Source organism: Podarcis filfolensis (assembly GCF_964270895.1).
Source record: "Podarcis filfolensis genome assembly, chromosome: 2".
NCBI lineage: Eukaryota > Metazoa > Chordata > Lepidosauria > Squamata > Lacertidae > Podarcis > Podarcis filfolensis.
The window spans coordinates 66,241,689-66,313,777 of record NC_139605.1 but is presented as its reverse complement, the minus strand read 5'-3'; positions in this window follow the sequence as shown (position 1 = coordinate 66,313,777).

Below are 72,089 nucleotides of genomic sequence, written 5' to 3'. Positions count from 1 at the left end.
CTCCTGATGAACATATGATTCATGCCCAGAGCCTGCCTGCCCATGAGGCAGACTGAAGCAGCCACCTTGGGCAGTGAAATCCCATGGGACATTGCTCCTTTAGGTGTCCTGTCCCCCTGTTGCTACTGGGGTCATGTGGTTGCTGCTGCAGCTTCTAGCAAAATCTCACGAGATGTTACAGAACTCTTGTTCTTGTGAGATCTCGCTAGAAGCTGCTGCCACTGCAGGGCAGGACAGTGGCCCCTTCCTGTTTGCCTCAGGCAGTGAAACTGGTTGGGCTGCCCCTGTTTATGCCACACTGATTACCCACTGGAATGGAAGAAGGAATTGGGGAGATCCGGATCAAGTATCTCTTTCTAAACAGTTTCTTAGGGTTGTCACTGATCTGTTCATTGGGTGGCCGTGAACCTGGAAAGCTTTAAAGATGATTGGACAAATTCATGGAGGAGAAGGGTGTCAGTGGTTATTAGCAATGATGATCTATGCTCTGCCTCCACAGTTGGAAGCAATATGCTTTTGAATATCAGATTCCCATGGAAAAACTTGCCCTGCCCATCTAAAGTTTGCACATCAAAAAAGGAATATATATGGGATATCGTGCATATTGTGATGGCACAAGGTGAATAAATACCCTTTGACCTTGGAAAGGGGAGAAAAGGCAAATTGAAAATTTGCCAAGATTTACAAATAACTTTGCCTGAGGCAAATCTGTAGGGGTCCCCTAAAATTGCAAACATGCCACATTTTTATGCCATCTCTAGAGCTGTGGCAACAAAGCATTTATTTGCATTGTCTATGCAAGGTGAGCACTTGTAATTATTTGAAAGCACAGCTCTAAGTATAAAGACATCTTTCTACCTGTAGCTTGTCAATTTCCATCTCTTTCCCCTTCTTTAAGCCAAATGCCAGTCTTACAAGGAGATGCTGAATGTAAGTTAATTACACAATAGGTGCATTCTTCCATTCAGCCCATCAGCTATTATTGAAGTGAAATGTCCTCATGACATAAGTAGCTGAATGCCAGGCTTATTTTTAGTAATAGCCTTGTCATTGCACGGTAGCCCTTGATAGCGGATTAGTGCTATTAGTTCAGGTTCACTACAGAAAGGCTATGCATTACAAGGTGATTCGATGCTGAACATGCCTGCAGAGTGAATGACATGCATTATATGCTGTGTTCATAGATAGAAAGACATCAGTGACACATGCCTTGTAGGAGAATAGGATGTCAATCTTTCATTTGACTGTGAAGAAGCTCCCTGCTTGCCAACAGAGAGTAGGCATAAGAAGTCCTTCATATTACACAACATCTGGCTTCTGGGGATAAAAGCGAATGGCTACTTTGGGCAAATTTCCAGAAGCTTGTTATATTGCTATCACTTTGGTTGATGGCAATTTTGATATACAACTTTCAACAAGTTGCCCCTTTGATCAGAAGGACTCTAAATAATTTTAATGATATATAAGATACTACAGTGGCTGTCCAGAAGATACCACCTTCATGCATGTATCCAGTGTGTGGAAATGGAAATGGGACTCTGCTCCTCATCCATGATGCCCATACAATCAAGTCAATATCTATGTCTGGTCCATTTCCACCTGACTTGGAAGGGTGGAGCCTTGACTGACTCTAGAAGAAGAAGAAGAGTTTGGATTTGATATCCCACCTTTCACTCCCTTTAAGGAGTCCCAAAGTGGCTAACATTCTCCTTTCCCTTCCTCCCCCACAACAAACACCCTGTGAGGTGAGTGAGGCTGAGAGACTTCAGAGAAGTGTGACTGGCCCAAGGTCACCCAGCAGCTGCATGTGGAGGAGCGGAGACGTGAACCCGGTTCCCCAGATTACGAGAATACCGCTCTTAACCACTACACCACACTGGCTCTCAGTGCCAGAGACCATCTCACTGTAAGTCCTGCAAGACCTGGTCCCTGCTCTCTGTCTGGTTCATTTCCACCTGGCTTGGGGGGAAGGGATGGGGTAGAAATTCTATTCAGTTTGCATTTAAAGGCAAATCTACCCAATTCACAGTTTCTGAAACAATACACAAACCGAAACACAGCTATCCTTTGAAATTCACACTTCTCTGAATTTTGCAGTGAATTTCTGCATTCAATACAAGTGTACAAAAATGCATATACTAGGGTAAATTGTGCATTAAAATGCACACATTCAAGAAAACAATATGCAAGCATGCATTATATTAGGGAAATTTGCTTTGCAAAAATGTGTATATTAGGCAAAATTGCATACAAAACCATGCTTATTGGGGGAATTAGCACCCAAGTGCTGAATTTTCATGATGACTTTTTTTAAAATTGCAAACTCATGTGGAAATGTGGAGAACTGAACTCAAGATGGGAAAAGTAAGAGATGGAGAAACCAAAATTCACCACCCCTATCTAGGAGGGCAGGGCTCTTCCTGGCTCCAGTTACAAAGGCTGTTCCTGTTGCTTAGATATAATCAGGGCCAGGAATTGTTTATGGGTTGTGGCTGGGATTAAGATTTAGTTTTGGAGTTGTATTCTTTTTGCTGTTTTCTGAACATGATATCGTATTTTTATTGTTAGGCCTTGTTATGACTTGTCAGCGGATTATTAAATTTTGTATTGTGTGTTTATTAATATGTGATGTTTTCATGATCCTATTGTCAAACAAGCTCATTTCCCATGGCTTTTCTTATTACCAAAAGTCCAAAGTGAAAAGTTCCCTATCGCAAAAAGTCCACTTGTGGAGGAAGTGACTTCGTTGTGCAAGATTGCCAGAGCCCCTTTAATTTGTGAAAGCTGAATTTGTTGGTATGTGACTGAATCCCAGTAGTCACAGCCTGGAAGCAAAAAGAGGCCACAAATTTGCATATAATATGCATATGCTACTTTATATGTTGTTGTTGTTTAGTCGTTTAGTCGTGTCCAACTCTTCGTGACCCCATGGACCAGAGCACGCCAGGCACTTCTGTCTTCCACTGCCTCCCGCTACTTTATATAGGGAGATGCAAATTTCACATTATTTCCTAAAGCATGCCTATAGTTCAGAGCGAACTACTTTTAAAGCCACATTCTAACTTTTTGTATCAGGTCCTTTCAATGAAACAGACACCACTGCTTTGACTCAAACCTCATTTATTTCAACAGGTTTTTATTTCGCACCGGATTTTTTTATTACTGTATTATTATTTTTCTGTGGTGCTGCATAGTTCCTTTTTGCCGAGGTTAATTCGGTTCTTGGTCAATTTGTATTCTTGGTTTGTTGAGCATGTTGGGTGAGAGAGGTTGCAGTAATTGCTTGGCCATTTCTATTCTGCATTGTTGGGCTGCGCATTAATTCAGAAGCTTGCACCTTGGTGAGGAGTGAAATATTCCTGCTGCCTATCTTCCTTTGGATATGACTCTTTGTTTATTTCCACCCCCATCTCTCTCTCTCGAAATCTGAGTACAACTAAGTGTGCCTGTCACTGATGTGAGCTGAATAACAATTGTAAAATTCCCTCATGCTCCAGCTTGAATTCCTGTAACGTTTGGTAGGCTCAGTGGTGGAAAAACATTGGAAACAGATTTTTCTTGATGCAGAGTAAAGAAGGACTGAACAGAAGCCAAATGATAAAATAGATTTTCTTCTCATATTTCTTATTTTCACAACTTATGCCAAGGGCTTCTTAACATCACTCCCCAGTGCAGATTTTCCCCCCTAGTAGTAATGTTTGCATAAGAGTTTGGGTGGGTTCCGTCTTGGTTGTTCTTTTTAAGCTTCCTCTGCTTTCATCACACCAAAGCATACTTTAAAAATAATTAAAGGACTTCAGTGTGGAGGGAAAGGTCTGTTTTATTAAACCGAAAACAGGACGTCATAAGCGCATGCTCCCTTTTAGGCTACATCACATGCATTTAGGAGTAACACAGTGAGCCTTATTTCTGAAGAAGTGTGCCCTGGGATATGCCTTAAGTCCTACTGATTTCATCTGGAGAGAGTATGCATAACTCTCCCATTCAAATCAGTGGGTTTCAGATCACACAAATCTTTCAACTTTTACTAGAATAAAAACAAATCATTCCTGTCCCATGCATGTTGACTGAGAAGTAAGCTCACTGTTTTCAGTAGGGCTTAAAAAGGTAAAGGGACCCCTGACCATTAGGTCCAGTTGTGGCCGACTCTGGGGTTGCGGCGCTCATCTCGCTTTATTGGCAGAGGGAGCCAGTGTACAGCTTCCAGGTCATGCGGCCAGCATGACTAAGCTGCTTCTGGTGAACCATAGCAGTGCACGGAAACGCCGTTTACCTTCCCGCCGGAGCAATACCTATTTATCTACTTGCACTTTTGACATGCTTTTGAACTGCTAGGTTGGCAGGAGCAGGGACCGAACAACGGGAGCTCACCCCGTGGTGGGGATTCGAACCGCCGACCTTCTGATCGGCAAGTCCTAGGCTCTGTGGTTTAACCCACAGTGCCATGGAAATTGGGACATGAGATTGCAGCCTTAAAGTGTTTCCCTCTAGCTGGATTATGTGTAACACCTTAGTAGGCGAGTAGCAGTCTGTTTGGTGGCATTGATGGACACTGCTGCTCTCCAGGGATGTGGAGCAACATTAATATACCTCCAAAATCCAATTTTGACTTCCAACAAGAACTCCTAAATAACACCCTACCCCAATAGTCCCAACAGACATTCCGAGTAACAGACTGATAGCAAGATAGTTTCTGGCCCTTTCAACTGTAGCTGGAATTGGTCAGGTCCCTGTCCAGGTCCCAAGTGAGGTGGGGATAGGCCAGTAAAGCAAGGATCTGGTCTTGCAGTTCTCACAGGTAAGATGGCCTCATCTGTTTCCAATAAAACTGATAAAAGTTAGAGTAATCATAATCATAATCATAATTGTATCCCGCCCATCTGACTGGGTTGCCCCAGCCACTCTGGGCGGCTTCCAGCATATATAAAAACATCAAACATTGAACTTTAAAAAGCTTCCCTATACAGGGTTGCCTTCAGGTGTCTTCTAAAGGTTATAGTTACTCATCTCTTTAACATCTGAAGGGAGGGTGTTGCACAGGAAGGGTGCCACTCTAAGAAGGCCCTCTGCCAGGTTCCCTGTAGCTTCACTTGTGTCTGTCAGTGTATGAGTTCAGTGCATATGTGCATGTAACCATGAAGTCATGTTTTATGCAGGGGATTACATGATTATTTACTAGAAATATCTAAGATCTTTAGGAGGCCAATGGGAAATATCAGGCATTCATTATTAAATATCAAGGCCAACCAAATTACTTCCCTAGCTAACCAAAATTTCATTTCCACTATTTTCTAGAAAGAGGTGAAGTTGGTCTTAAAACTTTAAACTCAAAAGCAATCTAATGCTGTTATAAGTGTTAACATTTCATAAGATGTACTGGTGAATGTCAGCAACGATTATGACACAGAAGGCTGTCCCCCTTGCCCAACACTTGCACCCATACCATGGCATATCTTCAGTCTTTTACAGGATCGAAATAGGGATGGGATGTAATTATTTACCAAGGGCAAAATGTTAGAATTTCTTGAGATTCATGTATATCCCTAGCTGCACAGTTACACACAAACGGATTGTGTACACATGGTTCACAGGACACAGGAAACTGTCTTATATTGAATCAGAGCATTGTCCCATTTAGTAAGACTGTTGGCCCATCCACATTGATTCCCCAGTCCTATTGATAACCAAGGGCAAAAAGATAAGTCTTTACAAGACGACTGAGGCATTCACAGTACTGGGCAACAGCAGAAAATGCCAGTTTTCAGGTCAACAAAATAAAATAAAAGATGGCAACCTATAAAAATGCACCGATATATTGAACTAATATTAGTGGTTCTATAAAAAATGCAAAACACTTTAAAAAGACCCATAGAAACCCAAATATTGAAAATGAAGTAATATATGTATATAAGAAAATTCACGCAGTGAAAATCAGTTCAAATGATTGAAAATAATTGGCAAGATCCCATCTTGCACAGGACATTTACCCCTGACTTTTCCCTAACTGGGCAAATGGGGGTATAATTAGGAAAACAGAGAAGAGAGGAAGGGATAAACTCCCCCTCTCTCCTTAATCTCTCCTTACAGGAGTTTTGGTTTGTGACCATAAGAGTAAGATCCAAGCTGAACAGCCACAGTGGGGAATCTTCAGGCACTGTTTTAAACACAAGAAGAGTGACAGCCTTTGCTGTTAGCAAGGGAGAAAAATATGTCATGCACTGGAAGGGTTAAATCAAAATAACAAGGGTGATTTATCTTGTAGCTTTGGCTGGCTATTCCCAAAGGGCCCAATCCCAAATCTACCTATTTGTCAAGTCACTGACAATAGCCTATTTCTCTCTTGCTACCATATGCTTTATTAAAGAAACACTTGACCTACCTGTCATATCAAGCGGCTCTCTTTTTCCAAAACAGAATAATATAGACATTTCCCTTAAGGGAATCCTGATGCAAATATATAAGGACAGGTTGCCAATTTGTTGAGCATATTAGGGTACTGCAAACTGTCAAGGGAAACAGCTGTAATACAGAGAGTTCTAACAAGCTCATTTTTCCGTTTCTCCCCAGCTGCATTTTTGGAGCTTCTCTCTTTCTTTCTTTAGTTTATATATCACACTATTTATCCATTATATTTTTATGGACAGCTGTCAGATACAACTCTCTGGTGTCCCCCCTCCCCCAACTTTTGAAAAGAAGCCACTTGGAGATTTTGCAGCATCTCCCTCTTAGCCTTTGCCAATAACCATTGCAAATCTTTCCGCTACAAATAGTTGCAGACAAAGTTATAGTGGCGAACTTTAGATACCTTCTGTGAAGCAGGCGGACTAGGCTACGATTTACAAGAAGCCTGTGTTTTCAAATAGGTCTTTGTAAATGACTTTTCCATTTTTTACCTGCCTGCTGGTATATCACAAAAAATAGGTTGATAGCTATCACTAGACCTTTATTGGATTAATAGATATGTTTTTGAAATTGCACAGATAGTAGCCTAAATAATGCACTTCAGCAGGGAACTTTTTCTTAACAGAGCAGGCTGTACAGTTTAAGCTACGATATGGTTGAGGTTTGCTTGTTTGAAAATCCTCCGATCTTTTCATCTAATTTTCAGCTGCTTTACACTTAAGATTTTCTGAAAGCATGCAAGATTTAAGAATTGATTGGCTATTGCACAAGGATTCTACACCAGCTTGGGGAAAAACACAAAGACTACACGGTGCAGCCACATGGAACAAAGCATAGATTAAGACATTGGCTGAAGCTCAGCTGAAATCAATACAGTTATAGCAGGGATTAATTTGGCTGCTGCATTTCTTTACATATGTGATACTGTAGACTGTTTGCTGAGTGTAAACGACTGAGTGAGAAAGATCGAAAGTTCAGACCGCAGAACGATAACGCAAAGCCTGTAAATATATGGGGGAAAGCACGAGAGACTCCACCATGTTCAGTCCCTGTTTTAGTTGGTTTATGTCAGTGATTATTACAGATCTTGACTAGTGGATCATTTTCAGTCTTGTGGCTTGCCATTTCTTACCCTTACCCAGCTGCTGAGGATTTAAAATGGCTGTAGCAATTTCAGTCATCTATGGCAAAGCCACCCGATTCGTGACCTACTCAGCTAAATGTAGCCCATCAGCCATAGATTGGACTTGCTTAGAACGTAAGAAGACCCCTACATGATCAGGCCAAAAGCCTATAGACCCACAGTGGCCACTGAGTTGCCTCCAGGAAGCAGGACCTGAGTACAACTGCACTCTTCCCATGAATGATTGTCAGCAATGGGTATTCAGGGGGTATAGCAATGGACTGATAGCCATTGATAACTTTATTTTCCCCTTAAAAGCCATGCAAGTTGGTGGCCATAAATTTGATGCAGTTCACTTTTAAAAGGCTTTCCAAAACAACTTTCTGAAATAACACATGAAAGAAAACATGGCCACCCTTTGAGATTCACACTTCTCTGAATTTTGCAATGCAGTTTTCCAGCCATGTAACACGACAGATTCCTCCATTCCTAGCGGCCATGACAATATTTTCTGGTAGCAAATTCCAGAGTATAACTTGGAAAGTTGCCTCTATTTGTTCGTCCTGAATTTCCAACATCTAGCATCACTGGAAACAGGGTTTTAGTCTTATAAAAGAAGTAGAAAAGTTTACGGTATTTGTTTTTAATACTCGATTGGGAGCCACCCAGAGTGGCTGGGGGAGCTCAGCCAGATGGGTGGGGTATAAATAATATATTATTATTATTATTATTATTATTATTATTATTATTATTATTATTTCCTTTCTTTATCTACACCAGGGGTGTACCTCACCAAAGGAGGTTCTCTGACGCTCTGATAATTTGCACCAGTTCTACATATCCCTTTTTGAAATGCAGCAATCAGAACTATTCACAGCATTCTAAGTGAACTCACACCATGGTTTTGTATAAGGCATTGTTCTCTTGGCAGTTTTCTTGTCTATCTGGTTTCTAATGATCCATAGCATGTTATTTACCCTTTTCATAAGATCTGCACACTGGCTCATTGTTTTGACCTATTTACCATCATCTGAAGATCCCTTTCCTGGTCATTCATTGCCAGTATATACAGTGGTACCTCGGGTTACAGATGCTTCAGGTTACATACGCTTCAGGTTACAGAGTCTGCTAACCCAGAAATATTACCTTGGGTTAAGAACTTTGCTTCAGGATGAGAACAGAAATCGTGCTCCGGCGGCGCGGCAGCAGCGGGAGGCCCCATTAGCTAAAGTGGTGCTTCAGGTTAAGAACAGTTTCAGGTTAAGAACGGACCTCCGGAACGAATTAAATACTTAACCTGAGGTACCACTGTATGTGAAGTTGGGTTTTGTTTTTTTTAATCTGAATGTTCATCATTCTACACTTGCATGCATTGAACCACATTTGCCATTTCATTGCGTTTTCACCCACTCTGGAGAAATCCTTTTGCATCTGTGCAATCCCTGAATAATTTGATGTCATCAGCAAGTTTGACTATGTCACTAGTCTCCCACCTACAGAACATAGATGAACAAGTTGATGATATGCAACACTCAAAGAGCCTTTTGGATGGATTTTCAATGTGCTAAGCTGTGCACCAATGTTCAACCTATATATTTGCAAATAAACTCAAACTCATAGGGTACAAAATGCCACAAGCCTACAGTGACCTTCTAAAGGAAACTAAACCTGGATCAGCTCATGCAGCACATCTAGAATTTCTTCACTGCTTGGAGATATGGGAGAAGCAGTATCAACACGGGTTCCAGAGAGGAAGGGGCACCAGGAGCCATTATCCTAATACCATTCACAGCTTATGAATGTAGCATCCAGGTTATTAGAATATAATGACTGTCCCTTCAGACTGTCCCCCATTATGTGTAGAAAGCAGGGGAAAAACCCGTCTCAAAGAAAAGCAACCTCTAGCCTAAAAAAAATCATCTAGAAGGCACACAAAAGCTGCAATCCCATACACATTGATTTCAGAGTGAGACCCGCTAGTGCACCTAATGGGAGTTCCAAGTAAACAAGCATAATATCAGGTTGTAAATGTTCATTAGTCCAAATGCTGGAAACAATATTTGCAAACCATTGAGAACTAAGTTGGGATTGTCCCTATCCATTTAAATGTCTGTGTAAGATGCAAACTGGATATAAAATGAGCTAAAAGTACTTTGTGCTTTCATCTTAATCATCCCAGTGAAATCTTTATTAGGTTCTGAAATGCTACTTGCATGACCAATGCAATAATAATATGCTAGAGTTCTTAATGTGGAATATTCTCTCAGGCCAAAAGATCGTATGTTGTTAACATTGTATTTGTTATTTAGTTAAATAACAGGCGGGTCCAAAACTGTATCTAATTTCAAACTTTGCTCCCTCATTTATATCTGATGGTCTGGTCTTACTGTCAGACATGGCTGCTGCCAAGGCAGTGAGGCAACAGCCTTAGAAGCAAGAGAAGGCTATGGGGGAGAGGGAGGCAGAGAAGGGAATTTTGGGTAGGGAGTGATGGCAAGAGAGCATGCTTGACCCACAGACTTTTATAGGGGCACAGACCTTCTCACACAACGCCCTCTGGCCAATTGCAGTTCAACTGGCTCCTTTGCTGGTGTGGTTTGTTACCCAGAAATCATCTTCTTTGGCCAGACCTTCAATTAGCCTGAATCCCCACTTTTTGCTGCAGCCAGGAGGTAGCATGTTGTTACATTTATGGCATTGAAATGTTGCATTTATTATATGCTGCTGTTTTATTATTGCTGCTGTTATGAAAATGTTCTTGTGACTGTTGATTTTTTTGTTTTGTTCACAATGTCATAAGCTGCTTTGAGAACCTGTTGAAGACTCTTGCTCAAGGTTGGGGAACCATAGGCCTGTAGGTTTCTCCATCTGGTCCCTGGGAAACACACCCTCTCACCCTCAGCGACCTTTCCCACGACCTCCTTGAGTGCTCGCACATGCCCTTGAACTGCACTCAACCTTCTTGCCTGCCTGGATGGAAGACAAATGAATGCATCTTATGCAGAAAACTTCTGGTTTATGCATGGATGGAATATATAGCTTACAGTACAAAGGGAGGAGTCGCATCTATTGCTCTTCCCATTTCTGCCCCTGGTCCTGTCCTTTACTGGGACACAGACTCCTATGAAGGAATGTAGTCCTTAGTATAATGATCTCTGGCCGGCAAGCAAGCCCCAATAAGAAGTAATGACTCTCCGACAGTTTTATGTACGTTTATTTACAAAAAGACACATCCAGAGCACCTGCTCGCATTTACAATAGTTGGTCAGTCTGAATCTTCGCCCCTCCCACAGCAGGAAGGATGCCAAACTTCTGCCTTTCCCCTCTTGCCCTTTGATCTTACCCGTTGCCTTTTGATCTTACCCAGTCGCCTAAAACGGGGCTGAGAGTCTGGCCTCCCCCCTTCCACTGGACACAGACCTCTGCCTATCTACTGATTGCCTAGCAACACTCTGGCTGCCTTCCAACTCTTCCTCTCCTTGAGAACTAACCCTGGGAAGGGGGGGTTGAACTACCCTTTCTCGACTCTGTCAGCCAGCTCTCATCGGCAGAGTCGGTCCCTCGTTCACTTAGTTCAATTTCTGAGTCTAACTCTTCCCCTGTGCTCTGGGGGGGGGGGCACATTCCTGACACTTAGAGTAGAGAAGGTTCTTCACCCATGCTCTAGCTGCCCTTCATAATCCTTGAATGTGCTGTGGATTTCTTCCTGGGCAAGAGTAGCATGACATCTGTTCTGAGGCAGGAGACAAGGTCACCGCAATACAATAACAAAGGGGTGGGGAACCTCAGGCCTGGTGCTAGACATCTCTGTCCAACCCATACTCTCCCTAGGTATGTCTCCTTAGGCCAGGCCTCCTCCCTCCCCTTACAGGTGCTCTTCTATGGCCTCCTCAAATGCTTCTGCTTAGCTTGAACTATCATAATGCCTCTTGCTTGACTGGACAAGAGGGTGAATGTGTAGACATCCCTGACTTTTGCATTGCTAGAATGTAGTCCACTGTACAAAGATCAGTGTAACAGCCATAGCTCCAGTTGCCGTTTCCCTCTGGTCTCACATTCCACTAGCATGCACGTCTCTTCCTGAAGATTGTCCATGAGGGAACATGACCCTCAGGATGGAAAAGGTTCCCCGTCCCTGAACACATATCAAAGCATCGCGTACAATAGCTGTCTACCACTAATTCATTTCAAAACATAGTATAGCAATCTGAATAAATGGCCCATTTCTGAAATGCTCGATGTACATGACTGGTCAGCTGTATTGCTGGTGAATCACATGTTATGGAGGGCTTCTATACAGAAAAGAAAATAATGGTAAATTAAGTGCCGCAATAAATCTGAAGGAAAATGCATTTGATGCAAGGCAAGTGTTCTGTTTGCGGATGCATGTGATTTGAATCTGAATGCAGAATTCCCTCAAATTAACTGTTCCAACCACCACAGCACTAATTAAACAAGATGACAGGAAATGAAAGTGAGACTTGTGCTTACCACAGGATAAGCCAGCAAATAACACTACATGGTGAGACCGACAATTTGCATCTTTTAAAAAAATAATAATAATGAAAATGAAACAAATGAATCACAAAGTGGTGAAAGGAGTAACTCAGTGAGAGAGCTTCAGTGATACAAAACGATTTCTGTCAAATGGAAGTTGCAAAAGGGAGAAACACAAGACTAAATGATCACTAAAACGACCATCTTTTGTCAACTTTTATCCACAAATTTGGAGACAAAACCCTTTTCATTCCAACTCTAGCCCAGGAGATCTCACAGTAAGATGGTTTTAATAGTGCAGGAAAACATCTAGCTGACATTTTTGTGTTAAACAGCATATCTTGATATGTTACTCATTTGGTTTTAATTCAGTCTGCTGCGCCATGTGGTTACAGGCTCGGCTTGTTTTCGTTCCTGCTTATTTTTTAGCTGCTTTCAGTTATTTCCTCTTTTTTCACTTCGGCTTGTGAATTTCAAGGTCAGGCTGAAGTCAAACGTTGCTGTTTTAGTGATGAAATGCAAGCAGATGTGGCCAGTTTGTGTGACATTGTCCACACCCTTTCAGCTGAGTTCTTTTCTGTGTGTAGTGTGTGGCAGTCTGAACAAAGTCTGATCATTTACAAGATCCTTCTTTTTTAGATTCAGATTTCAAAGGCAATGCCTGTCAGGCTAATGTTTCTCAAAGGGCATCTGAATAGGGAAGTTAACTTTATATTAAACAACACTTTGTTGATTGGTTTCGGCGAAACAACAACACCCCCCTTCATTTTTGTAACCAAAAGTCCTGTTAAAGGCCATTTGCCCCCTAGATGGAGGTCTGTTTCTGTTTGCTATAAATGACTTCCTATTCAGTTGCTCAGCAGTCTGCCTTCTATGCTTTTTCAAAGTCAGTATGTTTCTGAAGCAAAGTGTCATATAATATTGGTTGATAAATAACTTGACTTGAAAATACATAATTCAGATGAGTGCTTATATTCCAAAGCCTACGTAATATTAATAATAATTTATTTATACTCCTCATTCTTTTCTCCTGATGGTACTCAAGGCAGCTTACAGATAAAAACAAGAACTGCTAAAACAACTGAAATGCAATCATTTTTTTTAAAAAATAAACATTGATAGAAATAAAACTATATACGTATCTAAAACGTTGCTTAAGGCAGAGAGGGAGTACCTAAGCCTGGGAGCAGCCACAGAAAAGGCCCTCTCCTGTATCTATACCAAGCATGCCTATGAGAGTGGCAGGATGAAAGCACGAGTCTCTTAATGTCAGGGTAGTGGATCCAAGTCCTACCTTGGGCAAAAAAACTCCATTGGTTTCTGAATAAAACCCAAAATTTGCCTGTGATCCTTTTCCATATCAGTTTTGTTCAAAAATAATATTCAAAGCTGGCTATGTTGAATTTCCTTTCCTGGTTAGTCACTGTTGATGATTATAGCCACCCTATTCTCGTGCTTTATTGATTTTTTTTTTGAGCTGCTAAAACAAACACGCACATTCATTTCATTACTTAAAAGAGTAAACCACACCTTCATCCACACATGGATTCCTGAGTGATGTACCTAAATAGACAGGAAATCAAAATCAAAACAACATAATAAAATCTAAAGTAATAAAGCAGGAAGTACTCAACCAGTGCAGTGTTTTAAACAGCACAAGCAAATAACAGGCTTGACCTGGGACTGGAAAAGAGTACAATGTTGACACCAGTCTTACTTCCTTCAGGAGAGTATTTTCAAGCCAGGGCACCACCACAAAGAAGGCCCACACCTTCATGAAAAAACGGTTTTCTCTCATAATCTGTGAAACAGGGAGGAATTCAATGTTGCACTCTTCTGATAACTCCATTAGCGCAAGCATTTCAGCTTCCGAGGTTGAACTACACACCCACGCTATTCCAGGGGTTCCCCCAAGCTAATTTAGAGGACACTGGGGGCATGTGAAGGAGGGATGAAGCCCTGTTGCACAGAGCTTGCTCTGACAATTACCACCACAAAGACTATGGCTAAGTATTCCCACCATTTTTAAGCCTTCCTGGAAGACTTGGAGAATTGAGTCCCTTTACCCATTCTTTAACTACCTGGATTGCTGGAATGAAAGCTAGATCATGGTAGAGGTGACAATGAGTAATAATGATTATGTTATGATTTTATACTGTTTTAGCTGTATGGATTTTATTCCTCTGGCCTCAATTTTAAACTCATCTGTTGCTGCAGAGAATTTATTTCCCACTCTGTTCTTGGATTTAAAGTGAGTTATCATTTTATGAAAGAGTCTCATGGTGCCTCAAGGAATAACAAATTTAGTATAACATAACATTTTGTGGACCCCCCACTTCTCTTCCGACGCATGAAGTGAAATATTAGTTGGCAGGTGTATAAAGGTGAAAATGGTAAGGCGGGATTCAAGTTATAATGGTGTTATTTCTAATGTTGTTCAATTTAATCCCTGCCACCTATCTTTAAGTTATTGGAAAGCCCATCAATTGTATGCATGTATTCAGAACAGCCAGCTGGGTGAGGCAGAGCTGCTATACTGGCTTTGGGGCTTGTTGCTTTTGCTTACTGGGGAAGATGAGGCCTTGGGGAGGTTGTCACAGTGCAAACTTACTGGCGGAGCCAATCTGGCACTCCTACCAGTGTGTTTGCACCACATCCCCCTGCCAACTCCATTGCGCCTTTCTCTCCCAGGAAGGAAGAGGGACAAGCAACAGGATCAAATGTGGCCATTAAAAAAACCCAAAAACTCAGGCACTTGCAATCAGTGTAGAGTGAAGGGCTAAAAGCAGTGCATAGGTAGAATTAAGCCTCCCCCTTTGTAGTTACCTCCTCACTATCCATTGCCCCAGACACTTTTCTCCTAGCTGCATTCACCCTCCTAATAGGAAGGTCTGAGTGATGGGAAGGAGTTTGAACATGGGATTGCAGGGTGGTAAGCTGTGCTAAGGGAAGGGTTTGGCTTTTCTCATGCACACACCTATTAAAAAACCAGGCACCTAGCTGCTGCTTTCATCCGCAAGTAGGGTAGACCTAAATTTAATCTGCTGCTGTCACCTCTGATATCAGCCCTATTTGCTCTGCTGTTTACTCCCAGTAGCACCTTCCCACAATGTGGAACTCTCTCTGCTTTTTGTGTCAAGGAGTGGTGTGCTTGCCTGTTATTGCTGCATCTAACAGTTAAAAGATAACGCTTCGTAGATGCTTACCACCTGTTAAACTTCCTTCTTTTAATGAGCAGAGACCTACCTTTCCCCAGCTGTTATCTCAAGGTATGCACAAGATATTTTGTTCCCCGCCTGGGGTTAAACCAGTGCAGAAAATTGATGCTCTTTGTGGTTTGTTTACTCTGAGCTGATTTAGATTAGCACCATGAAGCTGTAGAAAAGAGGTGCAGATATGAGAGAATAACCGTATACATATAAAAACTTTTGCCTCAATCTCCATAGGTTTCCTGGTACTCTAGAGAGTATTAAAATAAGGAACGAAGACCCAGTTTTGCAAATGCTGGGGGTGGGGATGGGGAGAAGACTCATTTCCACAGACAGTTAAGGGATGAAAGTTAATCATATGCACATGTATGATCAGCTCCTTGAAGCATAACACTATGCGGCGGAAAGGACCCATGCTAGAAGGATAATTCTAAGATTCTACCTATACCGAGACAAAGCCTTCGGTTTATTTGTGCAATTGCCTGCATTTCCTTGGCATAATTTATTAAGCATCTTTAGGTGTTGGTGAAATGGGCGTTTACAGATGGTGGATTGCCATTGAACCTATAGGCTCTGGCTGTGAACCTGACATTTCCTGAGGAGGGATCGCAAGGGCCATTTAGTACAACTCCATGGAGTAAGACAGATGAAAGAAAGCAGAAACCATCCCTAAAAGACAACATTATGAGGTTTTCCTTAGGAGGCTGTGATGAAGTTAACTTTATAATTTCTCCACTCAACTCTTTCTATCATTGTTCATTGTTCAATTGCTAAGTCAGTGCTCAAACATCTAAACTTCCTTTCTTGCCCTTTTTTGGCTGTGATGTTTTGTTTTTCAGTGTTGGATCTTAATGTGTGAATCCGTTTGTTTCAGCTAGTGTTTTGCTGGTTGTTAAGACATGGGTAGGCAAACTAAGGCCCGGGGGCTGGATCTGGCCCAATCGCCTTCTAAATCCGGCCCGCGGATGGTCCAGGAATCAGCTTGTTTTTACATGAGTAGAATGCGTGCTTTTATTTAAAATGCATCTCTGGGTTATTTGTGGGGCATAGGAATTTGTTCATTCCCCCCCTCAATATAGTCTGGCCCCCACAAGGTTTGAGGGACAGTGGACCGGCCCCCTGCTGAAAAAGTTTGCTGACCCCTAGTTAAGACTATGAGTACATTCACATCCAGTCTTGGGAGGCATGGGGTAAGAAGAGGATTCCCTGAAAAAGCAAACTTGTTGAGAGAGAGACACCCTGAACTGAATGGTTATGGATGATGCTAGTTGTAGTCCAAAAGATCCGGAGAACATCAGGTTGCAGATTGCTGCTCCACTGAAATGAATGGGAAACACATGAGAATAGTTTCACATGGCTCCCACTCATTCTGGTGGGTTTCGTTTTGAATGTTTCAACCAAGACCTGTGCGGTTCCACTGTGCTTTATTTGCTCACATATATTAAATGCATGCTGGGCTGCAAAAATATGGTATTGTGCCTTTTGATAAGAGTTCTGGGTTAAGCTTATCGCAGAATTCCATGCCACACGGGCAAGACTCCAGACATGTGTTTGTAATTTCCTCCATGTTGGTCTGCCTTGGTTCTGAGAAATGGTGCATTTTTTTATTTGTCTACTCAAAGGATTTTGCACTTCTTGAAGACCCATGTTTGAGTTGTTTTGATGATAACCACAGTAGTCAAACTCTGGTTCCCAGTTTGCCTTCCAGCAGGCCTTCTAACACACAGGCATTTCATTCTCCCTTTCTTCCTTTATATGGTTAGGGAGAAAAAAAAATTAAAATATTTTCCATAGAGGAACGTCACATTTCCCTTGCAGTGTTTTCAGGCAATGTGTTTCCCCCCAAAAAAACATTTTAAGGATTTCTGTCAAGAACCACACAGTGGAAAATTCTTTCCTTATCATCTCAGCACCCCTATTACCTGCCTCAGTAATTTTTACAAACTCCTATCAAGGCAATGCTGCCTGTGTTTTATGTAAAAGGAACAATTACTGTTCTTCAAGAGGAAAAATAAATGTGAGTATTATATTTCAGAAAAGATGGAAACGTTCCCAGTACTGTGCTCTCATTCATTATTATTATTTTTTGCTCACCTAATTCCGATTTGATACCACGAGTATAAAACCTCTCGAATTCCAGTTAATGGTGCCATGGATTAATATACCTCTTTTAGCTTCAATCTTGCTTTCTGGTTTTTACTAATAGAACAATTTTCTGATATACTGTGTGACTCTTTTTGAGAAAAGGCAATCTCTGTAGAGTTATGTCAATATATATCCTGTTTTTGAGGAGAGGACAGAGGCTGCAATTCTGTAAATACATACTTCAGAGTAAGTCCCACTGAATTCAGTGAGGCTTATTTCTGAGTGGATGTGTATATGATTGAGCTCAGAATTTAATTAGGACACAGTTTGCATCAGCTATCATTAAATACAGCCAATTGCCAATTGCATGGGATCTAAGTTAGGTCTACTCTTTCACTTACATTATATATTATACTTTTTCAAAAGAACATAAAGGAGAAATTTTGAGTTTACTGGGGGCACATTGTTTTTGTAGCTTAAAAGCACCTTAAGGATAAACTACTGACATTTTTTAATCTGTTTTTTTTTGAATCTGTATTTCTTTTTCAAATATAATTAATTCATATGCCTGCAATATTTTCAAAGGTACATTTCATACACCCAAGTAGAACTAACAGTTTCATTTGGTGCTAGAAACACAAGCAAATGTGTTTAAAACTTCTTTTAAAGATTAAAAGAGAAACTAAACCAATGTATTTATGAAACACAATATTACGGCATCTAGGAAACTTATTTGAAATCCTGTGTAGTCTTAGCAGAAGGTAATAATATAGTTGGCTGATTAAAAATATGACAACCCAAATTTGCAATTGAACAGAGTCATGTCTGAGTGATAAATTCATGTGTGACCTGCCTCTTTAAGATCACAAGAGTTCTGCTGAATCAGATCAAAGGGCTATGTAGCTCAGCATTCTGTTTTCCACAGTGGCCAACCAGATGCAGAAGGGAAGCCCACAAGAGGACATGAGGGCAATAGCACCCCTTCTTTCTGTGAGCTGGAAAATTGCAAGTTATGAAGAAGAAGTTAAAACTAGGTACTATGGTGGAACTGGGGGAGTGATGGTTCACCTAAGCAATGAGAGCGCTATCATACCCCATTTGCAAGTTTCTGACTAACTCTCATAATCAGGACCACAATCTGTGTCAAGTGACTTTCTACCCGTATTACTGAGAAAACATTAGAGTAGCAGCTAACCTGAAGGTTAGGATTTCTCACAGTATTCAATACTTTGAAATGCATTAATGGAAAAATACCCACGATGAGTTGTCTTTGGACCAAAAATTAACGTGCTGGAAAAATTAAGAGAGTCAGATCCTTTGGTTCATAATATCCTGAAATATTTTCATAGTCTGTGAGCCAATATTTGTTCAGAAAGCAATGATACTGAATAAGAATGTGACATTCTAGCCAGTTTTTCTTCTTTGGGTGAAAAGATTACATTTTTGGCCCAACTTTGTGTAAACTAAAGACAGAAAGTGATTAAAATCCTAGAAGTCCTATAAATGTATTGCAATATAATTATTTCGGGAAGGGAAAAAAGCAGTCTTAATATTTGTACATTTATTTATATTACCAAAAAACTAACATTTCACATAATGGATTGATATTTCAAAGGCTGATGCAAAACAGATTGCACAACTGATGTGTGAGTGTATACACCAAAAAATTGCTTATATTTAATAGGGGGGAAGATGTAAACATGTTTAAATACCATTCCAGAACTGGTTTTTATAAATAATTGAGTTTCTGTTAAATAATCTATAATTGTACACTGAATTTCTGACATTTTCTAATGATGAAAATAAAGGTCAAGGAAGTAAACATACACCTAAAGCCACTGTAATATCTCAGAGAATTGAACAGTTACCAGAGGAAAGGGAGATCTCATTTGTATTGTTTGTGAACTGGTTCAAAGAATTAAGGCAGCACACATGGCCAAAGTAAACTGAACTAGTTTATAGTCTTAGGTCCTCTGGTACTTTTCCTATTTCTAACACTTTATTCATAATGTCTTTTAGGTGGGGGCCTAACTCATCCTGATTTTTTTTTGTAGTACCCCACCACAAGACTCCATGTGGACCTGGGGCTTCCCCAGATTTTCCCTGACTTATCGCTTGGTATATTTCCATCATAGAAATTGGTATTTTTAGTAGTCCTGCACTTTCTGTTGGGATAGTACTCAATTTACTTTCCTCTATATACTTCTCTATTAGTTTGAGATCTTCTTTCTCTTTTTTTATATAAATCTGAATAAAACCTCACAAATTCCCGTCTTATTTCTTTTGGGTTATTTATGTATACTCCATCCTTTATCAATTCATTAATTACTCTTTGTCTATTTTCTTTTTTAAATTGCCAAGCCAGTAACTTCCCTGGTTTATTTGCAAATTCAAAATTCCTTTGCTTTACAATCGTAATCTTTCTTTCTATTTCTTGGTTTACGAGCATTGAATATTGTATCTGTAGTAGTTTAATCTCTTGAAGTACCTCTTTATTTCCTGGTTTTTTAACCAATTCTTTCTCTTTCTTTATTAATTTGTCCGACATTCCCCCCCTTACTTTCCCTTACTTTCTCTGATATATTATTTCCTGAATAAAATCATCTTTTAGAACTGCCTTGCTTGCATCCCAAACGGTCTTTAAACCAACACCTTGATTACAATTAAATTCAATATAATCTTTAATAATTTCTTTTGCCTTTCTCTATCATGTCTTTATTATTCAGCAGGTCTTCATTTAATCCCCATCTTCTATGTATTAATTTTTCTCTTTGAAATATAACTAGTATTGAATTGTGGTCAGAGAGTGTTCTCACTTGTATTTCCACGTTCCCCATTTTAAGAGCCAGATCTTTTGCTGCCCACACCGCATCTTTTCTACTTGCTGAGTTCTTGGCATTGGACTAAAATGTACTGATACAGCGTTCAGATGAGTGTTATGTGGTTTGATCTGGTCGGCTTTGCAGAGTCAAAGAATTTAAATCATCTTTGTTTCATTTCATTTGGTTTGCTGAGTGACGAAATATCTTCCCGGAACACAGATCCCTTTAGTGCCCTTCCTTTTGCCATGTGGATACATCCCACGCTACCTCAGCACTGACTTTATCAGCCTTTCCTAATGTAAGGATTATCCACTAGCTTCTTTTATGTCTCAAATAAATGCTATTTCCAGAAATGGCTACTTCTTCTGGTACAACAACTTCAAATAAGATTATAACCATTTCCTCAAAGATAAAGCACTGTGTTATTGAAAATGATTTCTATCTAAATGACCAGACTTTCAGAGTTTGGTTTAGGCAACAGCTTTGTCTCACAATGCTTTCAGCAGCTATATATTAAATGGCAACATTGGCATGAATAAATGCTTCCATAGTTTTTCAAAGATTTGGGACTAGTCCCTGAACACCTCTCTCTCTCTCTCTCTCTCTCTCTCTCTCTCTCTCTCTCTCTCTCTCTCCTGGGCATTCTTGTAGCTGCTGGTAGGAAAGTAGATACTCTGCATACTGTGCAGGGGATCCACATGGCAAAGTGTTTACTCTAGATATCGTTGCAGTGTCGGCAACTCACCGACACAAAGGTTGTTTTTGAAAATCTGTATAACGTGTGTTCTTGACTTCATCTCATAATTTCATTTTAGTGAAGACAGACGATACTTGTAGTGAAATCATTGTAATGGGAATTACAAAAACAAAAACAAGACATGTCTGTAAAGTTTTAACGGAAGGCTTGCAATATGAGTTTTCATTTTAAAACTTTGGTGAAAACGTTGCGTTGGAAATTTGCTATCGAGAATCACTTCAGCTCAAGTAGAAATTAAACTGAGTTTGGCAAATCTCAACATTTTGTTGCTTTTGTTCTCCTTGTTTTTGGCTTCCTGAGTCAAAAACCTAAGCATCCTTGACAATATGTAGTATTGTTTTTTTTTTGTTTAAATAATAACCTAGTTCAAAAAGGCACAAAGATGGTTGTCGGCCCCATATTTTAGACAAAGCCATTTCTCTTAAATATAAAGGCCAGAGATTATATGAGGCTTCAAGTTTGATAGTTCTCAGATGAAAATCCAAAGAATCGTTTAAAGCAATCCAAGATTGCTCAATATGGCGCATGAAGTGGACCTACTGGAAGGTCTGCTTTCAGTTAAATGCCTTTCCTTCGTATTATCATCTTAGAAAATGATCATTTGCGGCCACAAATCTTCTTTTTGTTGTTGTCATGTGCAGTATTTATATTAATAAACTCATTGTTAATATTCTTCTCCTATAGAACAACCCAGACTGGCTATCCACAAGAGGCAGCAGCTGACCTCACCACCACTTCCTTCCTTCCCACTTTCCTCCTTGTAAACTGCAGCAACACCCGCCCTGGGGCACTGTGTGCGAAATATGGGCTGCAGACCAGCAAAATATGGACTGCGAGAATAAAGACCAAATTATCTACCTTTTATTACCAGCTAGATTAACCAGTACAATAACCTGGAAATATTTGGAAAATGCCCCTCTATTATATACAGTTGGGTCTGGTTTCTGGCTCTGATTGAAACGTTAACCCCAAAGGCACATTTATATAAAGGTATAACAAAAAAAGAAAGATATATATGTGGTATGATTTTATTAAATTTGTCAATGAAGGAATTGTGGCTCCATTATCCCAGGCTAGGTATGCGTGCATATGAAATTCCTCATAGCAATATTCCACATCGTAAGAATTTCATTTAATATATATATATATATATATATATATATATATATATATATATATATAATGAGGGACTGACATCATGAAATGTTCAAAACAAATGCCATATTTAAATATCATATGTGGCTGAATCCAACAACAAAACAAATGAAATAACAAAACTAAATCAATAAATCCATTGATTTAATAAATTTTGATACATTTTAATTAATTATCATAGTATCTTTTTAACACCGTTCAGCAAAAGTTTTAAAAACCACCCACTTCTGTGCTTGAATTTAAAAAAACCTGGTGCTCTTCAGTGCTCTGTCAGCAACATTTTGGACAGTCTCTATTTATACATAGCCTATGGACCTAGAAAATCAGATCTACAGGAAAACATATACAGAAACTATAAGGTATGGAAAAGCATAAGCAAAAGAGTGACAGAGTGGCCCAAGGCTTTGTGGGAATCCTTATCCAATTGAGACAGGGTTGGCACTTCACTTCATCATGCATGGGGGAGATTCCCAAATCACTCAAATTTGACTCATTGCTCAGTCCTTCCATAAAGCCAACGCACACCTCTGGGGTATACATATAATTTCACTATCAACCTGATAAGGTTAAATTGAAAATTTGCAAAACGTTTAGCGTTAGCTCCTTTGTCACAATTTCAGTTAGCTAATATGATTTACACCTTGACACTTACTAATTTATCGAATGCAAGGAAATTTAAGATCTTTAACAAGTCTGCATGGGATGTAAAACTATTTGTATTATTTACTGCACTTTTCAAAGAGCCCCCAGTTATATTCTTCTCAACCAATGAAGGGCTGGGTTACAAAGTACAACACTGAACATGATGCTCAGTTTTTATCTCATGATATCATCACCGTACAGGAACTGTGTACAGGTGAATTCTTCTAAAAACAGAGATCTAGAAAGACTCATGTCGGTGCCATGCCATGTCAAGGGATGAAGTAATGGAGATCTCACCCTATTACCTCTTTTGTATCCCTCCTCTGGTTCCACTCAGATATTCATTCCTCTGAATTATTCTGCAGCTTCACAGACCTGCCCATTTTCTTCTGGAAACTCAGCTTCCTAAGCAGTGCAGCCATTTTCTTGAACATGAGACCAGAAGGATCAGTGAAGTTGTGGCTCTCTGGATGCAGAACTCCCAGGCTCCAGCACACAAACAAACTAAGCCACATTTGGATTTAATCTGGTTTAGTTCCATTGAAAACTAAGTAGCTGCCAGGCTGACAGGGCTGCAAGCCAACTTTAAGTGTGTGTGTGTGTGCTATGAGAGGGGAGGGGAGGCGCATGTAACTGGCTCCATGCCACACTCTTCACACAGCATCAGAATAATGCATCTGATTGTGTTCAAAAGGTACAGCCCAAATGGCCCCATCACCATTAATGGAAACTGTACAGAAGCAGTTCTTGGTGGGTTGTATCTCCAGCTGTCAAAACCAAAGAAGTGAAGCTGAAGCTACCAAAGCAAATTAAATTTAGCAGAAAGTATCAGATTAAATCACTTAATCTCAAAGGGTGCTAATGCAGACTCAAATGTGAGTGACTCTGAAAGGGGGTAAATTTTCCAATTAAATGCATAAATTGGGGGAGGCAAGGCAATTTGATGTATTAAGTGGGGAAGGTTAAAGAGGCAAGACCAGGACCAACCATCTCCCTCCTTTGCTAACTCTCAGCAAAGTAGTCTTTCAACATTAGATCAAAACAATCAATCATCATCCACGAGTCTTCACAGGATCCCATGGTATTTCCATATGTCCCAGTCACGCTTATAGAAAGGCCAAAGAAGAAGCCTTTCAAGAAGAAAGTCAGGAAACAAAATAGCTGCCGCTGGAAAATCCGTGCCAGAGAGTGGGATTTAGAAAAGAAGCAGCTGCCAAGCATGCTGCCTGTGTGGCAAACGGGTGTTGTTTTTGGGGCTGAACCAGAGTCAGAGGAACATGTGGCTTTCAATGGGCAACCAAGGAGAGGGAGAACGGTAGGAGACACATTTCTTCAGCCATTGCTGGAGGGCCGTGGCTCCGTGGCAATGCATCTGCACTGTGTGCAAAAGGTCGCCAGTTCAATCCTCCGTATCTCCAGATAGGATTGGGGCTATCCCCCACCTCAAATCCTGAAGAGCTGCTACCAATCAGTGTACACATTACTGAGCTAGATGGACCAATGATCTGATTCAGTGTAAAGCAAACATACCTGTGGGAGCACCAGACTGGCTCTGCTGCTGTGTCTGCACCACACCAGCCTCGCCACTGCCTTCTGGCAAGCACCAGTGAGGTCAGGTGGGCAGTGCTGCCCCAACACACCATCTCCTACTGCTGCAAAGTGTGAGCTGGAATTGTATGTAATCATAACTGGGAACTGGTTTGTGTTTTTAGCAAAATTGGATATTCAGTGGGAAACCAGGTTTGGGAACTGTGATTGCCGATAAGGGCCTTGTATGGAGGAAGTCAACAACAGGGAGAAGGTGCTTCATCCTTTCTTTACTCACAATGTCTCTCCAGTGTCTTACCCTTTCTCCTTACCTGTGGAACTCATGTGTCTGGGAACTGCAATGCAGGGAAAAGCTGTTGCTGGAGGCCGTGGCGGACTTAGGTACTATGGCACCCTTTGTGAGGCCAAAATTTGGTGCTGCCCCCAGTCCTTGCATTGCCTTCCTAAAGGCGGGTAAGGAGGCTGCTGACTTTGGGAAGGAGACATGACGTCTCTGGCCGGGTCCTAGAGCCTCCAACCTCCTTTCCAAAGATGGGGAAGCACTAATTATGGTTTGTGAAGGTGGGGGGAAACTCTAGGACCCTGTCAGAGCCCTGATGCCTCCTCCCCAAAGCCTAACATCTTGCTTACTGGGCTTTGAGAAGGTGCTTCCTTGGCTCAGTGCCCAGTGCATGTGAACCACTTGCACAGACCTGAATCTGTCCCTGCTGGAGACGACTACAGGGGAGAAATACATGAAACGGACAAGGGTTAAGCACCCTCATCTGGCCCACTGCTTCCTCCATCCAAACTGTGCTTTCCCACCACAGCTTTTGAGCTGTCCCATTGTGTCCTGGGCCTCATGTCCCAGTCTGCAGTGCTGCTAATTCAAAAGTGGAATCAAAATATATCTTTGAATCAATAAGAGGTCCATTTTTAGGCTCAATACTGAAATAAAGTACTATGAAAGAAAGTACCATTTTAAAAAGTACTACACAGAACTGTAACGTGATATACAAAACCCGATGAAAATGCGGCTTTTACATTTTTCTGAATCCATTTCCTCAGTGGTTTGCGGCATAGCTTCTTTTACTTCAAAGGCAGGCATGGAGCCTCACCCAAAAGTCATGTTCTCCCATCTTTTGCTCTCTCTTCTGCAAATTTCCATAGCAACTTCTCCCTAAGGTAACCGCTGTTGACAGACATGTCTTATTAGAACAAATGTGCTTCTCAGGCAGCTTGTCTCTTGCACACCTAATGATTTGCCCATGAATATACTGAATGTAGAAACTCTTGTAATGCTTCAGCAAAGAGGAAATGAGATAACTTCCATGGCCACTTGGGGGCTTTTTCTTGGTGGTAGTGGAAAGAACCCAAATAGAAATGGAAATACCTTATTTGACAGCCAGAGTGACCGTAACTATCGGTTTTCAGGTCCTTCATGATGCTGAGAGACCAGCTCCTGCATATCAACACTCACTCCATCATCTCAAAGAAGAGAATTGTCTACCCTCACTTCTGACTATTCCTTTGTTCATTTTTCCAGGTTGATGGGGGCAGTTTTCTCAGTATGCAGGAGCCTTTTCTTGACTTAGGTTTTCAAAATGTATGTCAGAAAGAGGTTTGCTGTGGTCACTATTGAGCAGATATGCCATAGAAAGAAAGAAAGAAAGAAAGAAAGAAAGAAAGAAAGAAAGAAAGAAAGAAAGAAAGATGTCACTATAGTTGGCCAGGCACTGATATTATTTTATGTTCTTTTATTTATATCATTTACACCCTGGTGTACATGTGAGGGAGGGGAGTTGGTGTAAGATCCCATGCAGCATTTGCCTGAAGCACTTTAATTTTTTTTAAAAAAACACTGATTTGCCTGACCCTTTCATTTTATTGTTTTTACTACTTGATTCCACCTACTACACACAGTATCCTGATATAGGATGAATAGACCCAGAATAACTCCCAAAGTCTCAGATATCTTCTTTAAAAAAGGAACTGATCCAAGCATTTATATGATTTCTCTCCTCTGTGGAATCTCTGGTGGAATGTAAGGTTTGTGCTCAGACCGAAACTCTTTTCACATTCCAAATATTTAAATGGCTCCTTCCCTGTATAGAGTCTCTGATGAGATGCAATGCGGTGGCACCAACAAAAACTCTCTTCAAATTCTATGCATTCAAAGGGTTTCTGATCATGTAAATTCTACAATGAGTGTTAATTACTGGATCATAATTGAAGTTCCCACCCAACCAAGCAGCCAGAAATGCAAGGAAGAATGTGCACAGCTGTTATTGAGGAAATGGCCCTGTATTCCTAAACATATCCAATGGACCACTTTGAAATGATTATTGATCTGTATCTTAGTTGTTCCAGCATGGGTTGTTACGGCATTTCCTGTAAACAACTAACTACATAAACACACACTCAACCGAGGTTATGATAGTAAAGTCTACATCCCAAGAGCTAAGACTCTGATTATTATGAAAGTGCCATATTTTACATAAATCCATTGCATGCTTCCCCCACTACACTATTGGAAACATGCTTTGTTCTGTTGGTGCTTCAAAAAGTCTTCAGTAAAAGCACTGCTTAAGAAAAGCATTCCGGGGCATTTTCATTTCGGCAGAGGGAAGACATTTCATCCGAGCAAGGATTCTCTGTGAATTTTGCATGTAGAAATATGGCAATTTAGCCAGTCACTGCTTCACATCCAAGCCCTTTTCTCGGTTAGTAACAATAAACAGTCAAACACGAAAAGACTGTTGAACTAGATCAGCTGCAAAGGATATGATTATTTCTGGAGCGATAGAAAACTTTGTGGGTTCAGGTCCAGTTGAGACCCATGTTAAACCAGTCCTTCCATCTTTAACTGGTATGTATGTTTCCTCTAAGTCCCTTCATTTAAAGGCAATGCTTTTCAACAGCTTTCACCATACATTCCATTGCTATTATTCTCTGTGTAGATAAATGGCATGCAACCATGGGCTGGTATGTTATTGTAGGGCAGAGCTAATAAAACATCTGGCTCATTCTCAGGAAACTTTCCGATTTCAAAATACTCCCCTAATCTTCAAGGTTACCCTATTTTGCCTTTTCACCTTTGGACTATATGGTTTTGCTTTAAAACCTTTCATCTTAAGAATCTTTTCCGCTTTCAAACCTTTGCAACCTTAAATGAGAGCAAAATATTTCAGGTTACAATAACCGGTTAATGCTTTTAATCAACATGGCCTAATATGTGTTCAATTTAGATGTACTTAAGAAGGTTATTAAGCATTAGAGCCCTACAGATTTTAAAAGCAGTAGCTGTCACAAGCGATGCATCTTCAAAGGGGTTGATAAATATTATATAACACTAGATTTATGTCTATTTCTTCTATTTATCTATGAGAGTATTTGTAAACAGCCAGCTCATTAAAAAAAATAAAAATCATGGCGGTGTACAATAGCATCATTAAAGCATCATAAAGATATAAAATCAAATAATAAAATATGTAACAAATGACTAATATTGCATCAAATTAATTCATGCTACATTGTTTTAGTTGACATGGCAAAATCGAGCTTGTACCACAGCAGCTAAAGTGGAGCAATATAAGCTTGACTTCCCAATAGCATATTGTTCATATTGTTTAATTTCCTTTTCTATCAGGTGAGAGTCCTAGATGAATTCAGCAAATAATGAGTGTGCTCATCATCATCACCATCATTTTATTTGTATACCGACTTTCCACAGTTAAAACAATGCTCAGGGCGGCTTACAATAGGAAAAGACTTACATGATTTAAAACATAGCAAAGTTGTCGTAAAAATAAATAAAAGACATCAAAAACTACATAACCAAACTGAACAATTTCCACATAAAAATAAATACACTAAAAAATTAATATCAATAACAGCAGCAAAAACTCCCAACAAAACTTCTGCCCAAATACCTATTGGGCTGGTTTCCCGGGTGCATGGCTTTTATTACATTGGGAGCCAGTGTGGAATAGTGGCTAGAGTGTCGGACTAGGCCCTGGGAGATCAGGGTTCAAATTGCTATGAAGCCCACTTGGTGACTCACCCTAACCCACCTCACAGGGTGGGGGGATGTGAGGATAAAATGGTGAGAGGGGAAGCGTGTACACCATTTTGATCTCTTTGGGGAAAAGATGGGATGTACATAAAATAAAATAAATATGGATTGGAATGATTCTGCCAGGAAAGAGGTGGATTAATTTAGAATCTCAGAATTGATGGCCATCATGCTAAATTATGCAGTAGATCCATGGTGGAGTTTGTAAAGAGCTACTCCTGGAAGAGGAGCGTAAGACTTTAAAGAGCAACTTCATATGGATAGGAAATTGGCAAGTCTTAGTATCAACAGGAGCAACAGCCCCAAATCGAAAGATTCTTGCATTCTTCTCTCATATTTAACCCACTCTATGTCTCTGCAAAATACATCTAGTGATGGTTTAACCCCACCTCATAAATTTAAAATCATGTAAATTGTCCCATGGAGTTATTACATCTCAATAAATATATATTTAAAGTCAGCAGGACATTAAAAGAACACAGAATATAAGCCTCACTGGAAATAAACTCAGGGTTTGATAGAGTTGGAGCTGAAAGCTAAAGTGCTGGAGAAACGTCCTGTGGTTTTTAAGTAGGTGCTACTGCAATATAAATTGTTACATATTAGTTATTTACCTAAGTTCCTGTTATAAGAACTACCCAATGAATTATAGACAGTCTTTACTCTAGAAGCTACTTCAAACACGACTTACAGTGCAATCAAATGCATTCTTACTCAGAAGTAAGTCCTACTCTCTTTGATGGGGCTTATTCCCTAGTTGAAATCAATGGGACTTCATATATCCATCTATATTAAACCTTTCCATATCTAATATAAGCATTTCATCACTATACTAATCCAAAATTTTAAGGGGGTTTCCAAGGCTGTCCATGCATGAATGGAATGGGCTTCTACTCATGCAACAAGACGTTACCATTTTCTTTGCCCTCCAGAGGGTTCATGCCCTCAAAATCTCCTCTGGAGCTTTGCAAGACCATCTGGAATGGATTTTGGAGGAGTGCTGAGGGAAAAGAGGACAGTGAAGTCTTGTGGTGTGCAGTGCAACATTGGATTCTGCCTTTGGTCAAGAAATATAATTCTAGAGATGCAGTGATTGCTTTGACTCAGTAATCATCAAGCTCTATTAATTCGGAATGGCTTACTAAGATACATAGATTCAAATAAGAGAATATACAGTGGATTTTGTCAGTGGTTTGAAAGCTGTTGATTATATTTTTAACACGCATATTTGATTTGCTATGTATATCTTAACATTTATAAATTTGTATATACTTTTTTTTCTATTCCCATGCACTGATTGCAGATTGGCAAATAGTTCTGACCTGGATCGTCCATGTCATTCTTGAGTATTAGTCAAGCCACAAAGTATGACTCACAATAACACCATGAACAGATACAGTTCCTTTACAGTGATTAGGGCCCATAAACAAACCCACTGTTTTCTTTTACCAGTGGAAATGTGGACAGAAGGAAGGCACACGTAATAAATAGGTCTGAAAAAAGATGACAACTTCCTCACTGTCCTGCGGCTTTTTGCAGGCCACTAATGAACAGAACTGAGAAAAACTATTTTGTGAATATGGGAAAGTGGATCACATTTCCCACTAATTTTGGGCACTTTTGAGAACCCACTTTGTGGCATTTTAATTCTTTTTCTTGGCATCAATATTCCTTTTACTTTGCCTTCACAGTCCTTTTACTCTTTTTTTTAAAAAAGCTTTATAATCCACTCCACACCTCAGCATTGGTGACTACTTCAGTCTACCTGTTCACCAAATCCAGCAACCTTTCCATTGACACTGAGCTGGGCAAGCTTATTGGCAAGGCAGCTACTACAATGGCTCGCCTCTTCAAAAAGAAATGGGAGAATATGATGCTAACATCCAATACAAGATGAAGGCCTACCAAGCTTGTGTGTTGAGTAATTTATGGGCAACTTAGCCTCCCCAAAGGAGTGAGTCATGGGCAACTTAGCCTCCCCAAAGGAGTGATGCTGCGATACCTTCCATAGGTGCTGCATCAGGAAGATCTTGGGCATCATATGGCAGGGCAGTGTCTTAAGCAAAGACGTCTTCTTCCAAGCTCACAGTCCCAGCTTGTTTGCACTTCTGTCTCAGTGATGTATACACTGGCTTGGTCATGTCCACAGCATGGAAGATGGCAAGATCCCCAAGAATGTGCTCTACACAGAGCTGGGTTCAGGCACTAGGACTTTTGGCAGACCAACTCTGTGTTACAATGTTGACCGCAAACACAACAGAAAGCTGGCAACATATGGGAATCCTTTGCAGACAATTGCATTGCCTTGAGACAGTCAGGTCATGTAGTCACAGCAGTGACCAGAGGTGGAATGACCACTTGGAGGAGTGTAGAGAGAAGAAACGCCATGGTGCACCTGTAGCAGCAAAACTGGATGCCTTCATCTGCCCCACCTGCAATCATACATTTCCCTTCCATATCAGTCTCTATAGCCACTGCAGGTACTGTAGCTCTTTACTCCAGTTCAACTTTTACTCCAAAGGCACACTTTTGTATTGTTTCCCGAGATGGACAGGTGCAAACAACTGGTGATCCACATGATTTTATGGATCTTGTCATGATACTATGTTTGCTATGATGATAACTTGGGTGCTCATAAACAAAACCACATGTGTCCCCAAAATGAATCATATTAAACAGTAGTGTGGAGAAATGAGATCAAGGATATGGACAGTAACAAGAAAAAACGTGGTTCTAAGAAGAAGTCTCATCAGCCAGGAGAACAAAAGGGCACTGAACAATATCTAAACAATGCAAATGTTCATTGAAGTGAGACTTTTTTGGGTACCATGCTGTGCCTAATGGGCTAACTCTGAAGCAAACTGCAAAATCAGAGAATATTCAGTACAGGCCCAGTTAAGTATTTGTTTTTCCAATGTTACGTTTTGACGTTACTTGTGAGAGAAGTCCTGTGTCATTGATCTCTGTTGCTGGAAGCATTTCTGAAGCTTTATTCTATGGGCATATTGTAGTGTTGCTTCCTACCCATTATCCTGTGCACCCTGCCTTTCCATTTCTCTTTCTAAACATAAACAGCTTGATCCATGATATGTTTGGAGGAACTGCCAAGAAGCAGCTAGTACATTATTTGTCGACAGGTTTTTGTTGTTAATTCAAGAGTGCTAAGCTTGTGTTTTGTAATATCTGGAAGGAGGGAAATCTAAATTAAATAAGGGTATGGGCTCTACTAAGAGATATCTACTCTTCATGTTTAACTTGCAAATATTCTTTTCACAGGAAGTCTTCTAAAACAGCTTGGCTCATTGGGTAGCTATATTTTTCCCCCAGTCCAGAAAATTAGCTAAAAGAATAAATCTAAAGAGAGAAAAAGACAAATGGGTGGCGTCCCAGAAGAAATAATGCTACAAACCTAAGCTCGCTATTATGGAGTTAGTTACAACATCACACGCTGTAGTTGTGATTCAAATTTAGAATGGAGCTCTGAGCTGGGAAACTGTTATGTTGTTCAAAGAACTGTAGCAAGATATATCACAGCAGAAGAGATGGCAATATTGTTACTGGACTTCAGGTAGCAGTAGAGGGTTGCATGTGTAAGCATTCCTTCATTAAACACACATTTTCTGTACGGTGGTACTGATGACAGCATGTGATACGGGACACTGTGCTGTGAAATTAGGCCATTGTAGCCCTGGCTCATAGCAAATTGTCACTCACCAAGCTGGATGCAGAGCCGTAGCTAGGTGATCTCGCGTGCCTGGTAGAACTGTCCAGATTGTGCCCTCTAGCCACTGACAAATTAGCATTTCTTTCTGCCTCTCCTCCAACCCCCCCGCCAGTCATTTCACCCTCTGTTTAAAATCTTTTATTATGAGGCAATAATCAATATTTTTATTTATAGACATATTTATGGACATATTTTAAAGCCAATTTTGCACGCACCCCCACACTTGCACCCCTGGTGGGGGCCACCTCACCCCCCCCAGCAATGGCCCTGGCTAGATGCAGCCCACAAGCCATATATTGTGGCCACCCAGGCTCTTAACTCCCTTCACAGCAGCCAAGAAAACAACAGGACGTGCAAGCCTCTGTTCACACAGCCTGCATTTGGCCCAGTGAGTCACAAGGTGTGAGGCCTCCTTTAACAAGACCTCCCACAAAGCACAACAACCCAGTAAGCTGACTTTACTCCTTAGGGAAGAGCAGTACCAAGAGACCCTGCTGTGCCCTGAGACAGTTGTCTCAATTTTTACAAAGGAGTTGCTCGTGTAGTAGCAATCTTGAGGACATCCCCCGGGGCCTACAAAGCCTCTGAGATGGCCCTCCCCACATACATACCACCTTCTTCGTCATGAGGTAGTGAGTGTGCTTACCTTTTCCTTCCTTGTAAAGTACAAAGAGGTTAAGGAGGAAGTCGGCATATTTATTTATTTACTTAGACTACTTCTATCCCACTTTATAGCCTCTACAGGCTCTCAAAGTGGCTTACAAAATAGTCTCACAGTAAATATTACGTTAAAGTCTGATACAGGAACAGAAATGACATGGTGTCCTCATGATGCCAAGATATGATTCAGGTGACATTTGCTACCCTCATCCTTGGTGAAGCTAGAACTTCCTCAGCCCATTATGGAGGGAAGTCCTCATTTGCAGTGGTTCCGCTCCTTCTTGGGCAATCATTTCTAGGAACTGATGCTGGAAGATTTCTTCTCAGCCACTTGGACATTATGTTTTAGCATTCCATCTTATTCTCCATATTGCTTAACATCTGAATGAAAATGAGCTGAAGTCACCTGAAGATTTGGACTGAGGTGCCATGAACTTGCAGATGACACTCCATCTCTCTTTTTCATCAAATCCTGGAGAGACAGTGAGTGTTCTCAGTGCTCAGATGTGGTAATGGATTGGATAAAAGCCAATAAACTAAGACTCAATCAGACACAAGAGAGGTATTGCTAATGAATAAGGATAATAATAACAATTTATTACTTATATCCCACCCATCTGGCTGGGCCTCCCCAGCCACTCTAGGCGGCTTCCAGCAGGATATTAAAAACACAAGAAAACATCAAACATAAAAAACTTCCCTAAACAGGGCTGCTTTCAGACGTCTTCTAAAAGTCAGATAGCTGTTTATTTCCTTGGCATCTTGTGGGAGGGCGTTCCACAGGGTGGGCGCCACTACCAAAAAGGCCCTCTGCCTGGTTCCCTGTAGCTTCACTTCGCAGTGAGGGAACTGCAAGGCCCTTGGCGCTGGACCTCAGTGTCCTGGCAGAACAATGGGGGTGGAGATGCTCCTTCAGGTACAGTGGTACCTCGGGTTAAGTACGTAATTCGTTCCGGAGGTCTGTACTTAACCTGAAACTGTTCTTAACCTGAAGCACCACTTTAGCTAATGGGGCCTCCTGCTGCCGCTGCGCCGCCGGAGCACGAGTTCTGTTCTTATCCTGAAGCAAAGTTCTTAACCTGAAGCACTATTTCTGGCTTAGTGGAGTGTGTAACCTGAAGCGTATGTAACCTGAAGCGTATGTAACCCGAGGTACCACTGTATATTGGGCCGAGACCGTTTAGGGCTTTAAAGGTCAGCACCAACACTTTGAATGGTTTGTTTGCCTAGCTGAGTGGTTCTGGAGGCACTTCCCTTAAATATATGCAGTTTGACAGCACTCATTGATCCAGTGTTGCCACCAAAGGCAGAGGTGGTCTTGGTGGAGTGGCATTTATCAGTTTCCTCTGACAAATCAGCTCTGACCCAACACAGTTTGATTCAATTGTCAGAGTGCCATTGACATATTGGGCTACACTTTCCAATGGAAGGACAACCATTTACAAGCTAACTGGAGCTGTAATGCACTGAGCGAACATGAAGTTCAAGCAAAAACAATGTGAGGAGCATTAATTCTAAGTGCATCAGCCTTTTACCCGCATCTCCTGGGAAAGCAAAGCATGTGTGTGCTTTCATTCCTTCTGTCATTCAGTGGCATTGGGAGGTTCATCTGGAGCAGGGCGGTGGCGGGGGGGGGGGGGATGTGACCAGAAGAGGTGGTGCCCTCAGTACTCACTCACCAATCTAAATGTGCCCACGGGGTTGATAAGCCTTGCTTTGCTGTATAGCAATGATAACAATTTCTCAAGTGCCCTGGCTCTTTCAGTGAGCATGGTGCATGGCATAGTTTGCCTTCCAGCTTCAACTGTCAGCTTTTGAAGCTGTTCCTTTTTGGTGACAAGCGACTATAAAGCTCTTGTTTGCACTGAGTGTTGACTCATCTTAGGTGGAATTATGTACAGAAATAAGTCAATAGTTCTCCATTCATTGTGATCTATATACAGCTCAGGCTGATGATACAATGCAAAGCTCCTGTATAGACAAGATTCTTGTTTATTGTGTACTTTTCCAGGTCGCTTAGCACGTTGCTTCATAAACGTGCTTTTAGGAGTGTAAAGCCTGGTGTGAATGGACTTTGAGTTTATGTAGAGCAATTCACCCTTAAAAACTAGCAAAGCTAATTTTTAAAAATTTGCACTGCAAACACATTAAGGATGAGCTAAGCTGTTCCCGACAAGCTTTGGGTACCTCCCAAAATGTTAGGCTATTAGAAGATGCTGTGTTTGTTTTTAAGGCTGTTCTAGTATTCTCCACCTTTGAAGGAGGTATCATCCAGGGACTGTCATTCTTGGAAGCAGTTAATGGAGAAAAATACTTGTGGGAATGAAATTGCAATCACTGGAAGTTTCTTTTGGAAAAATGAGCCGTTCTTTCCTCAACTATTTCCTTAGCACAGTCCAAATTATTGTCCCAATCATAGGCAAAACCTCTGTTTGGAGAAGGTGACACCATGACACAAATTGGCTGTTTGCATTTTGAAAAGAATATTGGAAGTCAAAAGGAAAATTAATCTCCTCTAATATCAAACACAGACATTTACAGTGTGAAAGAAAGGATCAAATATTTGAAGTAGATTATATAGTGGGAAGAGTACGAGCATTGTTATGGCTCCACATTTGCTAAGCCGCCAGTTAAATGCTTAGTATAGACATCTGCCACACATTCTGGCCTTGAGCCAGAGATCATCATGCATAGCAGTGGTGGCAAACATGCTACTATATACACCAGCTACCTGTCTGATGGCTCATGTGTGTGGTGCTAAGGTGCATACTGAGGTGCTAGATGCACATGCTTAGGAACATAAGAAGCTTCCTTGAACAGAGTCAGGCTTGAAATGCACTTTTTAAATGAATAAAATACAATGGAATATAAAAATATTTCAGAACTTGTAAAACTGAAACAGCAACAGCAACAATAACAATTTAATTTGTATGCTGCCCATCTGACTGGGTTGCCCCAGAATATATATATATATATATATATATATATATATATAATCAAATCTATGCTAATGTAACTAATTTTCCTCCTCCAGTTCTGTTGATCTCTCTCAGATTCAGCCACACTTCCACTTGCCCAGCTGCTTCCCCAGGGGAACCTGCTGTTTACCACTGAATTGGAGCAAACGTCAATCAGGTATTTTCCAGACTGATGTTTGCTCCAGTTTAGCACTAAAGAGCATGTTTTCTGAGGGAAACAGCAGGGCAAAGGCAAAGCCATTCAGACTGCCTAGAAAGCAAGGGAGAATTGGAAAACTACTTGGACTCATGTTTTCTAGGCACAGGGACAAGTGTGGATAAGCTCTTAACAAATGCAAATTTAGCTAGCGGAGCCATGCTAGAATTGTATTTATTATTTGCATGCTAGTCTAATACTTTGAATAATATGCTAACATTGGACAAGCAATGCAAATAAAGTTTTAACATTTTCAAAGAAGCATTTATCTATTTTCAGAATTTTATTTTTTTAAAATCATAAGCACTTGATTTAGAAATATATTGTTCATCAAAACCATGCATTTCACATAGAAAAATAAGTCTGTTAAAACATTGCTGCATCTACTTGAGAGAAACAATGCAATTTACTTAGAGGAGAAGGCTGGGTAAGCTGGGTTTGCAAAGGAAGAGAACTCAAAAGGTGATGGCTGTATTTACACATCATACTTAACCATAATTTAGTGCAACATGTACAAGCAGGAACAAGCCACATTGAGCCTCTGACTCATGCAGCTGCCCCTCCAACCTGTTGCTCTGTCCCAGCTCCTGCCAACCTAGCAGTTTGAAAGCACACCAGTGCAGTAGATAAATAGGTACAGCTGTAGCGGGAAGGTAAACGGTGTCTCCGTGCGCTCTGGTTTCCGTCACGGTATTCCCTTGCACCAGAAGTGGTTTAGTCATGCTGGCCACATGACCCAGAAAGCTGTCTGTGGACAAATGCTGGCTCCCTCGGCCTGAAGCAAGATGAGCGCCGCAACCCCATAGTTGCCTTTGACTAGACTTAACTGCCAGCAACCCTTTCCCTTTCCCCTTTTTACCAGATGGGAGGAGGAATTTGGAAGCTTTGGCCCTGCTTTTTATTAATCACAGCTTGCCATGGTTAATTTTATCTATGACTTGTTTAAATCAGGAGTGACTAACCTTCTGTTCAATGACCTAATGTGGCCCTCCAAGGAACAATTATTATTAAAAAAACCATTTAATAAATTGCCTGAAGAGTTCCTTAGTGATTTGTCTTGGATGTTTCAGTGCACATTTTCTTCTTCTTCTGGTAGGCTGAAAGGCAGGTCCTCTCCTTTATTCCAAAGGGTTCTGAATCGTGTTTGTGATGGGAATGAAGTATGGTTATAGATAGCAAGTACGTGTTCACACACACACACTCTCTCACACACTTTGTGTGTGCTAAATGCCAGTTTAGCTGTTGAAAGGCTTGTTAATAACTGTGGAATGTAGTGATGAACCAACAGACCGCATGGATCTGCACTCATGCATGGAAAGCAATGTGCGATAAGGACAAATGCGGCTAAGAACGTATGTGTGATTTGCTTGATCTCCACAATCCTTCTCCCCACACCACCCAAGGGTAGAAGGAACACAAAGATTAAGTGAATCAAACAAAGCTTCCTTCCTATGCATGTTCATCTGGGTCTCGTATTACATCCTTTTCGTGACGGTGCATGTGCAAATCCTTGATCTATGGTACTACATCCTATCTCATGGCGGCCACTGAGGGTGCCTTATAGTTTATATGCAGTGCTTTTTTCCGGGAGTCCTCAAGGGTATTCTGTACTGGCACCCCCCCAAATGTTATAAGTTTGGCACTTATTGTAACAACTTCATGGCGAGTACTGACACCTCTTTTTCTAAAAAATAGCACTGCTTATACGCTATCAGACTAGTGATCTGTTCAGCTCAGTGTTGCTTACTCTGATGATAGTACCTGTCCTGGTACTGAGGCAGAGGTGATTCCCAGATGTCACTGGAGATACCTCGGATAAGATGCGGGGAGTCTGCATGCAAATCATGTGCCCCACCAATGAGTCATGTCCTCTCAAAAATTCAGCACTGTCTGTAACAGGTCTCCAGTATTTATGCCCAGCTGGCCACATGGTGGGGGGAATCACCATGCACCAATCATCTCCTGAGAATCTTTCTTGCGAATATGCACATTACCAGTACGTTTCCAAGCACAATTCAAACTGTTGGTGCTGAGCTTTAAAGCCCTAAATGGCCTCGGTCCAGTATATCTGAAGGAGTGTCTCCACCCCCATCGTTCCACCCTGACACTGAGGTCCAGCGCCGAGGGCCTTCTAGTGGTTCCCTCTCTGTGAGAAGCCAAGTTACAGGGAACCAGGCAGAGGGCCTTCTCAGTAGTGGCACCCGTCCTGTGGAACGCCCTCCCACCAGATGTCAAAGAGAACAACAACTACCAGACTTTTAGACATCTAAAAGCAGCCCTGTTTAGGGAAGCTTTTAATGTTTGATGAATTACTGTATTTTAATATTGTGTTGGAAGCCACCCAGAGTGGCCAGATGGGCGGGGTATAAATAATAAATTATTATTATTATTATTATTATTATTATTATTATTATTATTACCGGCAGATTAATATACATTCTCTGATTCAGATGGTGTACCCTATCTGTTAATGTAAAACTACTATAATGGATAAATACTAAGGAGTACTTGTAACTGTTAGTCAGTTTAGGAGGACATTGTGCTCTTGTTATTAAAACCCACCTTTCCTCTTGCAAAATAGACTGGAACGCATACTCTTTCCAGCTAGTGATTACAGAAACATTTTCTTTGGAACACACCATCTCTGTTTGTTGAATATGCTACTCTTTAAAACCTCGTAATAGTTAGTAGCATCTGAGGAAGGCCAGGCCCTCTGATGCTATCTTTATTACACCAGGGGCGGGAGTGGCACTGCTATTGTCAAGAGGATTGCTTCTCCTCCCTCAAATATTGGGATATTTTGAATGGCTCAAACATCATTTGGTGACATTATGACATTACGACCCTTTGGCTGCATTGCGGTACTGCCAGGGTCAGAGCTCAGGACTACAATTTGAACATGAAAGGGTGGGGGGGGGGTCTGCAGCTAATTAACAATGTGTCTTGTTTCCTTAAGATTTTATCAGTGACCAGGAGTTCTCAGCACAGCACTTTAACTTTGTCTAGTCATGTCTTCATGGTTGTGCCGTGCAGATGGGAACTGAAGCTCCCCCTCTGTAAAACGAGTGATTTGATATGGAAGCACATCAGGAAAATAGACTGCTGCTGTTCTGATGCAGTTTAGATGCAGATTTAGATGCAGATGCAGTTTAGATACAGATTAGAAAGAGACTGCAATTACTTGCAGCTCATTCTAAGCAGGGAGGAGAACCTGCTTCTTTTTCCCTGTTAAAAATTTTTCTTATTTAAACAATGCAGGACAAGAAACAATAATAGTTTATAATATTTTATATAAAATATAAATATTAAATATTTTATAATAATATTTAAATATTTTAAAGCAAAAAAAGTATTAAATATTAGAAACTGGATTTTCCATTGGCAATAGTAACTTGCACCCTACAAGAAGACTTCAGAGCCAGCATATTAGTGTAAAGACTATATTTATTAAAATATAATGTAAAGAGGCGCTGCAAGTCAAGAACCGATGAGTAAGTAAGCACAGGTGAGTTTATGCATTGTATAGAGAAGAGGATCTCTGTTTTCAGTCCCTGGGCATGTCAGCTGCTACTTGCAGTGTTTCCTAGCCAAGGATCGGGTGTACTTTTCTCCCCACAACCCTTCATAGGTGAGCTTTGGGATATGAGAGCCATGCGTGTTGGCTACCACTGGCTAACAGCACAACCCTAACCCATAGTAAATCCTACTGAATTTAAGAAGGCTTGCTTACAGGTCAGTGACCCACTGAGCTAAATGCAGCCAGTCCTCTTGAGCTCAACAACACTTCCAGTTTTGCAGTGCCAGAAATGAGAACATTTATTAGAGGAACTTAGAGGGCTGCCTGTTAGCTGGTAAGTTGCCTTCAGCTTGGTATTTCATGAATTGTGCAAATCTCCTTGAGACTGCAATCCCTTATGGATTTGCCTGGGAGTAAGATCCATTGGATTCAATGAGAGAAGAGCACGTGGAGAGTTGCAGCGCTTTATACTGAAGGTTTTTGAAACGATTTACTGTTCAGTTTCATAAGAAAATTTATATATATACTGTACATACGATAAATTGCTGCATTCTTCTGAGGTGAAAAAGGAATGAGCAGATAATTTGAAATGTGAATTTATTGGAAATGAATCAGACCTGTTCCTAACTTCTCAAAGCTGGCAGAGTCTGAATACATCTCTTTAATGATGCAATACAATCAACAGCCTGGTCTTAAACAGAAGTATATGTAAAAGTAAGCACCGATTTTGAAATGTATGCAAGATTAGGGTGCTTGGGATCAAGCACCAGATGATGTATCACAAAAGAAATTGTCTATATTGTTTAGTTGACAGGAGCGGTAATATCTCCAGAGCATTCTGCGTTTTGACTTATTTGCATGGATATGGACTCCTGTGAATAGACTTAAACTTACAGAATGGGGCTCTGCAGCTTCCCTGTTGTCCCCCCACCCCTCCAACTGTTCTGAGCACTGGGACACCAGTGGCCATCACTGCCTGCTGAGTGAGTGAGTTCCAGAGTTTAGTGCTTTCTTTTGTCTTGAATCTTCCAACAATCATTGGATGTTCACGAGTTCAAATGTTAGGAGAGGGGGGGGGGCGGAAACTAATCTCTTCCCAGGTTCTCCATGCCACACATGATTTCATAAACTTCTGTTATGTTCCCTCTTCCTCACCTTTTCTCTAAACTTAAAAGCCCCATTTTGGTTGCTCTTTTCTAAACCTTTTCCAACGCTGTGCTATTTGAGGTGACATGACCAGAATTGCACACAGTATTCCAAAGGTCTTTTGCTGCCTTTGTTGTGGGTTCGAACCCCTCCCCCTCAGATGTTTGGGATGGTCTTTCGAACCTTGTCCCTGGAGGGTCCCTTGTGCTCTGCAAAGACAGCAGTTCAGCTGCTGCCTGATGATATGTTTCCCTTCCTCTCCTTCATGTGGGATGTGCTCCTAAAACTGTGCTTGTGACTCAACTACCTGCCTGGGCTGGATGTGCCACTGATGCTAATGGAATGGGGGGTGCTGGATCACTTTTTTGCACATTGTGTGTGTGTGTGCCTGTGCGTGTGCACTAATGCAGGAATGGGTGCTAGGGGTGTGTCCATAGCTGTCAAATTACAGATTTGAAAATAAGGGACCAGCAGCCTCGAAAATAAGGGATCAGCAGCCAAAATAAGGGATTTTGCTTAGCTTATACATAAATCCAGCACTGATGGAGCCATGCTGCTTTTGCTGCGACTGACTGTGTTTTGCAGGGGGTTGGACTAGATGATCCTAAGGGTCTACAACTCCGACCAAAGAAGAGTGGCAGACAAAACTGATGAATGACGTCAAGATGGCAAAGCTTACAGGAAGAATTAGAAACCAGGAAGAGGATCTCTTTAATAAACAATGGGGAAAGTTTATAATTTATTTGAAAAGCTATTGTAAAGAGTTACATACGTTGGTAGGATTGACAGAAAACTTGTAGTAAAAATTTGAACTATGGATGGACAAATGATTTATAAAAATAGAGTTATGAAAGGGGTGCAGAGGGGGAAATCACTACATTAAGATGCTGCACTAGTTGGAGGGTATGCTAAGCAGCACATCGGGGCTGCCGCCGTCCTGGCACGAGGAGTTCCATCGGCCCTTCCCCGCCCGAGAGAGAGGGAGGGAGGAAGAGAGACTCTTGCCCATGTCGCCTGCGAGCAAGGCATGAGGTGGTTGCGGCACTGCGGTAGCCGCTGAAGCGCCGCCCTTCTGTGTCCCTCCCCATCCCCTCCTCTTCCTCCTCCCTCAGGCCGCCTCCTTCACCATTGCCGCTTCCGGCTTCCCCTGGCAGCGCAGCAGAAGTCTTGCAAGAGAGAGGCTGCCTGCCCACCCGCTGCCACCCATCTCCTCACGACGCGCCCCTGAGGGGGAAAAGGGAGAGACGGAGACGCGGCAGCTCGTGCGCACGCTCTTTCTCGCAGCGGAGGACCCCGAGCCGCTGCTTCCCTCCCGAGCTGGGCGAGCATGAAACCCAGGAAATTTAAGGGACATCATCAATTAGGGACAGCAGCGGGACACGGCGCTGGGATAAGGGAGTTTCCCGCCAAATAAGGGACGGTTGACAGCTATGGGTGTGTCCTTATAGTCATAGTTTAATTGGCTCGCTTCTGTGTGGATGTGGGCATTCTTGCCAGCGCAGTCCTTGTTAATTGGTTGTGGCAGAGTCTTCAGGGATGCTGGAGGCCTGTAATTTGAAGGCCATCTTTATTTCTTTCCCCCTACTGGGCCATTCCAATGTTGTAGCGGCACTGTGTTTCCGGTCCTGGCATAATGTGTGGAGGGATGGGAAAATATGCCAGTTTTGGTTCAGTTCTCCACACTTCCACATTTTAGTGCAGATTTCTCCCAATTTTTGAATGCTATTTTCATAAATATATGCAAGTTTATGCACACTTACTCTATTTTGTGTGCACATTATTTGGCTGGAGAACTGCACTGCAAAATTTGGAGATGTGCAAATGGTTGTATGTATATGTATATGTATATGTATGTGTGTGTGTGTGTGTATGGAAACATGACAATTAGGTAGGTTTGTCTTTAAAGGCAAACTGAAATGAATTTTTTTCTCATCCCTAAATTTGATTATAGGATTATTTTTCTGGCAACTTATATCTCCCCCTTCCCCCACAAAGTGAACTCAAAGCAGCCTATATTATATAAAGCAATAATACAATGCATGCAACCAAATCCAATGTCAGATTTCAAAATCAAACAACCAGTAGCGCAACAATATCAGTCACAAAGGTAACAGCATTAAAATAACAGGATCGGGATGTATGTGTCATGAAGAGGTAGTTAAGCATTTAATTAATCGTTCAATCAAACTAATGCTCTCTTCAAATTTGATGAATTGCATATGTTTACACAGACTGTCATGCAGGCCCAGGATCTGGAAGGAGGATTTCCCCAGAGCTTTCTGGGCTGTCACAACCCTCACAGGTGTCGTTGTGTTCTAGACAATACTTGCAGCTTATGATCAGTACTTTCCTGCACCTGAGCCAGAGAAGTGAGCACATAGGTGGAATGGTTTTCTCAATTGTGCAAAGCCAGAAGCATCCCGAGTGGTCTCTGAAAAGAAGCTCATTTGCCTGAAAGTCGGGTCTTGCGCATGGTTCCAGCTCCTTGGAACGACTATGTAGCACATACGCACAGGACAGCTTTGGGATCAACATAAACCCCATAAATCCCGTATGAAAAGAAGGTAATAGGAACCAGACACATTTTAGCGCATGGACTACAAATACTCTGAGTTATATAAGAATTACGTCAGAGAGGCATAGACTTTCGCAAGGAAAACACCTATTAGCCGATATTCGAGTTAAGCCCATGTGGACCACCACAAAGTTATTTCTTGTATTACTGTAGGGTTTTGTAGGTCAATACTTAATCCAGTTTACTGCCCAATGTCTAGTTAAGAGGTTCAAAGTAATGGGAATTCTACCACATAATGTACTGCATTATTCCCCTGTGGTAGCTTTAGGCCTATGTGGTTGGATAAGGTTTTGCCTTTTCCTGAGCCCTGGCTGTAGAAACCTGGCAGCTTCCCGTGCAACACGGTTTTACACATGATTGGCAACCTTCTCATAACACATGCTACAGTCAAGGAAAAACTCTGAATTGTATTTGAGTCAGTTCTCTTCATCAATAAATGACGGGGCATAGAATCAACCCTGAATATGTAGAACCCAGGACTTGGAAATACAAAAGCGGGGAAAGTCAGGTGTTGGAGCAATTTGCATGCATTTCACCCTCAGCTTCTTATCCTCCCTCAGTGACGTTGGGAAAACCTTTGCTCTGTCTTCATGAGCCAGTTTGGTGAGGTGGTTAAAGTGTTGGACTAGGATCTATGAGACCAGGGTTCAAATCCCCACTCAGCCATGAAGCTCACTAGGTAACTTTTGACTACACTCATTCTAACCTGCTCCACATAGCTGTTATGAAGAAAAAATGAGAGAGAATATACTGCAAACTGCCTTAGAGAAAAAGTAGAATATAAATGCAATAAATAACATTCTTTACACAAGTGACCACACAAAGCTGCTGGGGGGCAAGGAAGGAAGGTTTCTTTCCATCATCTGCACTTCCGCTAAACATATTCATTACCTCAGTTATTAAAAAGTATGTGTGTTTATGATCTTATCTTAAATAGCCAAGGTAACTCACTTTTCAATTATTGCCGAAGGTAAGTTACATTTGAAGTACATTTACATTTTAAAATTGCATTCAGAATTATATTTAAATATATTAAAAGCTAAATAAATACCTCATTGTTTTAAAACAGTAGTATTTGGCTTACAGGACCTTAGAAACAATTAAACAATCCCTCGATAGTTTATATAGTATATAAAAGGAGATTGCTGGCTCACCTAATCTAGCATCCTGTGGCTAACTGGTGCTGCTATATTACATTTCCAGTTTACACCAGTAGTAAGGCCCAATACCGATTCTATGGCGTGCTCCCTGATTGACCAAATAGCAAGTTTATATCAAGACAATGCTCATTTCGTGGATAGGTAGGGATGAGGATTATAAGAAGGTGCTCAGTTTTGAGACTGCTTTGGTTGAGTGTTCGGGTGTAGGTTTTTGTTAATGATATTGTGCTATTCTGCCAAATGACCACTCCAGGAGGATAACAGCAAACAAATGCAAACATTGTACAACTACAATAAAACAGATAAGAACAGAATAGCTGTGCTAGATCAGTTGAATGGTCCATCTAGAGCCTCACAGCATCTGGGCAAATGCTTCCAGCACTGACTTTTGGAAGGAGATAAAGCAAGTAATCCAATCAATCGCAGAAGCAACCATCTTTTAAAATTCTTATACCTAAAAACATGCCAGCAGCATACAACAAGCTTTGCACTCAAAGTTAACAGAAAGCGTGGAAGAAGAGAAAAGCTTTAATTAGTCACCTAAAGCTTTTGAGGAGAGACGAGGGTGGCGCTGTGGGTTACATCACAGAGCCTAGGGCTTGCTGATCAGAAGGTTGGTGGTTTGAATCCCCGCGATGGGGTGAGCTCCCGTTGCTCTGTCCCTGCTCCTGCCAACCTAGCAATTCGAAAGCATGAAGTTCAAGTAGATCAATAGGTACCGCTCCAGCAGTAAGGTAAACAGTGTTTCCGTGCGGTACTCTGGTTTGCCAGAAGCGGCTTAGTCATGCTGGCCACATGACCCGGAAGCTGTCTGCGGACAAATGCTGGCTCCCCCAGAGTCGTCCGCAACTGGACCTAACGGTCAGACGGCCCTTTACCTTTACCTTTAAAGCTTTTGAGAGAATGAACCTGATGAGTTTGAGGCAGGTGGCAGGGGGAGGTTGGTGCCATGACAGAACAAACTCTTTTCCTAATTAAGGGTGACCCCACAGCCAGGTGCTCTGGGTTCAGCCGAACACTGTGGGGGCCAGGCATGTGTGTGTGTGTGTGTGTGTGTGTGAGAGAGAGACAGAGAGACAGAGATGTCAAACGGCTGGAAGAAGCCCAATGGGGCCTACCTGGCTGCAGAATATTGAGGGAGCCTGGCTCCCTCATTGATTTTTTTTTGGGGGGCGGGGCTCAGCCCTCAGCCCCACATAGATGGAGAACCTGCCCACAGCTGATAGTGGTAGTATCTGAAGAAGTAGTTTTCCTGTATGAAGTGGAAGAACATGCAGGGAAAGAAATTCCCAGAAATGTTCTGAGATCACACCATTCAGATTTTTATAGTTTAGAAACAGAACCATGGATTTGCCCTGGAAACATGCTATTAGCATTATTGTAGCCATCTTTATTTTTCTGGTCAATCTGGTATATTTGCAAGTGAACAGCTTGCTATTTTTCACTGCTATACAAAGAGAAAATAGGGAAAACAGATGTTGGAAACTGGCTTGTTGCTATATTGAAGGTTTCAGGAATCGAATACATTGAGCTACTTCTGCTGCGACATCTGTTTGATTCCATATTCCTGAAACCTGAAGCTGGGTAGATAAAAAACTGTATCATAGGCTGATATCATCAACTGCATTATTGACTTGGATTGGTGTGGTGTCTCATTTTTTGGGGGGCCTTGGTACTAATTTTGCTAGTTTAAAAATACTGATTGGACTTTCTCCATTTCCATCATACCATTTCCAGAAAATGGTGGGGGCGAGTAGTCCCGTACTCAGTGAGCATCCACAAAAGACTATTATTGTCCCCGGTCCCTGTTTGGAAATAAAAGAGCTATGGGTTGTACTCAGTGCCCTGCCTTGCTATAGGAACATTATGACAAGTATGTACATTGTGAACAGATTGTCAAATGCAGTCTTGTTCTGTGGACTTGGAAAACTTCATAATCCCTGGCCAGTTTGGACAATGCCTAAAGGTTATTCCTGGCCCTGTTAACCAGCAACCAATGTCCATCCTGTCAGTTTGCATTTCTTAGTACAGGAAGCGTTGATCTGACGTGTAGAGATCTTTCCTAGTCTACTTAGTTCAAGAGGGTTCTGGAAGGTCTTTCTGTGCAAAAGAAACAGGTAGAAAGTTTCTGATGTTTGGGTTATTCCTTCTGGGAAGCTGAGTACAGCTGGTTTAAACTAGTTCTGTTACCCTTTCTGTCAAGGTCATGCTGACTATAATAGTCAGGCCAGAAGGAGCCCGGGTTTCACTCACTTTCTCTTTCTATCTCTTTGTTCTGGTGTGGTGTTCTGTACATAGTATGCTTTAGTGTTAAGGTTTAGTCTTATTATAAGTTCTTGTTAAGTTTAAGTTAAGTCTGCTGCAACTGGATTTCTTATGGACTGTATTGGATTTGTGACCACTATGCTCATCTGCCTTCAGTAGCAGTAAACTACTGGCAATTGGATACAATTGCCTCTGGTCTATTTTTTGGGAACTTGTGTTTAAGTTTTCCTCCACACGACACATCCAAGGAAGGATGTGTGGGCTTGTCAGTAGTGGTAGGAGCACTGGTGATGATGTTGTCCAGGTACTCCTTTGTAGCCACAGTGCAGAGAGAAGGGAGTTAGTGCCCTACCTCCAGAAGCCAACCAAGTCTGCTAATTGGCTCCCAACGGGTAGCTCAGGTCCATGCCTAGGCTGCACAGCCATCTGGGAACAGAGTGGTTCCCTCACTTCCTGCATTGGGAGCAAGCCCCATCTTGGCAAACCTGAATTTCTATAATACAGGTGTGACTAATCTGTGCCCCCCCAACACCCATCAGCCCCAGCAAGCATAATGATGGAGTCCGACAGCACCTGGAAGACCACAGGTAAGTCAGTAATCGTTTTTAATGTTCGTGGTGAAGGTGTGTAAGAGAGTGCAAACAAACGTAGCAATTTCTGCTTCTAAAAGTTCCTTATTAAATGGACACCAATATGAAATGATTCAGGGGAACAAAATGGTGTTCGCCGAACTCGTATGGGTATTACTTCAGAGGAAACAATTTCAAGGGGCTTAGGCCGCAGCCTGTGGCATTGCTATCGGGATGCTTATGGCGTATTATAAAATGGAAGACCCAAAGTGCTGCGTTCTGATGCTTCTCATATGCTAGTACTCTGCCCGTAAAGTCGCGTCAGTACCATCACCAGCCCAATAAACCTCTGCTTTTGATCAAGGATACCCTTCAGTTGAAAGACAATAAATGGACGACTCTCTATTGCTACAGAGAAACAAAATGGGACCAAGGGGGGAGTGCTGCTGTTCCTTGGAGTGCAAAGCAAGCTTAAGCCTTACCTCAGTGGGAGGCAGGGAGTTATGTAGCTCATTAAACCTTAATAAAGCAAAGGGGGAAGCTGCTTCCAATTATCAGGATGAAAATTAATGACATTAAAAATACAGACCGACTGCAGAATTATGTAATAAAAGGGGCTTTGCTGGCATTAACAAGGCTGTGAGGAGCATTTGTATGGTTCTCTCTCAGGTTGGGTTTGAACCACATGGTGGCTCGGCACATAAATGTATCCAAATTGATGGCTGAAAAATCCTTGATAATCTGCACCTTCCCCAACTATTTTTTTGTAGTAATGACAAAGTGCTATTGGATTGGGAAAACTCTCAGGAAAGGATAAGAGAGCTTGGACGTTAATATTTCTAATACTTCTTCATTAGTATTGTTTCTCATACAATTGAAAGATAAGTCAAGGGTTGAACTATCAAAATTAAAATAGTATTATAGTACAGTGGTACCTTGGTTTCCATACGTTTTGGATTACAAACATGTCAAACCCGGAAGTGCGTGTCCCGGTTTGCAACCTTTTTTGGGATTACAACCCATTTTTTTGGATTACGAACAAATTTTTTTTGGAGGCCCCATTGGCGAAAGCGCACCTTGGGTTTCAACCTGTTTTGGTTTACAAACGGACCTCTGGAACGGATTATGGTTGTAAACCAAGGTACCACTGTACTCATATGGGAACTATTATTTATCTGGATACTAGACTGCCCTGTCTGGGAAACTCAGGGTGGCAAATGTGTAGCTCTCCTGTATGTTGCATATCAAATTTAACCTTCACACCAGTTGCATTCTTGCCACATTCTGTGTACACACCATACATTTAAAGCAGGTTTTAAACTGTTTTTAGCTGTTTACACCTGTTTTTAATTTACAATCTTAATGTTTTATTTTATATGTTTGTAAACCGTTTAAAAGTTTTCTTACAGTCAAACAGTATATAATTTTTGTTGAATAAATATGTAAATATAACTTTTTATATGAATAAAAATAACACACAAGTTCCCCCAAAGAATTCTGGAAATTGTAGTTTACTCCTCACAGAGCCATGATTATCAACATCCTTAACACAGTTCCCAGGATTCTTTGGGGCAAGTCATTTGCTTTAAATGTTTGAAATGTACACAGTCTTCTTTGAAGGAGTGAAAAGCAGCCTTCTACTACAAACTGGCCAAACTCAGTCCTGCCAAGTTTCAAAGGGAAAAATACCCCAGATGATTCCCTGTATCTTCAAACCATTCTGGAATGATAAGAGAATAGCTGCAACAAAACATTGCAGTATGAAGTGCTGCTGTTCAGTGTTCCAACCAACCAGTTTACTTCCAGCCATTTCTCACCCCTAGTTTTACATGTTTCCTCCCTGAGCAATCCTTTGTGGCTGTTGAGCTTGCTCAGGCTTCATCAGGCTTCTCTTCCCCTTTACATTCCTAAACATTTTTCTTTAATTTCTGCAAACTGCAAATTTCTGAGTTTTTCCAAAGCATGCTGACACCTCCCTCTTGTTGCTCCAATGATCCCTTCTTGGCAGTCACACTCACCTGCCAGGCTTCCAGGATCCAGTAATCTAAAATCTGTATAAAAAAATTAAAAAATTGTCCAGTAGCACCTTAGAGACCTTTTTTTTTTTTGACTGCGTCAGAGCAACACGGCTACCTACCTGAATCTAAAATCTGTATATTACTCCTTCTGAAAGAGAATTTCAGAACCCCATTTAGTTCTCCCAATACTGGAATCTGAGAAACTAATCAGTGTATCCAAACTGGAAAACCGGAACCTAAAAATCAAAACCTCAGCATTCTAAATAATTTTTGTTGTTATAATTTTGGCTATATTTCACAACAGACCATTTTCATTTCATACTATTTTTTGCTGCAGTTCACATACTGCTGTTTTGTCCACCAGCAGCCATAGAACAGATGTAACGTATAGCCATAATAATGCTTGTTTCTTATTATTTATGAGTGTTTACTCACAATTAACATCATATAACTTAAGGGAGTGAATCTGAACTGTAACATATTGCGATTGTCACCATGGTATATACTGTGTACAATGTTTCAGCAGCCTCAATTGAGGCTCGGGAACTAACAAGCATTGAGCTGCACCGAAACCAACATGATTGATTAAGGCTTTTCAGAGTTTGTGGCTGAAGGACAATCAAGTTAGCCTTTAATAACTCTTCTTACACAAAGGACATGGCACGGTCAAAGTTAAATACTTGAATTCCCACTGATTTCAGTGGAAGAGCTGAAGGTATGTTTAAATTTCTCCCCTTGTAATCAATGAGACATATAAGTGCATAACGCTGACTGGGTTGCAAGCATAGTTGTTTTCTGCAAAATTAATACATTTGTAATGCATAGTTAGGTATTACGTCACACTAGTTATGGCTGTGGTCTAAACCACTGAGCCTCTTGGGCTTGTCAATCAGAAGGTCAGCAGTTCAAATCCCCACAACGGGGTGAGCTCCCATTGCTCTGTCCCAGCTCCTGCCAACCTAGCAATTTGAAAGCACACCAGTGCAAGTAGATAAATAGGTATGGCTGTGGCAGAAAGGTAAACATTTCCGTGTGCTCTGGCTTCCATCATGGTGTCCCGTTGTGCCAGAAGCAGTTCAGTCATGCTGGCCACATGACCTGGAAAGCTGTCTGTGGACAAATGCTGGCTCCCTCGGCCTGAAAGCGAGATGAACTCCACACCCCATAGTTGCCTTTGACTGGACTTAACCATCCAGGGGTCCTTTACCTTTACCTTTTACCTATGGCTAGACAAACGATCTTGAGAACTTGAAGGACATCTGTACTGCGGTCATTGAGCTTATCTTGCTCTGTGTGCTGAGCAACTTAAAATCCCCACAAAGCCCACAAAATGGTGGCCTTCACTCAAAAGAGATTCATCTGATGGTCCGTCCTGTAGCAGATCTTTGCTCCAATCCAATGGTTCTCCTGAGTGCATGAGTTCAAATCCACATAGATAGGACCTCCTTCCCTGAAGAGAAAAATCACTTAGTCCCTGTCAGGAAAAACACTTATGCAGGATCAGACCGTGCACAGATTTCTGAATGAGGTCCTAATGCAACTGCTTCATATGGAGAGCCTACTTATATGTTTGGGTTTCTATAGGACAATTCATACAGGGAGACTCAACAAGTGAGCTGATTCCCGTCCCCCATCCCTCCCTGTCTAGATTGCACTTTGCACAGGCACTTCTACCACAGTAGCTTGTTGTGGATTCTGTGCTGCTCACGCCTGCGACTTTTTTGTAGCATCCACACGACATCATCTGCACCGTATGATTTCCCCATTTAAGCTAGATTTATTATTTCTGTGGGAAAATCAGATAAATAAAAAACTAAAACAGGGAGGACATGGAAACAGTAAATCCAGATTGAATTGCGGGGAGGTGTGGAGAACTCGTGAGCAGAGCTAACGATTATAAACTGCTGTGTAGAAGCACCCCATGTCTCAAACAGGCTGCACATTCTACAATTCAGCATGCCAAATCCTGATTTAGGTGCCAAATTCAGATTCAAATCTCTATACGGCTATTTGGACTAAAAAGAAAAAGTGGGTGCTATTTGGACTAAAAAGAAAAAGTGGGTGCCCAAACAGAGTGGTTATGCGAATTGGCCATATTTGTAGTGGAAGACAAGTGGGAGATTCTGGGCATAATTTGGCACATCTTTTAACCTAGGTGTGGATACTCCTGTACACAATAGTCATGAGTGCTCCCTTTATTTTGTAACTTAGCTAATTTTTGTTCCTGAAAGGACAGAGAATAGCATTAAACACACGCATACGCAGACATGCTTGGACTGGAAAGTATTTGCCTCTGAGTGATCAAAGTACAGTAAACACACTATATGAACAAAAATATTTTAGTGAGATTGCTGCTCCCATGTTTGTAGAGACAGGATCCCTGGTGGTGTGGGATGTCACAATCTAAACATTTATACTATACAAATGGGAAATAAGTTGCTTAGACATAAATTAGCCTCAGCGAGACAGATTTATTACTGCGTGGAATGTTTTAATGAGAGGGGAGACGGCCACAATCACAGGATACAGTTCGCATAGAAATGTGTGGACTGTAAATATGGATAGCCACCTTTTACTCTGAAATGTTTAGCATTTATCTGGGAGATTTGAGAGGAATTTTAAGGACCAGAGATGTGTAAATTGCCCGCACAATTAACATTCTCAGCTGACGTCAGTCTCACGTGAAGGGGGTGTCATGCAATCTACTTGAAAGGCTTGCAAAACAATTCCACCTCCCACCTTCCTGTTGTCACCAATTTTTAAAATTTTGCTCACTGAGATAGTTGGGGTGGTCCCACGTGGTTCAGATGCACAGCTCATAACTACTAGAAGACATGCAGTTCCTGTTGTAGAACCAAGCCTCCTTCCCGACTGAGATTAGACAGGCCCCTTCCTTCCTGAACTTCAGGAGAATGAAGAAGACTTTCCTATCCATGTTCGAGTTTCTGTTTGGTTTTACCAAAAAAAATTTTTGTTTTATTCTCTAGATGGTTTATTTTTATGCACACCACTTAGACATGCTAAGTATGGACTCAGCTAGACTGGTAAAGAAAAAGTTACAGGAAAGCTCATACGAATAACAAACTTAGTTGGTCTCTAAGGTGCTACTGGAAGGAATTTTTTATTTTGGTAAAGAAAAAGCATTTTATATGCGTTGTATGTGCTTCTTCTTCTTCTTTGGCGATCACTTGTAGCCGAGTAAGATTGTCTTCCATAAACACATTTTTAACAATGAGTCTGTAAGTGACTGTGGAGGCCAATTCTGGATCCGTATATATATATTGTATGTGCAATATAGCATTGTGCAACCAGGTGGTGATGTGGAGTCCCACTTTTCTCTACCTGTTTTCCCTGTTTAAGTTTACAAACTGAAACACTTCTTTGATGTGTCTAGATCCAGCCTATGAAGTGGTCTAGAAACACCTTCAATTACTCACTATGGCGTAATCACAGGTAGTGTCTCAGGAAGCAGGTGAGTGTGTGTGGACACTTGCACCTACGTTAGATACTAGCTATGAATTGAGGACCCATAACTCAGTGGCAGAGCACATCTTTTGCATGCAGATGGTCCTAGTTCCAGTCATAGCACATCCAATTATCATGGTCTGGTGGTGATGGCTATCTTGGCCTGAGATGCAAGAGAACCACTACTCAGCTGGATGGTCATGGTATGAGGCAGCTTATCATGTAGGATAAGGCTATCAGTGGCTACTAAATTGTAGTGGAAGACTGATAACAGCTGACAAGCTGGTCTGCTGTTACTAATCTTCTAACTGAGCCAGCCTCCAGGGAATCCTTAGACTTCCAGGAACATCGTTTTAAACTCACTGACCTACTTAATTGTTCTTGGGTGGTCCTTGGGTGGTGGGTTGCCACCTTTACTCACCAGGGGGATCATCAGCTTGCCATAATGTAGTTTAGCCTCGTCACATTATCTTGTCGCTAGGAAAATCTTCATCTGCTTAATTGTTGAATGTCAGGCTATTCTTAAAAGGACAGGACAGGCCTGGAGGGAAAATGTTGACCCCCCTCCTTAAAAAAAATCATGAACCATGACAACTTTAAAAAAGAAATCAAGTCATCCTTTGATCTTCCTTTAAAAGGCTCCACATGTCCAATATATTCAAAGATTCTGTAAAGCCCTCCAGGCTGGCTGGGGTTGATGGGAGTTGTAGTCCCATCTGGAGGGCGCTAGCTTTGCCAAGGCTAAACATCGTAGATGTGTACTCGACAACGATGCCCGTAGCTCTTTCCATCGTTTCATGTCTTGTCACTCCAAAAGTGCGCCTTCAAACAGTTGCCTGTCTAGCTTAGCGATACTGTTCCCTGTCTTTTCTAAAAGGCATTCTAAAGGTATTAAAACTCTGGGTAGCACAATGGCAGCAACCCATCAGCCTTTTCACAACTCGCGTTTGCGGTTTAATGCTTTCATTCTTTCCCCATGTGGTCTGAACATGTTTAGGAAGCCTAAGCTTTCTTTGACAGGGATAGTGCCGAGAAAAGGGAAAACAAAACACAATCCTGCCATGCCAAGAGCTGTCTGGGTCCTGTGAAATAATAATTAAATCATAATATTACAGCGGTTGGAAGCAGACCTAAGACTTCCCACACTGCTTGCACGATGGAGATTTTACAAAAAAATTAAATAACCATTCTTTGAATAAATAAAGACAAGTGAGCTATTGCTTTATGGCTCAGAGTAACTCAGTTTTCGCACCTACCAGAAATTTATGAGGCGAACAAGTAAAGCTAAATGTTGGCATCTGAAGAAGTATTCACAACAACGTTTGGCAAGGACCAGAAGGGATTTAGGCTTTGGACCTGAATTCAAAAGCTGAAGGATAGATTTTTCTTTCAACTGGGAGCACAGAGCATGAGGGCTTACCCCTGGTCCTGTGGCAAACCCTGTAACTGTTTGCTATAATTGACAATAGTTCACAGCCTTTACCTGGATAATTGGATAATATAGCCTAGCACACACCACTACTGCTATAAAGGTAGATTCATGTTTTTTTTTTAATAAACAGGTACAGGGTAGGCAGAAATAGACAGGCACAGCTTTCCTCACTTCTGTATCTCCATATCATGTGGGAATATCTGATTTCTGTCTGCTGTGTAAAGAAAGTGAGCCTCAGACCATGTGCAGAGGTGGCAACCCTGTATAAGGAGAATATACTCTCAGAAAGAAAACGTATTCCTGGAAAATGGAGTCATGCATCCTACCTCTGCAGTAAAGAATATAACATCAAGCCGTGATGTCTTCCTTTAGTGCCCAAATCACTGGACTGATTTACATCAGCTTTTGCTTTTGCAGAGAGCTCAATTGATTCTGGCAAGTGTGGACGTCAGTTGTTTCAATGGAGCTATGCTGATTTGAACCATCTGACGTTGCACGTCACAGAAAAAGGAAGCAGAATATGGGGTGGAGGGTGTTTGATCATATTTACTCAAGCCACTTTTTTCCTGACTAAAGTCAAAATAGTGAAGGGTTCTGCACCCATGAGCAAGAGACGGTTTCTCTGGGCGCAAGTACAGCATTACAGTGATCGGGGGAAGGGAATTGTGGCTGCTGAAAACGTGCTGCAGAGTTCTGAAAAGGGATAGGAGCTCTTGAAAAGTAGGTGGGATGTTCATTGTTGTAAAACTTACCTGCAAACCAATCAGAACAAACGTTCACTAAGACCAAGCATAGACCGTGTGCACATGACTGGTATAAAATGCACCTAGGTTGTTCCTTTTTCTCAATTCAGATCGAAGCTGGTTTGGAGGGAAAAACACATCAAAATGCAGGATTTCATAAGAAGCAGCAGCATAGATATGGATTGTGGCAAATGTTGTGTGTGCACTGCTTTCCAAACTAGCACTGGAAGCACACTGAATGCAGAGCAAATGGGAATGTGTACACAGCACAGCTTTGTGCAAGCAAATCAGGATGAATGCTCAATAAACAGATAGTCTGGAGGAGGCCTTGGCCTCATTGCAAGATTATTGCTTCCTTTTAGGGTGGCCACCTTTTATTCCTGGCAGAATTCCATCATGTGCCTTTCATAGCTCTGTGATAGGCAGCAATTCAATAGGTGAAGACTTTTGCCACTCCATACTGGCAAAATTTCATCCCTTGATTTTTCTACCTATTGTGTCATTGTGAAAGGCCTTGGAGCTCTGCCAGGGAAAGGTGGCAACTCTACTTCCTTTTGTTGATAGAGAGAGCTTGTGAAAAAGCATAACAGCTGCATTTTTAACATTTCATGTCAAATTGGCATCCAACTGCAACTAGTTTAGAAAAAGCCCCGCTAGATTTCTGGGACAAATAATGCAACTAACGTTCCTCTATATAGGCTCAATACAAGCTCTGTTAGAGAATATGAATCTTTATTATGCTGGTGTGAATTAAGTAGTCTCTGTTGGGCACTTAACATGCATTTCAAGTTCCAGAAGATGTGGCAAAAAAATGAAAAAGCACACAGCAACGTAGGTTTCCATGAATGATTCTTATTAATAAACTGTGGCTGAATAAACTAACAGTGTGATGAACTAAATACGTGGATTATTTTTTTTTTTTAAAGTTGACCAATTTAAAATATGTTTTCTCTTTAACACAGGAACAGGAATTAATTAATCCAAGTTTTAAAATGTGACTTATGCAGCGGGTGGAAAATACTGTGTATAATGTGGTATTTTTTATTTTTTTTATTTTGGTAAGGTCAGCAGAACTTCATGATGAAGATCTGTGAAGGCACAACCAGAAGAGCCTCCATATTATGATTGCTGGAGAAAAGCACCATATTATGATTTATGTTACGGCTGCCATACGTCCGGAATTTCCTGGACATATCCGGGATTCATCTGTCAGAAATAGCGTCCGGGAGGAATTACCAAAGATCGGTTAAAATGTCCAGGAAAATCCGGGCATATGTCAACCCATGTTGGAAGTGTTGATTTTTTGGTGAACAATTTTGCCCTCCCCTGGATTTTCATTTTTTGAAACATGGCAGCCCTAATTTATGTTGTGTTGTGTCCTGCTGAGAAACCAAGGATGGCGGACATGGAGTTGTCCCCTTTTATTCCCAAAATAACTTTGTGAAGTAGATTCAACTGAGACTCTGGGTCCAAACTTGAATGTGTCCCTTCAAATGGCCTTTCATGCTTCTTGTTACCATTATACATAACTGCCATAGAAGGATGGTGATGGTTCCCCTTAATGTTGTGGTGCCATGGGAGGAAGGCTAGCCCTTTTATCCCTCACTATGATCCTGGCAAAAAATATCTGCCCGCAAGTTGTCACTGGCATCTCTCCTGGAGCAAACAGAAGCACTGCTGGCAGATGATTTTAGTTGGGGCCACAGTGGGAAGAAAGGGATTAACAACCCCCTACACACTAAGTCCCATCAAAAATGTCTTCTCCACAGCAGCTATTTATTATTGCAAATCAAGTGATGGGTTTAGCAACATGTCTAGACTGACACAGAAATATTCATCTTGAAAATAGGCAATTGGGCTACAGAAATCAAGGAACATGGTGTGTAGCACAACTATAGAACAAGATACAAATAATGTGATATAATAAGATACAGTATTTGGGTAAGGATACCTTCCAGGATTCTGGATCAAACCAGATTCTTTCTTACTTAGCATGAAAGCCAACTGAGAATCAAATCAATTATGTAATAAACCATACATGCCTTGCTATCCAACCAGAGTCCAAGATTTAACAGCAAAATGTCACCGCATGTTCTAATCACGTTGTCCAATTCTTACTTTATGTTGTTTACAGTGCAGTTCTGTGCAGAAATAAGTTGAACTAGGCTTGCTCCCATGTCATTGCATAAAGGACTATCTAGCCTCAGCAAGTACATGAGCTCTGTTGAACTGGAGTCAAATTGGAGCAGACTTTTGCATTGATGCTGAAATTTCTACTAAAGTGTTCATCTGATTTTGGCATTGATGCTTTTGGAAAATTTCAGCTCCCTTGCTCGAGGAGAAAAGCTGCAATATCTACAGCGAACCTAAAATAACAAATTAATCAGCTCTGATTTCTAACTTTCAGAGTTGCCCTAAGGTGAAGAAAACCTGAACTACAGAAGATCGTGTTGCAATTAAAACAGGTCTGTATGAGTCACCCTAACAATACATGTGCTAAGTAAGCACCTATACAATTAAGGTGATTTAAAAGAAGGTGGGTTTTTGGGTGGTTTTTTTTTTGTGTGGGGGGCATCTCTATTGTACTGTGTTCACATTATTAGGTTTACCTTTAAGGCCTCGCAGCAAACAAAAGCTCATTAGTGGATCAGCAGTAATTACCACCAGCAGCCATTATTCCCAAGGCTTAATGGGCCAATTTGCTGCTGTAATTGGACCCCCACTATTGTGACCCTTCAGCCCCAAAGCTGTGGATTTTGGAATCCACACCTGAAGCCATCACCATTCACTGGAACATCAGCTATACTTGAAAAACTCATGTTAGCTAACTGCTTAGCTGGCGCTAAGCTTTATGCTGAACTTTGCAGCTAGCTAAGGGTGTAATCGCAAGCCATCGGACATGTTTATTTATTTTATTTATTTATTTCTTAAAATTGATATACCACTTGATTGTGAAAACAAAACTCTCAGACTGGTTTACAAAATAACAACATTGCAGTGTCCCATGTATTTGAAATTACTCAAAAATTTGGGACAGACCAAGAATAATATAAAGAAGCTGTCACCCTAGCATAGACCAATATGGACATTAGATCTTGATAGTTTGCTGTCCATCCTCCTAAAAAATGATCCAAAGTCTTTGAGTCACACAACGCTTTATAGTCATTCTACAAGAGCATCCAGTGACCTTGGGTGGGTTGGGGACATGATCATGAGATTCCACTTGTGGTTATGATTCACCTGCCTCCTCTTCAGTAACAGGCATGAAGCATGGATATGCTGCCATACAGAAATATGTGCACAATGGATATGCAATCTTACCAACCCATTGATAAACCGGTTTTTTAAATTTTAACTTTATTTTGAGTGATGCTTAACAATCCTGGTCAACACCTGTAACTTGATCCTGCAGGTCAGCCTGGCAATGGGAGTCCACAAAAATTACTAACTTGCAGAAATGGTTGTGTGCCTTCTATCTTATCCAGTAATAGTCACAGCAACATATATTTAGTTTATATTTCAATACTGTTTTTTTTAAAAAAGACATTTTTATATTATTGCTATATACTTTAAAAATTTATTTTACGTGCTGTCTTGTGAAATATTTTCTGCTGTAAAATTGGAATGGAAATGAATGAATTAAACAAACAAACAAACAAATGTGTGAATCACCTGCAAATTTTTAAGAGAGTGGAAAGGAATAGTTCAGCATGGGATCCAGGTTAAAGTCTAAAATGCCACACGCTGTGTAATATTTGTGTGTGTGAAGGACAGTTAAAATTTCCAGAGTCCACCCAGTCCCTGTTAAACCCAGAGCCATGTAACATCTGAGATTGCTAAAGACACTTTCTGCGCTCTGCTCAAAGCTACCTTTGAGGGCTGGGAATGCTTTTAAAGGATTTGGCAGCTCCTGATTATCAGTTGATTGTGAGGCCTGTTTCCTCACTTTGAAGGGTTGGGGCCGAGAGTGCCTCCTCCATTGTAGTTTTCACCTCCAGGTAGGGTGGCAGAGGCAATTGCCCCAGGCTTCTGCTCCCCTGTTGGGCTTGTGCCTTACTTGCTTCCCTTCTTGCTCCTTCTTGTCCTCTGTGTTGCAGGATTTGTTAATAGAATAAGAATGTAAGGTGAGCCTGCTGAATCAGGCCAGTGGCCTGTCTAGTCCAGCATCCTGTTCCCCGCAGTGGGCAACCAGGTGGCTGTGGGAACCTGCAAGCAGGACCTGAGAACAAGAGAACTCTCCCCTCCCTTGGTTTCCAGCACTTGGTATTCAGAAGCATTACTGCCTTCGACTGGATAGTAACTATCTTGGTTTGCTCCTGTCCTTCGTTTATATGTACTCAGTGCTTTTCCCCCTGGGGTACACAGTGCCAGCACCTTTTTTCATAGAAGAAAAGCACTGTATGTACCATATATATTTAACTCTGTTAAAAATTGTATGATTTTGGTGTCTTAATTTGTTTTTACTTGGTCTGTGACCATATAATAAATTTTGTACTGAATCTCTCTCTCTCTCTCTCTCTCTCTCTCTCTCTCTCTCTCTCTCTCTCTCCCCAGGTGATATAAATTCCTTCAAATATCTTACATAGCCATAGCTTTTTGCCCAGGCGTTCCCTGTCTCATAAGACTGGATCCCATTTTTAATTTCACCGAGTTCCAGTTTTTATACTGTTGCTTTACTAGTTTTATGTTGCATTTCTGTTTTAATATTGCTGTTTGTTATTTATGCTGCACGCTGCTTAGACATTAAAAAAAGAAATTAAGCAGATACTTTAAATAATATTAGTAACAAATAGTATATCAAGCAGCCAGAGGCCTGTTCCATATTCTATTCCTCTCTTGCCCTGAAACTTCCAATCTTTTCTTTTTAGCAGCCGTACTTAAAGCCCGCTCACTTGAATATGCATAAAGCGTGTTCTCCTTCATGGAGAGCACGTTTTGCGGTGGGGGCCGCCAGGACACTCCAAAGTTGTGGGGCGGGCTAATTGACCGTTGGCCACTGATGCGATTGGGCTTCCCTTGTCATTGGGAGGAAGTTGATGTTGCCATTTGTTGATTGACAGCCAGAAATGCTAAAACTCCTTGCACGAGGCTAGGGCTTCCTCTTTTCGCCCGTGCATCGGATTGCCCGTCCCCCCCTCCCTAGAATTAGGGTTGTTCGCTTGACCTTGCTATGCCTGTCATGGGGTCGTCTGCTCTTGGGGCAGGGGCCCGGTAGGAATTTTGTCCATCTGGCTGATTGGCTGGGGCCATTTGGTTTTTGCCTACTGCGTAGCAAATTGTCACAATTTGTAAGGTTGCGGTTAGGCATTGGTTTATGGTTTGGTTGGTTGAGGGGCATGGATTGGCTGTGCCTGCCCCTCTAATGCTGCTGCTGCAAGGGATTCCGTTAAAGGAATCGGGGGCTAACTATTGCTTGTCCACCCTGTCAAGGGGGCTTGGGCCACTGCAAGAGCTCCTGGCTGCATTTGGGGTGGGCTGAGGGCAGGTTCCCTGCTCCGTCACTACCCCCAAGTGTATTCCTCTTTTCTGACTGTCGCAGGTGTGTGGAAAGTCAAACTGTCCCCCACGGTGGGGGCAGCTAGTTGCAACCAATGCCTAAGCAACCACTCACATGTTTGTATTTTAACAAAGTTGTGGCCAAAATTATGCCAAAAACCTTAAACAAAAATTTTGGTGTGACGTGTGAGTTATTGGGGTGGCCCTGGGGACTTTGACATGCAACAGGCCAAGAACCTGACTGGGTGAATTATGATGAGCATCCCCATTGTTTGTATGAGTGGTAAATGTGGTGGTGCAGGTGAGATGTTCATGTTATCCTTGTATAGCACAAGGTACAGTGATGTTACTGTATAAATGAAGATATTGTTGATGTGTATCTGGATGTCCATATCTGGATGTTTGCTAGGGTCTACACAGTAAGATCCAGAGTACATAGGTGCAAACCACACCTACATCTGTGTGGAAGTTTATGTCCTTCATGAAAATATTGCCATGCGGCCCGGAGAGAGATCAGCATTGTCTGTGATTGGAGTAGGAAATCTGACTTGATATTCTCATCACATGCTGCTTCTGCTTTTAGAGATGTTCATCCAAACAGCCCAATTTGGTGTTAGTATACATAGATGACAATTAGCTTCATATTAGTTTTATAGAGAGCTATGCCGCACACTCCCATAAACTCCTAAGGTATTTTTAAGCACATGAGATCTGAGTTGAGCACAAAAGTCTCTAAAAGGGAAGCGTTAGAAAATTCTATATATGCATAATTTTAATCCTGTTAGTGGGCCAAGTAAAATGATATTGGTGGCTGTGTTTTCCTTTCTTAGAATGAAGTTTTTCAGTCCTCCATTCTAGAGTGCCCTATTATTTTTCTTCTTTAAAGAGAGGATCTTTTTTTAAAAAAAACTAGCCTAATGATGAATGTAAGTGCTATTCCTTCAGACTTCTGTCAAATCTGGTAATTTGGAGTAATTACCACTGTCAGATTTGTGAAAGGAGTTTGATGTTAATAACCCAAGATCTATCTATTCTCAGATATATCCTATGATATTTTTAAAGGGTTGAAAAATAGTGTAGGAATGAACAAGCAAAGTTAAAATTGCTTCATTTTTGTATTTCAATTTTTCTACCATTTTGTTCCAGCTCATGTAGCTCTACACAATGCCTAAAGATAGCTGAACTCAAGAGAACCTGATTCACTTTGCTGAGAAGGTGGCACACAGAGCATAAACTGTCCACTGGACTCAAGCAAATCCTAACCTCTCAGCTTCTTACCCCAGACAAAATTACAGTAGCTTCAAATACAGTAGGATTTACAAATTACACCGAATGCTTAAGTGACAGTAATAAAATAATGAGGGCCAGCAACTTGAAAAAGAATTTCAGAGCTTAAATGAAAGGTTTGGGGGGGAAATGCTATCCTAATTTATTGCACTGTTTTTCAATATCTTATTTTTGCTGCACTACTTTTTTTAAATGTTCGCATGATATTTGCAACCATTTGTTCTTGCAATGCCCTTTCACTTAATGGGAACAGGTCTAATCCATCCCATAAGATAATCTCTGTTCCCAGGGGCAAAGCACAGTGCCTCCTATAGCTCTTAGGAAAGCCTTCCTTCTTTAATGTGCCTCTATGGTTTTTCATGTGTCAAATGAATTAACAGGTATTACAGAAGCTTTTGGATTGGTTTTGCTTGGTGTTCATCTTTTGGCAAACAGACAGACATCTGCCATACCCATCTATGGCAAGCCAGGTTTCTGATGAGAACACCAGAGTGAGATATCTCATCAAGTTGCTGCAACCGCAAGATAGCCTGTTAGCAGTGATCATCATAATACAGATTCCTGCATCTTAAAATGATATTGGCACAAAAAACTGTGTGCTGCATTTTTTCCTGAACTGTATGCTTGACAGTTGCTGTCTGTTTTAACCAAACACAGCGAGTCATTATGGCTGCATTGTAAAGATGCTGTTCTTTGGCAAAGTAACAATAAACTGATTATTGCTATATAGCTTCCCTTGCTATTTTCACAGGTGGGTGGATTTCTTAAAAATTGCAGCACGATAAGAGAGTGCTGTATGTTTGTTTGGACAGGTAGGTAAGCCAGCTAATGGGGAATGAATTGGGCAAAAGACTATTGGGCGTTTACATCTTCTCTGTGTGTTTTTCTTCTGAGAGCCAATATTTGCAAGAACAAGCTATTGAGTATCTACGTTGGAAGGGAATCAGGCCAACCAACTCATGAATGGTAAATGTACAACAGTGGATAAAGTTTTGCATCTCTCCACCCAACTGATTTATGTAGAGGAACTGCGGTGTGGGCTCACAGCTCCCTCTTCCGGAATGACTTCATTAAAAAAAAACAAAAAACACAACAGCCCAAAACTATTCCCCACTAGTTGAAGTGGAGGGAACCAACACCAGATGCCCAGTCCTTTGTGTCTGACTACATACACAAACTGACTACAACAATTATAGGTCAAACAATATGCAGAGAGTATTTTTTGACCTAACATATTTTCATCATGCTGGTATTAAAGGCTCACATCCACACAGAAATCACAATGGATTATGATCTATCCAATGGGTTGAATCCAATGATGATTTTGCACTAGTCAGTTTGCACCAACTCCCTTACTGATTGCAGTCCCCTGTCACATACCCTTTACCATTCTGGATTCCACCACCCCCGCAAAAAATATTGGGATGAACTTTGGGGGGCATGAGGACTGCAAATTGCAGTTTGCATTGGTAAAAACTGGAAGCACTTCTGATAGCACAACATCATTACTGAATACAAGTCAAAGCTCAATATTATTTTGGTACTTTTACATGGTTCCAATTCAAATATTTCCACAGCCCAAACATACAAAATAACACAAGAATATGCAGTTTCCTCTCAGATAATTTTTTTTCATAGAAAGAATGAGAACCACGGTTAGTGATTATGTTAATAGGGAATGATAGTGAATAGATAATCTTTCCCCCCGCTTTCAGAAACAAATTTTTAATACATTCTAGATATGTGCAAGTCATATACAGTATACTCCAATGGAGCAAACAGTAAAAGAACTATTGATGTTATTTCAGACATACTGCATGATATTCCATGTTGTTAATACAGAAAAAGGAAGAATGAAATAATCCGTAAGAGAGTCCTTTGTATTCAATTTTCCAGTTTTTCATCTAAAATATTAATAATATAAATGGTAAAGTCCAGTTTCATAAGTTTCTAAATCTTCTTTCTCTTCTCTAACCATATCACACCAAATATGCGTGCTTTGCCATATAAAGAACATTAGAGATTTTATTCAACTAGGCAGTTCATCTAATACATTAACCCAAATGTCTTCATGCTCTCTTTGGATCGTATCTTCAATATATCCGTATTGGTTTTAGTGAAACTGAATATGAAAATAGTATAGTAACAGCCACCAGTTAAACACTACAGTTTTGAAGGTTTCACATTTCTGCAACACATGCATAACATTTGTAATAATACTAAGCACTCCACATACATCATGTAGGAAAAGGTTTTTTTCTGTTATTAGTAGAGTGGAGGGATTGAGGTTGAAGTCACTGTGGCTTGTCTAAGGTCATTTGCTAAGTTTGTGGCTGAAGTATGATTTCAGCTAGGGATTTCCTTGCTCCCTGATCACCCTCTTAGTGTAATATACTAACCTGTTCAACCAGGTTCCTCCTACGGGCAGAGAGAAATCAGTTCTGTGATTAAACATTTGCAGTTTGGAGATGCTGTTCCACAAATGTTTAGCCTTTTCTTTAAAAAACCATTAACTACCCATGCAAGTTAAAAGGCAGCCTGAATGAAGGGAAATTTAATTGCCCTTGTCAAGCTGTGACAATAAGTTAATTAACTGCTATAATGAATGTAAGGTAAAGACAGAAGGTGGGTGACAAGAGAGGTTATTACTGAAAACTTATTATTTATTGAGCAATGATATGGACAATTTATTTATTGCACATATCATTATCGAAACCAGAAATTCATTAAGATGCCAACCAAAATATTGAATTTCTTTTTGGAACCAGAGAACTGAACAATTTCACAGTTGCTTTCTGCAGTGTTATTTTCTCCACATGTGATTTCCTGTTATTAGTTTATTCAATCACCCTAATCAGGGACTCTTTTTATGGATACAAGTGCCCAGATGCACATTTTAGGACCCCTTGATCATGTTTCCCCATGGCTTTAGTGCCAGGAAAGCTCCAAGGGCACATATTCTCATAAGATGTGCAGAGTTGTTCCTGCCACTAAATCAGAGGATATATATATATATATCACTTAGATACATTGAACAGCCAAGTAAATTTCTGACTGAAGATATTTGATTTTTATATATTATGAAAAAAAAACCCCACTATCATGAGAAAGGGCTCAAATCCCAGAAGCAGCACCATTATTCTGTAGTGGGGGGCAACAAAAAGTCCTGTAGCACCTTCAAGGCAAATGGGTTGGATACAGAGTGTCCCTTCCATGAATGGAACAGATCCTTCCATTGCAGACGGGACAGAGAATCAGGGGACATTCTCACCTGAGGAAGGGGTGAACAGTGGCCACCAGCCCCACTTTCTGCAGTGCTCCTGAGGGTCCTCCAACCCCCCAGAGCAGCTTTTCAGAGAGTACAGAGCCCTGCAGAAGAACAAACTCCACTATTTTTCTCTCAGCGTGTTCCCTGAGAAGAGTTCTACTCACAACAACAAGCCTCATATGTTTACTGCGGCATAAGGTTTTGTAGAAAAGGCCACACAAGTTACAAGTTTATCTGTATCCCACCTTGCCATAGGCCAAGGTGTTCCATTCAAGCGGATTGTGGGTCTTGCACCAGCAATGGATATGAGAATGCCAGATAATCAAAACAAGTTGTTAAGGCTGCACACCTTACATGGGAGTAAGCCTTACTGAAACCAGCAAGACATGCTACCAAATAGATGTGTTTAAATGCCAAGTGCCACTCAAAAAAAAAAAAAAAAAAAAAAAAGGTCCCAAGCGCTGTAAATGCCCACTGAATGTACCTCATATTAGGGACTTGAATGAAAAATCTGGATTTGTTGCAAGTTAAGTTTTGCATTACTTTTGTTGGTAATAATTTGCCACCACAATATAAAAGTTATATTCTGAGAAATGCCAGTTGTTGTAAGTTCATATATAGCTACATGGAGAGAAAACACCTATAAAAACGTTATAGCTTTATGAATAATTACAATAAAACATATTGACATTATTTACAAAGCCTATAAATATGCATATAAAGCCACTTCTTTTTTTACATGTACCATAGTGAGTGAAATAATTCTTCTAGCTGCTTCTTGTCAGTACAAAATAGACATGAGGATCGGTCTTCTCCACTCGATTATAAAAAGGAACCTTTATCATCCAGATGTTTGGAAGCGCTCACTGCTTCTGTAAATGGTTTTGGCTAGAAAATGTGTCTGCTTTTACATGTGCGTTATATATATGCATCAGGATAGTGAGAAAAGAAACTGCATTTTTAATTTTATTGCATGCTTATAGTGTTATTTGTGCTTTTAAATAAATCTCCCGTCTGCCATTTAATTTTGAATGTTTTGATGTTGAATGAATGAACAAATGTTTTGATGTATAAATTCTGCACACATCCTCATTTCTCCCACTGGATGGATGGCTTCTTGTCAGTCTTTTCCAGAATCCTTGTAGCCGAATGAGGCAGGATAAGATGGGTAGGATTTTCAGTCCTTTTAACATTGTTACACAGAGTCCTTGATTTGCTAAGTGAATGGGTGGAGCAAGTTGCTCCTAAACCTGATGGTCATTTCATGATAAGTGATAATGCTAATAATCCCCAGGTCCTTTCTGCCTTTGAAGTGAACAGTTTGTCTGTCTCGACCATGGTCGCCTTTTTGAACTGTCAGTTTCAGAGGATTAGATGCACGTTTAGACTGGGTGAACTCATGAATGAAAATATTTTGCTTGGCAGTTTCAAAAATGTGGCTTAACGCCCCCCTGCCATTCCCCCCCCCATCTCTGTAGCTGAATGCTGAACCCTTTGGCAACAACCTGCTTTTTACTTAGATTACCACTGTCATTTGGGGAGGTCTTTTCCTGTAGAATAAACAATGGAATTCTAATAATGCTATAAAAGGAACTTGAATTCCTTTATTTATACTTGCTTTGTTGTCCCATTTTTACAGCTGGATCTTAGTGTGTAGATCTAACATAGCTTCTTGTTTTGGCTCGGAACGATATAGCAACCTTTCAGAAATTTTATTCACGGACAAAAAACCGATTTTGGTTAGTTCTCCAAAGCGCAATTGTATCAGAAAAGTAAGCAAGAAATTTGAAATACATTCCAGCCTCTCCACGAGAAAGTGATAGATAGAATAGATAGTCTATCTCTCACTTGTACCTTCAGAACTGTAAAACAAAGGTGTTTTGTTGTTGTTGAAGCACTGTCTGCCTCCATCAGATTTCTCAATCCCACATATGTATTCTAACAGACATTACCGTCATAAATGACTGCACAAGCTCTTAAAAATCATCCACCCACCATAAATATTTAAAGTTGGAACGTTAAAAAATAATTTCAAATGAAATCAAGAAATAATGCTATGCTGTTTAAAATTTGCCATTATTGTTTAAAAATAAAATGAAAAACCAAGGAATCTTATCTTTGGCACATTGCTAACATTTGCACCAGAGTGCAAAACTTCTAGCTGAGGAAGACAAATAACCACATGCAAATCTCTGCTAGTAGTAACATTTTCAGGCTGTACAATAACTTCTGGTTGCTTTTGCTGTCTATAAAGTGAATGCAGAACATGAATTGACTACTAGACAGCACATTCAATTTTAAGAAACATCTGCTTTCTTTCTTAATTACATTCATTCAAGGGCACGAGCAGCCCAAGAGTCAAGGCAGTCTTGTCTCATGTGTGAAAATGTCCTCAGTTGTAAGAAGAGACTGTGCCATTTTACTACTTTATTATGTCACGAGCTTTTATAGTTAATGTGATGAAACGGAATATTGTCCACACAAGCTTATACCAGAATAAGCCAATTAGGTCTGGTTCTGATATAACTTCCATGGCTGCATTACATTATGGATTCCACAGAAGGTAATGAGATGCTACCATTGTTAAAATTGTTATGGCTTTTAGTCTGAGCTGTTACACAATTGTGTCAGCAATACCCATCCTAGCTATATGAACACACTGAACTAGCCACATGCCCATTTCCTTGCTGAGCCAGTTTGCTTGTCAGGGCAAATCTCAGCATATTATCTTGATCAGGTTAACTGAAACACGTAGCTGTTTTTGAACAAGTCTGCAGAAGTGTACCTGGGGCCCCTTGGGCCCTTGGCAAAGAGTTGTATTGGCACCCCCCACCCCCTGAGAAATCACTTGTCCCATGTTTGATTTTGCTGCAACAGTGGTGGTGTGTCGCCACACACATCTGTACCATACACTCCAGTCCCCAGTGGACTACCAACTTGGATGGCATTAAAAGAGGATTAGACAAATTCACTGAGTGTCCCTTCCAAGTCTACAATTCTATAAGGACATTTAGACATGGTGATTTCTGGATGCCAGGATGGTGACTGACATCTCCATCTGGCTGGCCCCTATAGCTTTCTTAAGCAAGTAAGCAGAATAACTTATTTATTGCATTTATATCCCCCCTTTTCCTCCAAGGAGTACATGGTCCTCCCCACCCCCCCAGTTAATCCCTACGATGATCCTGTGAGGTAGGTTAAGAGCCTGTGCCTGGCCCAAGGTCACTCAGTGAGCTACATGACTTGAGTGGGGAATTGAACCCTGATCTCCCAGGTTCTGCTTTAACACTCTAGCCACTATAGCACACTGGCTTCCTAGAGTACTTCTGCTATGGGGCAGCACCTATATAAATTAAGCAGGTAAATAAATATGGGGAAAGCAAGATGCCACTTAGAGAAGGATATGAAACATTTTCCTTGAATCTTTGTTTTATTCTAGACTGTTTTATTTGAAGTTTTAATATGTTGTAAACTGCTTTGAGATTTTTTTCCCATTAAAATGTAAGGTGGTATAGAAATGAAGCAACAGCAGCAGCAGCAACAACAACAACAGCATGCTGGATTTGATGGGCCTTTGGCCTGATCCAGCAGGGCTCTGCTAGTGTTCTTTTGTATATTTTCTCCTCTGTGTCTAATACTAGTTTAGTGTCTGTGTGTGGCAATTTGCACTCAGAAATTGGAACAAGGGAAAAGTTAAATCATGCCCCCCTGCACCCTAATGTCATTTTAGATTTGGCCCTCTTGCTACTGCATATGTCAGAATTTCCTGCATAGTATAAGACTGATGAAACTGGCAAGCATACAGGTCAGAATATTGTTTGGGAGGCAATTTTTAAAATTACTTTAAGTCACTATTTTGCATGTAAATCTCATTTTTAACATGATGGTTTCACTGTGCTTTCACTGCTGTTTTATTGCATTTGCATTGGCTATTATAGTATAATATCTTAGGCTTTTGTCTGAAAAGGTTAACATAATAGAAACTTCTTCTTTTTTTGCCAGCTTGACAAATGATTTTAAGTACCACTTTGATTTTCCAACTGTTCATATAGGCTTTTTTGAATTCTAATGTCAAATTTTAATTTTGAAATTTTCATGCTGATTGCAGAAGTCAAATTTTGACAACCAAAAGTTTGCAAAGGGTGAAAATGTCCTGATCTCTGAAATTTTGTTTCAGCTCTACTTCAGCTCTAGAAATGAATGCATTCAATTTTGTGAATTCCCTTTGTGAGCAGTCTAGTTATTAAATCTGTGAACGGGGTATGATATTTTATAAGGTGAACAAATACTTCATTTGACTCCTTAGAGAAACTTAGCTTCATAGAATGAGATTAAGTGACTTTAACCTGGTTGACTTTTTCAAACAGTTCAGCTAAAAATCTATGCCAGCTTTTCAGCTGCATGGCTGAATTCAGCTGAAGGGTATAGGAAGCTATTTCAGTTAGTTCCTTCACAAATGACCACCCACATGGGTAAATGTGGGTGTGAGGAAAGTCATAGACAGCTTGGCAGGCATAGGCAAAAGTGATTAATTTCTTATTGAATAAATCCAAGGCTAAGGTATCATACAGATTCCTTAGGTTTAGAAGAAACTGTAGCTTGATAAATACTCTTCAAATGTTTAGAATATATGCTTGAGTCTGTTCCAGGGCTTAAAGTGTTAAATAAATAGCTCACTAGCAGATATGTTATTGTAATACTGCTGTGTTGAATTAACTGTAGATGGAATGAAGTGTGGTATAAATGGGAGGAAGCCAAATAAAATAGTTTTCTTTGTTTAGATTCAGAATAGATACTGAAAATCCAGGAGCATACTGGAAACAGAGCTTTACCAACAAAAAAAACTGGCAGTGGCAAGGGCACGCAGGGGCAGCAGGGGGGTATGGTAGATTCCTCTACAGCAACAACACCTGATCCCATCCAGCCCACATTTCGAGTGTTAGTGCTGGATAGATGTGGTTAGCTTGACAACTATGATATTTGGTTCAGTCATTACGGTTAGAGTAGATATTGTTATGCCTAAGATGTTCGTGCAGCCATGTTTCTTGAACTTTCAAAAAATGTTTTGATTAAACAATTAGAATTGTTTATTACATGCTTCCATTTTAGTGACTACTGGGGTTTCATTAGATCCTTCAGGATTTGGCCTGAGTCCATCTTTATATTTCAAAAGAGCACACATTTGCTTTTCATTACGAGCATCTTTGGGTAACAATTTGGATCTTGTCAACACTTGTTAGTAAACATGAACCAAGGACAATTGCTTCTCCAAATTCTAGCAGAGACCAAAAGAGGTTGCTCACCAACCACAACCCCATGGTCCCAAATCCTTTAAATTTTGTGGCCAGCCAGCCTTGACTCTCCTTTTCCACTAGGTCTATCCAGCTCCAGATGTTTGCTTCCTCGCCTTCCTTAGGCAGACATGGCTACAATTGTCCTTTACATGACCAGGGCAAATTATTATGTTACTATTGGAAAGAAAGCATTACTGGAGTCTACAGCATTTGTAATTTGAGTTATCTTAAATGATAAGGTCACAGATGATAGATATCAGGCAAGACTGACCCGGTAACAAGATGATAAACAAACTGCTTAGGAATCTTAAAATGTAAAGCAGAATACACAATTATCAGTTTGGAATGTGTTCCCTCACACTAACAGTTTGCTTGGTAATCCATTATTACAGTGTTCTTATGTGCCAATATATATATTAAGTACAGTAGCTTTAATTGGGGATAATCATTTCAGTTCTTTGTTGTAAAATAAAATATTTTTTTTCTTGTTGCCTCTACAAAATATGCAATCATAGCTTAGGATTTTCCTGATATTCCAATGTGCCTGCTCTCCTAGTTGCAGAGTCTTGGATGTAATCAATATTAAATGTTTGCTTATGTGTGCTCTGAATCACTGCTTGCCTCAAGAACAACAAATGGCTCCCTTAATCTGCTTTCACTGCATTCAATATACTCTAATTATGTCATTTGGGGGCAGCGGGAAGAAATATATTTCCTGGCAGCAGCTCTTCAATTCATCACAACAAGTCAGTCCTGGAGTATGGACAGAGCAAGTTGTGATTGCTAGCACATGTGAACAACTGCCACAGGGATCATTAACCTGAGTCTTGAGGTGAGCTCTACTCCATTTTGTTTAATATTTCCTAATGATGGAGAAGTTGGTCATTTAACAGTAACACAGCATTCATGGACTGAAATACTGATTTGCCCATTTTCACATCCTAACTTCACAACTTACTGCAGGCTCAGCTTAGAAAATAATGGCTCATTGGTTACTTCCATTTTATACTGAAAATTACATTCCCAAATATAAAACAACTAGCCTTTTAAACTGTATGCAGAAAAAGTGCCTCTGAATATGAACTGAATATGTCTTCCTTTGTGTCCAAGTGGCCCTTAGGGCCGTGCCACCTCTTCCCAGGCCATGTCACACATTGACTCTGCTCTTCACCTTCTTCGAGTGCTTTTGCATGTTTGGAAAGTGCTCTTGAATGCCTCTTGTTTGACAGATGGGAAAAGGTGCGTGTGGGTTAAAGCCTTTGGTGTCTGTGTTTCACATCTCTTGTTCCATCCATTTTTGCCTCTGGCCTTGCTCACCACTGGCATCTGCCCCCCCCCCCCCAATGCTGCCAGCAAGGGAATGTGATTGAGGACTACTGTGAAAATTGTACCAAAACCATGGAGATTCATCAGCCCAAAGGGCTTCACTGCCATCATTCTCTTTTCATGCTCTGCCAGTGTCAGGAAACCTGTTGAGCTTTCATTTCCAGTTATGTTGTGCTTAGCTTTGTTCTAATGCAGATGCAAATCACAGGAGTGGCCCTGCAGCAACAGCTGATGAAACAAGTTTTCATTATGTTTCCAATGTGTCAAGTACAACCCCCCAATTTCCTAATTCCTCTTCCAATATTCAGTCTCCACAGTGTGCAGAACCAAACGGTCTTCTACCAATTACAAATCAGTTCATGCATGCTGAGACCCTTGGCTGTGGTTAGTAATAACTACAATTTAACCTCTTTAGCACACTTTCTAGTGCTCGTGCCTTCTATTCAGTATAACACAGATTCTGATATAAGGTTGATGGGAGCTTGCTCAATTGCACAACTCCTCACCTGGGTCCACATCCAGTCTTTCCCTCAAACCTGGTCCCTATGTAATTTGGTTTGCATTTGCAAATATATCTGAAGGGGTTCAGGAAGACAACACTGCTTTAGGTCACCCTTTCACGTCTGCAAATCAGTGTATAGGATATTAAAACAACATTTCCCCATGAATGATAAGT